This window comes from Lemur catta, chromosome 13 (genome assembly GCF_020740605.2).
Source record: "Lemur catta isolate mLemCat1 chromosome 13, mLemCat1.pri, whole genome shotgun sequence".
Lineage (NCBI taxonomy): Eukaryota > Metazoa > Chordata > Mammalia > Primates > Lemuridae > Lemur > Lemur catta.
Window position 1 is genome coordinate 74,736,455 of NC_059140.1, and position 72,089 is coordinate 74,808,543.

At 37.5% G+C, this 72,089-nt stretch overlaps 1 protein-coding gene across 3 annotated transcripts; it reads right to left on the reverse strand.

The window, feature by feature from the left end:
* Window positions 1–389: 389 nt before the first annotated feature.
* On the reverse strand, window positions 390–35,500 carry USPL1 (ubiquitin specific peptidase like 1). Of its 3 annotated transcripts, XM_045567069.1 has the most exons (9): window positions 35,382–35,500; window positions 32,257–32,422; window positions 31,605–31,733; window positions 22,610–23,222; window positions 18,399–18,512; window positions 13,699–13,828; window positions 10,241–10,366; window positions 5,993–6,150; window positions 390–2,471 (listed from the first exon to the last, which is right to left on the reverse strand). In XM_045567069.1, exons 2-9 carry the CDS (start codon window positions 32,353–32,355, stop codon window positions 571–573), a joined length of 3,270 nt encoding a protein of 1,089 aa, XP_045423025.1. In that variant the 5' UTR covers window positions 32,356–32,422; window positions 35,382–35,500; the 3' UTR covers window positions 390–570. The 3 variants fall into 3 exon arrangements, with proteins under 3 accessions (XP_045423025.1, XP_045423026.1, XP_045423028.1); XM_045567070.1 differs by lacking the exon at window positions 32,257–32,422 and having other exon boundaries at window positions 35,382–35,464; XM_045567072.1 differs by lacking the exons at window positions 31,605–31,733; window positions 32,257–32,422 and having other exon boundaries at window positions 35,382–35,448.
* Between the last annotated feature and the right edge of the window lie 36,589 nt (window positions 35,501–72,089).

The following is a 72,089-nucleotide window of genomic DNA, read 5'->3' on the forward strand; positions in this document are numbered from 1 at the left end:
TACTTTTTCCTATTAAAGATCATTTATAGATCACTTAACATTACTCAAAGTTCTAGTAATAAGGTTTCCTGCCATCCTTTGTAAGGAGAGACAAAGGATACAAGTGGTATGTGGGGAAGCTGACATTCTACAGCACTCTGTTTGTGTAAGAAACAGGCTTGGGACCTCACATAAGACCACACAACCATAAGGAAAACCATCAGGCATTCATATACTGTATATAACAATTTAAGTTTATATAAACTCTTGAACATAACCAAAATTTCAAATCTAGTAATTTAATGCACCCAACTGTACAACTGCCAGAAACGAGGTAACACTTTTCATCTTTTAAAAACATTCTGAAATCCTCATTCTCTTACAAGTACAAAATGAAACCCACAGGAGAACACATTCCTGATTATTTTAATTTATAAAACAAATTACATGCTTCATGGGCACAACCAAAGGTAAAACCTTCAGTTGCTTACATTTTGTTCATGGCTACTAACACAAAGCCAGTGTATAAACATTACCTGAAAACACAGTTTTTCTAAGAGCAATAATAAATATTAAAGAGTTAATAAGCATTCAATAATTCTCAAACAGATATTCATCAAAATGAGGTAAGTCAAACGTGTCACTTGCTAAAGAATTTAATGCTGAGGTGGAAAAAAACTCATCAAAAATATCAGTCTTCATGGGACTCTCCAAGTTTAACGTTCTAACGCAGGCATTATTTGTTAGGGAGTTTGGTTGACCTTCACATGCATTTTTCTTGGTGGGGCTGCAATAATTATGGTCCTGTCCCACATATGTGTTCTGGGAAATATCATTTAATTCACCAGGTACTGGAGCGGGTGTATGGTTATCTCCCATTTCCAAATATCTAAAGTCAGCTTCCCCATTTTCTGAGAGTTCTGCTGAAACAACAGACGTAGGAGATAATAATTCTGCTAAAATTTCTTCGTGAGTTTGACTATTGTACGGAGAAACACCAGAACCAGTGGTGCATCCAGACTTCTTATCTGCAAGGTCAATTTGATACTGTAGTTCATTTAACAAGTCTTCTAATGACTCACAGTCATTTGGAGACCCACCCTGGGGCACATGTTCTAAACTTTCACTTGGAAGTTTTTCACTTTGGGGGGAAGACATAAGAGCAGCTAATTTCCTCTTTTTTGCCTTTAGTTTTTTAAGAAGTTTTAGGCGAAGTTTATGAATCTGACCTTCAACTGAGTCTCCATGGTTTGCTGAAGAAACACCATTTTCATTTCCATGAGAACTGTGGTTGAGGTGAGCTCCGGGTGAGGCATTTTCACCCTTCCCAACTTCTGCGGCAGCGCTGGCACTCACGTGTGGCTGAGCAGTGGTGCTGCCTGACGGCGGAGCAGCCGGTGGAGGCTCACTCACTGGAGGAGGCTTACTTGCACCCCTATGAGCTTTCCTGGACACCCGGCTAGCCTTCTGCTTTATTCCTTTAGTTTTAAAGCCACCAAAATTATTGGCCCCTTTAACTGAAGGCTGCAAATCAGTTAGAGTGTTTCTATTATGAGCTGAAACACAAGGTGGCATGAAAGAAGCACCTCTGCTTAATAAGCCTTTAACCCAACTTCCCACAAATGGTTTCTTCTGATTTTCTTTCACAGACTGATTCTGTAAGGAGTTAGCTGTCACGGTTAGAGAATCTGCTGCAGTTTCTGTTTTCTTCAAATGAGATACTTGAGATATAACTTGTTCTGGTTTTATTGTCTCAGTTTTTGGTGTAAGCAATTGTTTTAAATGAGCGTCCTTCTCAATTTCTACTGAATTCACTCCCTGTGTAAGACCAGCAGTGTGAGTATTATTCACAGGTTTAGTACTTAGAGTATCTTCTACATTCAGCTGTACTGATTGAATGTTTGTATTTACAACTTGAGATGGAAAGTCTGGATCTACTAATTGGTCTTGGATAAGATTTTCTTTACATGGAGCTGATACTGAAGAAGGCATTAGTGATTCTTGTGACTGAGAAGTATTTGTTTTGACAATTCCTGTATTTTCTACCACAGGTTTACTTGCTAACAGGAAAGCTTCAGAGTTAAATTGAAAAACTGAGGCAGTATGCTGGACAGTTTCTTCAAGTGTCAAGGGTAAAATAGTACTGTCAACCAAACCTTTTGGACCTGAAAGTAAATGATCTCCACAAACTCCAGCTTCAGCCTGTGGATGAGCATGAGGAGCAACTGCCATATCTGCAGGGTGAGTTACTGGGGCTGTTTCAGCTGAGGCAGCATCACCCATAGAACACAAAGCTGGAGATTCTGGTTTCTCATTACCAAAATCATGTTGATCATTAGTCTTTTTAAGCAGGAGGCAAGCAGCTTCTTTATCTGTCACTTGAGACGTTTTTCTTTCCCAAATAACAATATGTATCTCTGAAGCAGGAACTTCAAAGTTCTCATGCCTTTCAGAACATGGGCCTTTTAAGTCATCACATTCCAGCCAACTTCCTGGGGATGGGAAAGAAAGTGAAGAGGTCAGACGTTCAAAAACCACCATCCTAGGTTAACTTTGTTCTGGCCTCTTTCACTGCATAGCACTGAATCCCCACCAAAGGAGAACACTTTAATATATGGCCTTGTCCTGTCACCATCTTTCTCTCCCAAATGTTGAAGTCCTTATTTGGATAACAAAGGTTATGGACTAGCATATATTCAGAAATGTGAAAAACTGAGGCAGTTTTCTGGATAGTTTACATTCTTTCCTATGATACCCACAGAAATCAAGACAGTATATTTAACTTTTGGGACTTAGAATACAGTATCACCTAATTGGTCCGACAATATCAGAAAAAAACAGAATAAGTTGTTCCATATATCAAGATAAATGAAGCTTGATACCTCAAGGATCAACATTTGTTTTAATTCTTGTTTTATCTCTCAGCTTCTGTTTTTGTATTTTCAAGTGGGAGTGAGGTAATGGCTGTCAAAGAAAAAATTTAGGACTAAGAGTAGTCTACTGTATCAAATACTTAAGTATTAAGACAAGAACTGTGAAGAGTCCATTATTCACGGCAGCATGGTCACTGGTAGTTATCTTTGCCCACATATGATTTCAGTGTTGTAGTAAGAACAGGAGTCATTATGTAGTGGACTAAGGTGTGAATTAAGAGTAAGAAGGTATCTCGTTTAAATCATTCCTTTTTTAAAACAAGACAGCCATTAGGATGGCTATTATCAAAAGAACCAGAAAATAACACGTTGGCGAGGACGTGGAGAAACTGGAATCCTGGTGTATCGCTGGTGGGAATATAAGATGGTGCAGCTACTGTGGAAACAGTCTGGCAGTTCCTCCAAAAGTTAAACACAGAATTCTGTATGATCCAGCAATTCCACTTGTAGGTGGTATATACCAAAAAGAACTGAAAACAGGGACTCAAACACATTTGTCCACCAATGTTAATAGCAGCATTATTCACAATAACTAAAAGAACAACCCCAATGTCCATTAACAGATGAATGGATAATATATACAATGAAGTATTATTCAGCCTTAAAAAGGAATGAAATTCTGCTACATGCTATACCATGGATGAACCTTGAAAATAAGCTAAGTGAAATATGCCAGACACAAAAGGACAAATAGTGTATGATCACTTACATGAGGTATCTAGAATAGGCAGATTCAAAAAGACAGAAAGTAGAGTAGTGGTTACTAGGGTTTGAGGGGGAGGGTGGAAAGTTACTGTTTAATGAGTAGAGTTTCTGTTGGGCTGATGAAAAAGTTCTGGAATTGGACGATGGCGGTTTTGTAAACATTGTAAATGTATTCCAGGCCAATGAATTACACACTTAAAAATGTTAAAATGGTAAATTTTATAAATATTTTACCACAATAAAAAATATAAAGAATGTCTGAGAAGTAAAGGAAGGTGGCTAGATGCTGTTAGGTGGTGTGGGGTTAAGGGAAGATATGTTTGTTTATATTTTACTTATTAGCATGTGATAATTTCGGAAAATCTAACCACAGGCCTCTATGAGTAATAGCTTTTAAAGAATCAACAATTAATTATCTGTGCTTTTATTACTGACTTTTCAAAAAAATCCATACTTCTACTATATCTCTATATGTCTGAAACAGAAATAGATTTTTGAAAAGTACGTCACAGAATTGAGGCATAGTAAATGGGTGGCTTACTCTATTTCTATGAAACCAAATGTGATAAATTAATAAATCATGATGTTAAATACCATAGTGCTCACTATAAAACATTTTCTATGCTTTCGATTAAAATAGTGAACATCCAAACCACTATTATTTTTTCTAGGGAATATGTTATTTTAGAAAACACTGTATAAGCAGTAGAGAAGTGACAATCAACATAGTATTCTTCAATGTTGTAAAATTATGTTTAGAAACAATCTTAAATAAAAAGTGCACTAAGCTTCCCTTTTCCTTATACATGCGCATCTATCCTTTTTGAAAAAGATTTCTAAAAGTACACACAAAAAAATCCTTAGTTCACATAGATGTGACATATCTACTATATTCATTTTTTAATGCCGAGAAAGACATTATCTTAATATTGTGAGGAAAAAAGAGGACTGTGCCACCGGCTTCAAAGGTTTCCTATAAGGAACTAATCTTGAGGAATAGAGAAGGTCAAAAAAGGAGAAAAGCTTTTCCTGGGCTGCTGCTTCAGGCCAATTTACTTGCTAAATAGACTGGCCAACTTTAAGGTTTCATTAGTAACTGAGAACAAGCCTCAAAGGTCTAAGATCAAACAGATTTTTAAAAAATTCCCCAAAGGGAAAAATTAAAAATGAGATTAGAATATTTATTAAAATAGCTGACATAAACAAATTAGAGCACAAGTCACATAAGTATGAATTCTCTGATAGTTAAGTTACAAAAAAGAAAACAATATATTCAGAAATCTTCTCATCCTCCCCACATATATAAAAACAAAAAAACCCCCACTAAGTATGTGGTTTATGTGTATACACCCTTTCAACTACCTCAACCTACTTTCGTTTTACACTTATTAAAACTTTGAGAATATTTTGTTTGCCTATGTGGTTTCCCTACCATGTGAGCACATTAGAATCACATTACAATCATGTGAGGGGCTTTTAAAATAATATTGATATTTGGGCCAATCCCTAAGATTTTTTTAATAAGCTAACCAAATGATTCTTATATGCTGTCAAGGTTGGAAACCATGCTGCACTTGAAATGGAACTTTTATTCCTTGGACTGCAATAGAAGTTAAAATAAGTTGGCGTATGTTATTGAGAAATACTTCCGCTCAAATTCTGAAACAAGGTAAAACTTTAAGGTCATAATTACATTTCTAATGCAAGTTTTAATTTACAAAGCACTTTTATAATACAGTTTGTGTCACGCATGCAAACCATCCCCAGGAGGAAAATACCAAATGTGTAAAGTGTCCTAACAATAGAAAATGGTTACATATGTGAGCCCCTACCGATGGCCTGATACATCTTAAGGGAATTGAGTTACCTTATCTAAGACAAAATGAACACTGTGAGGAAAACAAACCCAATATTAACCACATTAGACAAATGGAAGGCAAAAATCCCCCAAATTCACAAACTATACTTATTTAGCCTTCTATTGGGAGTTTAATTATTTAAATAAAGCCTTAACCCTTGACTGCAGCTATCAGCGAACTATGGATTTCAGATATTCTATTTCACAATGACAGAAGGGCTACATAGTCTAATGTTTAATAGTCTTAGAATAAAAGCAAAAATGCTAAGTGGGAAAAAGCAAACTGTATGTAATCTCATCCTTTCTTGCACATGTGCACATATATACCCATAATACATGATATAAGGAAAGGGAAAAGTTAGGAAGCATACTAGAACCACCAAAGTTTTCATAGGAGGGGCAAGGGGAGGAAAATTAAAGGCAAAGGCAAAAATAGAAAAAGAGCCAAGGCAAAGTTAAAACACTAGCCTTTAGTTTCCATGCCTATTATCATTGAAGAAAACCTTTAAACACTTACCATCGGCATCTAAACTCCAAGTTATAAAATGATTATTTGCTTCGTACTGAATTACAGAAGTTATTTGATAAAGACAGCCTTCAAAATGAAACGCGTAGCGCTGCAGGTCATTGTGCGGTAAGCCTTCTACGAAGTGCAACATGAATAAGGGAGATACTCTGTGGGGAGGAAGGCAAGAGAAGTCAAACACATTCAGCACCATGTGTCTGGTTATTTAAAAGATGGTCTGAAGCAAAAAAGTCACACATAACACTTTCAAGGCTAACTGCACTAATTTTTCTTGGGCAACTCCAGATGTATGCCTTAATTAGAAATGGAGAACTCGCTCTAAGAAGTATGTAACACCAAACCCTTTTCAGAATGGTAACCCTGCCAGTTGGAAGCCATCATGCAATAAGGCTCTAACACAGACCATTAAACAAAAATCGCTCTGTGAGCGGCAATGCTGCTTTGGCTTAAAGAAGATCTCACGGTAGCTACTTTATAGAATCCAAGGAAAAAAATTCAGATCTTTTGGAATTTTCTTTGGCATCAAGCGCTCAAATTAATTGCTTTTGTTAGGTAGAATAGGTACTATGTGAAATAAAGCAACAAACCTAAGATATTCAAATAAATATTAATTTGGCCTATTTCTCAATTATCTCAGGAAGTAGAGAGGTCTATCAAATTAAAATTGCTACTTAGGAAATGTTTGACTTACACTTAAGTAGAGAAAAAAATACAACGTGCTGGTCAATCTACTATAAACTTAAAGACATCCATAATGCCAAAAATACATTTAATCATTACAGCAACACGCTGAACCAGAAAATAGTCTCAAATAGCTAAATTGAACAAAGCTCAGCCGGGCATGGTGGCTCACGCCTGTAATCCTAGCACTCTGGGAGGCCGAGGCGGGAGGATCACTTGAGGTCAGGAGTTCAAGACCAGCCTGAGCAAGAGCAAGACCCCGTCTCTACTAAAAATAGAAAGAAATTATATGGACAACTAAAAATATATATACAGAAAAAATTAGCTGGGCATGATGGCGCATGTCTGTAATCCCAGCTACTAGAGAGGCTGAAGCAGTAGGATTGCTTGAGCCCAGGAGTTTGAGGTTGCTGTGAGCTAGGCTAAAGTCACAGCACTCTAGCCTGGGCAACAGAGTGAGACTCTGTCTCAAAAAATGAATAAATAAATAAATAATAAGCTCTATAATCACAAAACAGAAACCTTATTTCTCTTCCTACCACTCCCCCATCCTTTACAAATAGTTATTTAATAAATTACTGTTGGCCAAACACAGTGACTCACACCTATAATCCCAGCACTTTGGGAGGTGGAAATGGGAGGATCACTTGAGGCCAGGAGTACGAAACCAACCTGTGCAACACAGTGAGATCCCATCTCTATGGGAAAAAAAAAAAAAAAAATTAGCCAGGTATGGTGGCCGCACACCTGTAGTCTCAGCTACTTGAAAAGCTGACACAAGAGGACGGCCTGAAGTCTAGGAGTTCAAGGCTGCAGTGAGCTATGATTACATCACTGCACTCCAGCTTGAGCCACAGAGTGAGACCCTATCTATTTAAAAAAAAAAAGCCATTGTTAGAGGTTTAAATAAATAAGCTTTTCATATGCCACCCCAGGATAATACACAACCACACTCCTAAAGGAGATCGTGGCAGTAACCTTTCAAGAATTTGTGAAGTACAATTAAATCTGATTCTAAGTTCTTGGTGTTCCATGTTAGCAGGCTTTGAACATAATTCCTAAACAACTTAAAGAAACGCATCATTCACCTGAATTTTCAATGAACTCTTTTTCTAATGAGGAGACATTAAGAGATGTGGATTATCTGAGACAAGGTGTCTAGGGAACTTTATTAGTTTTTGGAATGTTGTATGATTTAATTACACATGGTATCATGATGGACCTAATTTTAACGTATCCCTAAAAACTATATTAAATTTGTTCTTAAATTCCATTAGACATCAACGAATCAAATTATAAACATTTCAAAGTAAAAAGCCACAAAGGACTTATATAAAGATCTTGTCATTTAAAATTTAAGTGAAACTTCACACACCAGTTCAATTTACTTTTGAAGAATACAGGAAATGTCCAAATTATAAATTCCACTTATAAATTGGCCCCCTGGAACTCAAAACACATCTTCCACTGAAAAACTGTTTTACCTAATGGATACGTTTCCAGATCAGAGCATGAATCTTTAATGTAAGTAAAGCAATATACTTGTATAATTAAAAAGTATATGTTGCAATACAACCAATTAACAGATCAAACAAAATAACATTTGAGTCTATCTTCAGTGCTGGGACTTGAAAAGCAGGTATAAACAGCTGGATGAAATCATATACACCAAGAAGCCACAGGCAGGTGCACAGTCCAGGACAGGATGCCGGACCCCACTCCCTGCTACCCTCCCCTGAAATCATCAAGGCCAGGGCTTGAAGAGCATCCTCAACACTCAGATCTCAAAACTGGGCAGGCGAGACAGATCACAGACTTCTGGTTCAAGATCCTCCTCTTCCTTCATGTTTTGCCCTCCTACTCAAATGTTATCAAATGAAGAGTGAAGGAGAAGAAGGTTCTAGTCCAAAAGGACAAAGAAAGAGAAAGGAGATCGGAGCAAACAAGAAGTCAATAATTACTCAGAAGACAGACAGCCAAGCGAGAAGGGGCACCTCCACAGCAGGGGGGCCGAGGTGAGGGCGCAGTGCTGCAGACTGGGCGTGCTGTGACGAGGAAGAGCTTATCCATCCCGTGGAATCCCTGGAAGACTTGATATTTATGGGCAACAGATGCTGTGGGATGTGGGGGTGAGGCCCTGGGCTAAAAACTGGGACTGACTAAAGCGTATATATAATAAAGAACACCTTCAGGCACCAGGCCCACACAGGTACCAGCACAGACTACAAGACTGGAGCATAAGGAATAAAAGGTAACAGAAGAGATGTTTCTAGAAAAAAAGGAGAGGGGTGAAAGATTTGAAAACTGCGAAGCACTTGAGCATCGAAAATTTATTAATAAGTGTTTAAAGATTTGGAAAAAACTCAGTGCATTACAAAGCAAATGAAAACACAGGGCAAATAATAATTCCAGTAAAAACAAAGAATTATAAAAGAAATGAAACATAACCATGTATGCTGCTTGGCTAGAGAGGGAATAATATATGTATATTAATAATAATGCAAACACTGAGTACTGACTTAACCAAGTATGTCATCACATTGGACAAATGGAGAAAGGCTAACAGGGATGGGGCCTGGGTGTTGGTGTAACCCTAGCCATCAACCAGCAAGAAAGGAGAACAGGCTGCATTATGGCAGAGTAAGTACTTCATTTTCAAATATCAAAGTAAATACTACCTTAATTTGAAAGTTTAAAGTAGATGTCTGGGGCTTGGGGAGGCCAGAGGACTGCCCCCTTTTTTTTTCCTTTTAAGCCTTTTAACACTGTAAGATGAACCGAGAATGTATTACTTCAATGAGAATATACTTTTAGGAAAGATTCTGAGGGGTTTCTGGCACATTCATGGGCATCAGAGGTTAATGTCACTGATTCTTTATTACATCAAATTAAACCTCAAAACACTTCAATAAAGTTAGACTGAAAGTGAAGGTTAAAGAGGAGGTGTACATGTGTGAGTGGATTAACTGGAGAGACAAGACGCAACTGACCCGTGGGTTTAAAGAGATGCGGCTTCTGGTAACACTCGAGAGAGTTATTCTAACCAACTTCTCCACTAAGGACAAACAGAAAAGCTGGCAAAATACAATGAAAACACATCTGCTCAAGGGCAGCAGAAACCTTACGTGATGATGAAGAACTAGCAGGCCGAGATCGGGGAGAGGATGGAAATTCAGACAGATGAGCCTATGGCTCATATTTGTATTATCTTAGTTCTTGAAATTTAGATTAAGAAAATTCCAGAATTTTAGTAACTTGGCAGAGGACGAAAAACTTTATCCTTAAAGGGAGAGGAAAAAAAGGCAAAAAGAAGGGAAAACACCAGGAAAGTGGAGCCAGACAAGCAGCCTAAGTCAGCACTTCTGTGGTAATTCATCGAGGACAGTCGGCTTATTGGCCAGAGTCCCTGACACAGAGAGGCAGCTGACCATTCACAAATAAATGTTAACTCAAATTTCTCAAAGGTAGGCTGTAGTCGTCATTTTCAATTCTACACATTAAAAAAATGTAAATTCACCTTCATTTTGTTCTAAAAATTATAAGGCAATCGGAACTCACTTTTCCAATACCATTTTTCTTATTTGTGATTTATCGTTGCAACTGTTACATGGACCGAAATGGGCAGCATTAAGTGGGTGCCACTCAGGGATGACATTTGTAAAGGTGACCAGACTCTTCGTAAACCTATAAAAAAAAAAAAACAACACAACAAAATAATTTGTGTTAAATGTATTCACATTAGTTTAAACCAATGTCTAAAATAAACATATTCCCCCTTTAATTGTTTATTCATACATTCCTATTTCCCCAAATCATATATTAACATAAAAATGTTCCTCCTAACTCTAGTAAAAAAGCTTTCTGCAAAGACTCCCCACATTAATTACCAATACTTTTTCAACTACGAGATGCAGCAAGAAACTGTTGAAGGCATGGTTTCTCAACAATACTGCTGACATTTTGCACCAGATAATTCTTTGTTGCAAGGCACTGTCCTGTGCGTTATAGGATGTTTAGTATCATCCCTGGCCTTTACTCACCAGATGCCAGTAACAGCCCCCAGTTGCAGCAACCAATGTCTCCAGACATTGCCAAATGTCCTGTCGGGGGCAAAATAGCCCCTAGTTAAGAACCAATGCTTTATGGTTGTCATATTTATTAAGAGCTCACCCCACCCCTTACTCAAATAATTCAATCTGGTGAGCCATTATTGATGACCAAAAATGAAATGGGGTGTTTTCAAATATATAATGAAGAACATATATCAATACAACTTAATTTCCTTGATCCTTAAAAATAATTACAAGCATCAGTTGTGAAAGCATTATGTTTTTCCAGGTTAAACAAGTTCTAAATTTGTCCTGTAGTCTGAATATTTGATAGGAATAGCCATCTAAAGAGATGATCTTTAAAGATGTACACTGAACCTCAACTGCATCCACTTTAATAGAAATATTTTTTAATCAGAAGAGCAGTTTCATATAACCAAAGAGACAAAGCTTCATTTCTAAACAATAACCATATTAACAAATCCTAAGTGAGATAACCACCGGCTGTTAAAAATGGATCAGTTCTCAGTGAAGTTAACATTGTAAAAGCAAAGCAACATAAAAGTATCAACAAATGCATTAACTATATATCTGCTAAATTCTCAAAGATAATTGTTTAGTAAAGACTCCTATATTTTAGTTTATAAAAGGGAGTTTATCTCAGCAAATTAGCATTAATGTTCCATGACATCTAACATTTTTGAGCACTCACTTTGTGCAGGGCAAGACATGGTGCTAGGCACTCATTTTCCAAATAACTCTAAGACGTAGGTGCTATTCTTAACCCCATGTGACAGATGAGGAAACCGAAATACAGAATGTACATCAGATGATAAATGACAGACTTGAGATGTGAATCCAGGGAGGCTGCCTACAAAGACCATGTTTTTAACTGCCTCTAGGATATACTTCCTAAATCAAGCAGAAGCCTGTAAATAGGCACTAGCACAAATGAATCTGCAGAACGATCTTCCTTTAGGTTAAGTGGAAATAAGTTTTAAGTTATGACATGTTAAAACATATTTAATGCAATGCCACTTCATTTTAGCTTTTCCTCTATAACTACATTCATTTTTAGAACAAAGGAAGATTATTTTAAAAAAACAAAAACAAAAAAGCAAACCAAAGTGGCTCGTGGCTTCTTTCCTTCAAGTTCTCACAGCTTTTTCTATACTCCTCTAAAATGCACTTATCACCTTGTATTCAAAGATAATGTAAAGCAGCCAAAAGATCAAATTAATTACTAAGTCACTGGCCCTCTATTATGTGTTCATTTATTATCTCTCTAACTCACTAGTCTGAATTTGGCCAGGAAAGAGACTATTTCGAGTGCCTAAATGAGTTTCTGGCACATACAACACCCTCAAGGAGAAACTGACAAACAACTAAGATGTGGATTCTAGAAAAGCTATAATCAAGCCGATTTTAACCATCAAGCTTATTTATGTTACTTAAAACCCCCAGGTAGTGATTAGAGAGTACAGCAGAGTGAGCAAAAAAGTCTTAGAGACCAGAAGAGCCTAAGTGTAACTCCTGACTTTGCCCCTCACTAGTGTGTCACCCTGGGCACCTATCTAACTCTTTCAAGCTTCAGTATTCATATTTGTCAAATGAGGATACCAAGTTCTTCCTCAGTGAGTGATGAGAAACTCAGATAATTTATATGAATCAACGACAGAAGACCTGGAAACATATTTGTTCTCATACTCACTTGCTTACACTAAATTATTTAAGTCCTAGGTTTAAGTAAAATGTTAATTCTCACCCTGTTCTAAGAGTTTTAACTGGTAAAAAAATAAAACAAATACTCTGTTGCTTACATTCCCTGGAGCATTCTCCCAGACTGAATTCTGATTGTTCCCCAAATATCTAAAAAGAACCTCATATTTAGACAACAAATAGCTAAGTAATATTTTCCTCACATTTTTATTTAATAACTTTGAGAGACTCCAAGTTTTCTAACTTACTAGTAGGTGAGTTAAAGAAAAGATGAAAAGATTTATATCTATTGTAATAATTTAAATGACCAACAGAGCCAGTTTCGTAATCTTTTTAACTGTCAGCCAACAACTTCCTCAGGTGTGGACAAAGTGAGGATATCATGTCTGATGAAAACTTCCCTTCCCTGACTCCTCTTCTAAAACCCAATTCCTCTCATTAGATGGTGGGTACAGGTTAAGTATCTCTTATCTGAAATGCTTGGGACCAGAAGTATTTCAAATTTTTTCAGGTTTTTGAATATCTGCATGTATGAGATATCCTGGAGATGGGACCCAAGTCTAAACACAAAATTCATTTATGTTTCATATACACCTTATGCACACAGCCTGAAGGTAACATGCACATCTATCATGTCCCCTCTAATCCTCACCAAGGGACATAAGAAAAGGAGAAAGGATGGCTGAGACAGCTGACATGCAGGAGGATTCTGGTGGTGGCTGGTCTTTCATGGAACTAAGGAAGGGAATACAGAACCTTACATTACCTCTGAGAACGGCTGCCAGACTCCAGGTGCCTAAAAATCAGTTTCTGTGATGCTAAAAACCTAAAACATACAAACAAAAACTCTAGTCTCTACTAGAGGAGTAAACAAAACACACACAGTTGCAGGGAATTCTGAGAGGTATTCTTACTCAGCAGCAAATCCAGAGGGGGAGGAGGGTGCCATTCTCATTGTCTCCACTTCCCGCTAAAGAAATTTGAAAGAAAACTCCTATAAGCAATCTCTCCAACCATGGGTTTTTGACCCTTCCAGTTTAAGAAAGCAAACAAACTGCAGTTTCTTGTGGTCAAATTTCTTTTAACCTTAGCGATGAAGAAACTTCAGGATGTGCAGGAAATTTTGTCAAAGGTAGAAGAAACCAGGGAGAGAGCAGTGCTACAGGTGGAAGCAAGTTTTATTCAAATTATATTACTTAGACTCATTTTCAATAGAATGAATTCATTTTAAAAAACAAAAAAACTAACCTGTTTTGATATTGGTGTCCACACTGTGAACATTCAAAGTCCCAAGAAAAAGAAAATAGGAAGAGCTTTTCAATGTGAGGTTCTATTTTTAAGAGCAGGGGAAATGCAAACACAGGGCTTTCCATATCACCTTCAAAAAGAAAAGGAAAAATTATTGTTCATAATTAGTAACTGCAAAAAGTAAATCAAAATTAGCTGTTGTCTTTTCTCACTATATTTACAGTATGAATATATGTGAAGACAGTATTACAGAGTAAGTCATTCACAGTTGGGTGGCAGGGGGTTAAAACATTTTTCTAAAAATGTCCAGCACAAAGATTTAATTATCACCTCAGTTTCTTTCATTTTTCTTGGAAGACATTTATGAAAACCTCTTAAGACAAAAAACACAAAAGACCCAAACTGGTTTCTCAGGTCTTTCTAGCTTTCCTCAGGAAGAAAAAAACCTTAGAACTATAATAGCCGTAGGGCACAGAAAATAAAAATTATGTAAATGATTTGCTATAGATACTAAAAAAAAAAAAAGTGATGAAAATACTGTAGAATAGTATCAGAATTGGACAGAATCATTAAAACACCACTTCTATTCCAATCCTCTTGTTCTACATGTGGAGAGGGCAAAACGTTAGGTAGGGATCAAATCTGCAGGTGGTGGGTATAGGCCAGGAGGGTGGTTCCTAGGGGCGGAGAAGGGGGGGACCAATCAGGGGAAAGGACTGCAGGAAAACACAGAACACCTGGCAATCATCTGGTAATATCCCACACCTGCTATAAGCCCGCCCCCAGACCAGGCCAATATAAGGAAACCACGTGAGAGTCCTCAATGTCTTTCTCCACTCTTAGAGACTGACCTGTTCCTCTCAGAGGAACATATTTTCACTTTGGGTAGCTTCTTTCTTTACTTTCACTTTGTATAGTTTCTTTCTTTTCTGTAATTAACTGTGTGGGATTGCTTTGTATTTGTGATCATTCCATCATCGGCTCAACTCGGTACTAGTACTCACTCTTGACACTGGGAACCGAGGACCAGGGAACACTGAGATAGACCTAACAATGACACACAGGGGTTAAAGGACAGGCCTTAAATCTGTGCATTCTTCACCTACCACTCTTCTAAACCTTTCAGTTAATCCTTTCCTTTAGCAATTCGACAACTTGAAGACTAGAGATCTGAATTTTGTTGCCATTAAAACAAAAACTGAATGGTCAATGCTGGCTTCCAGCTTTGAGAGCAGCAAGTAAGTTAAATAGGATTTAAATTCTTCTTACATTCATTCTCCAATTGGCTTCTCTCCTTCCAATCCTCAGACAAGCTTAGATGCTGCCTTACTGATTTGGTCCCAGATAGAGTGAGTCCTACCTCCTCCTTCCCCTGGACAGAGCTTCACTTCCATGGACCAGTTCTCCCCCTAGCCTGGAACTACAATCGCCTTCAACATGGCCAGGAACAGTCACCTTGGCAGGACCACGAGGCAGATAGTAGGTGTTACTGGCCAAGCATATTCTATTTTAATAGAATATTAAAATAATTAAGGCTATTTTAACAGTCACTTTTGTGGTATAGTCCTGCTGCTATTTTTGTACAAAAACATTAAATCAAATGTTTTTCAGAAATAGAAATACTAACCTAGAAATAAAAACACGCAACACTGTACGCATCAACAGTACGTAGTATAGCACCAGTTTGTAATTAGTCAGCCTTTAAATCCTTACTCTATTGTAACTAAATGTTAATTGAAAAAAACAGCAAACAATTTACATTTCATCATGACAACATAAAATCTTCAAGTCTAAAATACATAAGGTTCTCAATGAATCAATATCATGAAAAAGCTCAAAACACACTGTTAAATAAGTTAAATGATTACAGACCATCACAGGTAATTTTATATAAATTGGTCTTTGATTACAAATTCTATGAATACAAAGTATAAAGCATCTTACTAAATAACTTATAATACCAATCTCTAATTTCAATTTTGATAACCTGTCTAAATTATTTATGTGGTCTCTTAGCCTCTAGCATCTCAACCCCAACTTCCCACTCCAAATCTGATTTGCATATTCCCCTATAATACCTTCACTTGCCATGATGCAAACCTTTCAGTAACGCTTTGCTATCTAGCTATTCAAGTTCCCACTTTTTTTTTTAATCAGGTTGTCTTTTTTTGACTGATGTATAAGAAGAGTTCTTTATAAGGTATCCTGGATATTATTACTTTGCTCTATCTTTGCCCAAAGGTTTTAAACTTGAAAGTAATCACATCTACTGATCTTTTCCCTACTCTAAAGTGATAAAAATATTTACCTATATTTTCTGCCAATGTTTTACAACTATGCTTTTCACATTTAGGTCTTTAAACATGCTTAAGTTTCTTTCTGAACATGGTGTGAAGTAAGGATCCAACATTCCTCCTATATCAGAAACCCACTGTCCCAGCACCACTTACTGACAGTCCTCTTTCCCCTCTTATCTGCACAACCACCTCCGTGAAACCATGAAGTAACCAAGCAGAAGGCTTCCAATCTAGACAGACTCTACTTGTCTGTCCATCCTTACACCTGTACACAATACTCAAAGAGTAAATCAGTCTTCAGATTTACATAAATAAGTAGAAACCTCAAGGGAAAGAAAATACCAAACTGAAGATAATAGTTATCTTTGTGAGGAGATAAGGAAGAATTGGGGAAGAATACAAAAGGGGCTTCTGTTGTATTTGTAATGTTTTATTTCTTTATTGCAGGGAGAGAAAGCAAAGAGGATAGTTTACAATGTGTTTTTTAAAAACAATAATCAAATGATAAAGATGCTGCACTTAAAAGTTTAATCAACATTCAGGGTCAGTACAGATTCTACTTTTGTCTTTAGCACTTTAAAACAAACGTTAATATTCAGAAGGACAACACGCAGATGGTAAAATTTTAAAGTGCTTTCTGAGGCAAAGATTAGATTTCATTAGTAAGAACTTCAGCTCTAATACAGCACCTATCACTGTTGAATGGGTAGCACAAACAAAAATCCTACTGTACTCAAAGAGTTGTATGCTTGCTTAATTGTTATGATTACATAAAATAATAATTTAAAAATTCCTTCTGTTACATAGAAAACCAGGCCCAAGGAGGAGGTGGAGCAAAAGACAAAACTTTGTTCCAAATGTAATTATCAGGAGTAAGAAGGGTGTTGATTCAGACTGCAGAAGAAACCACTCTTTTATTCAAATGGGAACTGCAGCAGGGACCCTGAGCAAAATATCTTAGGTTACTCTGAGAGGGAAAAGAAACCTGCCAAATGCAACATGGAAGCCCCTCAGGCTATACTCTAGGGATCTTATGGAAAAGGCTCCTCTGAAATGAGTATTCACCCAACATATCAGTGGTTGGAGTTGAGGAAAAGGTTGACTACAAAGGAGCATGGTGAAGATTTTTAGGGTGATACATACAGCTTTCCCATACCTTGATTATGGTGGTGGTTACACAACTATATACATTTAAAGAAGGGTTTTACTGCATGTAAATTATACTTTGATAAAAAGAAAATTCATTCCAGCTGAGATACTACCTGATGACAAATTAGAACAGCTCTTTAGACCTAAAGGAGGCAATGCCAGAGATTTGGAACATGGAAAATCAGATTATAAGAACAGAGTAAATTATATACATAAGAGTCCATGAAAAACAAAGTAAATGTACATTATATACCAATAAAAAATGTGGGGGAAAAAAGTAGAAAACTAAGGGCAGAACCGTGGAACAAAGAAGTAGGTCAAAAGCCATCTGACATGTACAAAAGACACTGCTTCCAAATACGGTATCTGGGTCTGATGACATAAATGCCTTCTGTTGAAAGAAAAACTAGAAGACACTGATACTTATTACGCATAATTACTACTAGGGAGTGTCATATTCTGCTACTATAATATTAATAGAAGAGTTACAAGGATAAAAAGGAAATAAAAACAAAAAGACAACCCTCTCAAAAAAATTAATAAATAAAATCACCAGTAGCTCCTTTATGTAATACTAAAAAAATTTAGAAAGACCTGGATGGATATTCTAGCTTCCTTGCTCCACTTTGCTCCCACAGGCCAAACACCAATTCAGAGGACAAAGCAGGTCTCACCCTTGTGCCTCTTTTAAAGCCTCCTAAAAAAAAGTCATCAGTATATTTCTCTTAATATTCCACTGGCCAAAGCTGTACCACATGTTCATTCCTAAACCAATCACTAGTAGAAGTAAAATTATTACGGTTGATTTAGGTCAGATTCTCAAATCTGTCCATACATAAGAATCATGTAGGGGTTCCTAAGACTTACTGATTACCTGAGCCTCATCCCTGAGATTCTGATTTAATTGACCTGGTTGGCCCTTAGCACTGACATTTACTTTTAAATTCTCTAGGTGCTTTTTAATGCACAGCAAAGGCTAAAAATGTGGAAGTATTAGAGAAGGAACCAATGATGTGTCTCCTATGTATTCAGATTCTGAGAACTGCACCCACTCTCAAGAGGTAGAACACTAGCCTGCATATTTATATGGAATATCTCTGCCCAACAGTGATTTAACCACTGGTAGATTCCTAAGTCAAACTACCCAGATTTTCTCTCCCAAGAATATAATCATCCAAACAACATTTTTCCTTATGATGTACGTATTTCTGTATGGTAGATGAATAATACAGTTAAGTTATACCAATTACTTACCTAATTCGCATCTAAGCTGGGGCTGAAGTCTAACAAAAATTTTATCTCTGACTTCATTCAGACAGGTCTCTATCTCTGCATATATTTCTGAAGCAAGTTTTTTACAATCTCCATCTAAAAAATATATACATTATCAATTCCTCATCAGTGCACATCTTTCCATAGAAAACTGAGACATTAATAAGACCAAAAGTTTATCAGAGTCAAATAAGTTTTACAAAGAGACAAAAAGCAAAACACAGAACTTCCTTAATTATTCCTCCTCTGTGGTATCTTGTATAGTCCCTTAATATTTATTATCAGCACAAAATCATTAGTACTTTCTGCCTGGGTAAAATCTCAGTGAAAGCCTTTTTCACCCAAATAATCACAGGCCTAGTATTAATAAAATAGCTAACCTTTCAGATATTGCGCATCCTGAAACAGCTGAAGCTATCTCTTCATGTGCTATTATTACTTATGCTAGAAACAACATCATTTATTCTACTTTGTGTAACTTCTACTGAACTTAGATAGGTGATAAGAACAGATAAATTTATAAGGAAACTTAATGAAGTTATGATTCTTTCCCTTCTATGTCTTTTCTGAGGGGTGTGGGTGGTCTTCAGGGGCATCATAGTGTTTATTTCATTCCATACCTAGCTTTGTCCACACATATTTGCTTCATTAAAAACTCTGCAGACTATTACGCTGTGACTGAAACAGCCTTATTATTCATTCCCCCATTGGTAGACATTTAAGCGGTTTCTTTTTTTCACTATTATAAATACCACTGTGATAAACATCTTTGGGCAAATATCTGTCCATCTATTTGATCACTTCTTTAGAGTAGAAGTCCTCAAAATGGAATTACCATGACAAGAAACTATCCAACATTAATAAGAAAATTATTTTGAATAAAAGCCTTCATATGCATCTGACTCTAGTTACTCTTAAGCTATAAATGGATCTTTTCACTCAAATCTCTAATAAATAATTCATACAGCCTGATCACATGCTGCTTATATATTTCACTAACGAAAATACCTGTATTCTCCTGTAATATTAAATAAGCACTAACCAGAATTTGTTAACCATGCCAAAAAAGAAAATTTACAATGCAAAGGAATGCAACTCAAATATAATTAACAACCAGCTTGTAAAAACTACATCTATTCTGTAAAAAGATAAAAATACAAAATTAAAATTAATTTCAATATTGAATTGTTGTTGTTCCGCAACAACTACTATCACCTATTCAGCATTGGGGTTCCTATAATTATAGAAAACAGAAATAGAAAACTCAAAGGCAAAAATGTCTAAGAAATCAATTTTTTAAATTGCAAAAAGTTGCAAATGACTAACACATTTTAAAAAATTCAGTCTCAAAGGAACCCAAATTGAAAAAAAATATTTATCTAACAAAATCATTTTAAAAATTATCCCCCAAGGTGATTAGAATGCTGAGAAATTTTCTTCTACATAATGAAAACAGAATTATATGTTGGTAGAACCCTTCTGGAAAGCCATTCAGCAAGACCCTTAATATTCATATTTTAATATCCCTCTTAGGATATTAATCAACAATGGGTTTAAAAGATATATGGGTATTTGCCCTGGTGTTAATTCATAATAGCAAAACTTGCTCAGCAGCCTGAATGGTCAACAATGGGGGAGCAATGTACAGGATCCATATAAAAGACTGCATGACCAAAGTCACGCTTTTTAGTATATTAAAGAAAGCTTGGTATAATGTTGTGTCTGTCAAAAAAATATATGCACAAGATCAGAAAAAAAACATACCAAGATAGTTCCAAATACATTGAATAAAGGTGAGGATTCTTGCCCTAGAAGATAGCAGACTTAAAAAGCTGCCATAATTTAAATAGTGTGGCTACAGGGATAGAAAAAGTGACCAACAGAACAAAATTGAGAGTTAAGGAATAGCGGCACACACATATGGAATGTTAATGTGACAAAGGTGACATGACAGATCAATTGAGGAAAAAAAAGTAGAGCTATTTCATAGAAAGACTGGCTACGCAAATGGGAAAAAAAATGGATCCTTACCTCACACCATACATAAATATTAATTCCAGCTGAATTAAAAATTTCAAAGTCAAAGCAAAACGTTATTCATTTTTCAGTGAAAACACAGATAAATGACTTTCTGATCTTGGGAAAAGGGAAGATTTCTTTAAAAAAAAAGCCACAAACATTACTAGTTCCAAAAGGAAAGCTAAATACTTCCTTGTAAGTTAAGACGGCTTTTAAAAAGTAAAAACATAAGCCACAAATTGGGAGAAGATTCAGCAACACTTATCTGATACAAAAATAGCAAAAAGGATGTACAAAAACTCATACAAATCAGTAAGAACATGACAATCAACAGAACAGAGATAAGACACAAACAGGCATTTCATAGAAGAGGGAACACATACGATCAACATAAACACGAATAGCCAACAAATTCTCTAAAATCTGGGAAAGGCAAATCAAGATCACAGATCATTTTACCCCACTTAAATAGCAAAAATCTCAAAGTATGAAAATAATCAAGGGACAATATACAGATCCAAAAGGTGTCTCATACACTGTTAATGGGAGTATTAACTGGTACAACCACTTTAGGAAACAATTGCCATTATCTTCTAAATCTGGACTCAAAACATATGATTTGGTAATTCCATTCATATGGTACATTGAAGGGAAACGCTTCTACCATGCCCCAGGAGCCCTGCCCTAAAATGGCCACAGCAGTAGGATTCATTATGGCAAAAAATAACCCAATTGACCACTGACAGGTGGATAAATAAACAAACTTATATTATTTTACAAAATGGAAATATTATACAGCAATGAAAAGCAATGAAGTACAAGCAGCTTCAAAGATAAATCTTTACAAAAAGAAAAACAGAGGTCCCAAAAGGCATGCTGCATGACATCCTTCTTAAAAAGTTCAAAAGAAACTAAATGAGGCACTACATACAGTAGTTCCTCCTTATCTGCAGTTTTGCGTTCTGTGGTTTCAGTTACCCACAAGTCACCCACAGTCTGAAAACATTAAATGGAACATTCCTGAAATAAACAATTCATAAATTTTAAATTTCATGCCATTCTGAGTAGTTTAATGAAATCATGCACCTTCCCGCTCTGTCCCACCCTGTAAGTGAATCCTCCCTTTGTCCAGAGTATCCATGTTGCCTACACTCCCTACTCACGAGTCACTTAGCAGCTTTCTAGATTATCAGATTGATCTTGGCAGTATTGCAGTGCTGGTGTTCAAGTCATTATTTGACTTAATAATGACCCCAAAGTGCAAGAGTAGTGATGCTGGCAATTCAGATACGCCAAAGAGAAGCTGTAAAGTACTTCCTTTAAGTGAAAAAGTGTTAAGTTTTTTAGCTAGTAAGGAAAGAAAAAAAATCACATGCTGAGGTTGCTAAGGTCTACAGTAAGAACGAATCTCTTATCTGTGAAATTGTGAATAAAGAAAAAGAAATTCACGCTAGTTTTGCTGTCGCACCTCAAACTGCAAAAGTTACAGCCACATTATATGGTAAGTGCTTAGTTAATACGGAAAAGGCATTAAATTTGTGGAAGACATGAACAGAAACACATTCCAACTGATGGCAAGCAGTTGAGCCAGATTAATCTTAACTAAACTTGATTGTTAAGTATATACGTACAGGAAAAAACAGTATATATAGGGTTCAGTACTATCTGTCCCTCCTTATCCGTGGGAAATATTTTCTAAGACCTCCAGTGAATGCCTGAAACCTCAGACAGTATCGAACCCTATATATACTATGTTTTTTATCTATACATATATACCTATGATCAGGTTTAATTTACAAATTAGGCACAATTATTGTGATGAGAGATTTTGGGGGGTTGGAGAATTATGGGTGACTTTTATTTACTTCTTCATTCTGCTTTTCAGTAATTTAAACACTCTGATGGAATCTATGATGACTACTATTATCCCGATAGGCTATAAGACACAATCACAGCTTCCTTCTCCTTTAGTTTTTGAAAAGGACTGCTTTTTGGGCAGTTATGATAATATAACTGGTATTACCACAAGCTTCATGATACTGTCCTTGGGCTCCTTGCTCCCAGATCTCTACATAAAACAGAAGCTACCAATGGTATCTTCCCCACCTGCTGTGAGACAAACTACAACATTAACATCTTTAAAAATTAAAGAGAAATAAAATATTAGTACCAACCGTTAACTCCATCCAACTGATTCTCACACAAAAGCTTATTTGCTTGATTATATTTTGTGAACAGCTGCCAGAATACGGATTCCTCCTTAGAGCACAGTTCAGTCACAGTGTTCTTTAACCTTTCTGAGTGCACCAAAGCTGAGAGGATACAGTCTAACCAACAGAGAGCATAAGCATTTTTCCACTGGACACATAAAGTCTGGCGAAATGATGTACAGTTGCTCTCCAACGGCATGTCCAGTTCAGATGTGTATCCTTCATTTTGAGGGGAAATTCCCCCAGTTCCAGAGACACCAATTGTAGGAGGATCTTTTTCAGTAGCCACGTCAACAATATCAGCTTCCAAAATCTCACTCTGCTCCAAGCAATCAGCTGTCCTAATTGGATTTGATGAGCTGGCACCACATACTTCTCCATTATGTTTGCTGTTCAAAATTTGTTCACCGTCAGTAACAATATGATTTCTAGTCTTTTTGGAATTTGCTAAAAGAAGTGAGTCTTTACAGCTGGTTTCCAAGATCTTTCTTTTTCGAGGCTTACTTGGAGTGTGACACTCTTCCGAATCAGGAGAAATTAGGTTATTAAGTGATTTAGAGCCCAAAGGATAGATGCACTAAAAAGAAAAAATAAAATGATAAAAACTACAAATATTCAAATAAGCTCAAGTTTTACTTTACAGTTTCTATATCATGGAAAATATGTATAAGATTTTAGCATTAATTTGACATGGATGGGGTATATTTATCCACCTAAATCTGAACTAGAGACAAACACAACTATTTAACAAAAAAATCTGGCCCCCAAAAGAACAATTTCTCCTAGTTAATTTGAACCAAGGGTTTACCCTGAGTTACATGAGGAAAGCTAACAAGGAAAACATACATATTTTTGCTTTAATAAAAAAATCTAATGTCAAGTAAATTTAAAATTTTCAGCAATGTAAAGAAATAAAATAAAATGTTATTCTTTTGGGACAGACACACTGCATAACACTAAAAGCTTGAAAAGTATTTTCAAATTAAAAAATATCTTATATTTTAAAACTGAATATGAATCTGAGAGCACTGCTGTTATTTTTATTTACTTATTTGTTTATTTTTAAGTGACGCAGTCTTTGCTGCCCAGGCTGGTAGCAAACTCCTGAGCTCAAGTGATCCTCCTGCCTCAGCAGAGTTCCTGGGATTACAGGCATGCACCCACTGCACCGGCTGTAGTTCCACATCCTTACTGAGTTTAGAGTCAAACTGGCTGAATTTTAATGACCTTGTCAAAGCTTACTGTGTGCATTAATACAATTTCAGCCAAATACCAAAAATGTAAATGAATCACTGATCAGTGAATCTTTCCTAAATTTACAAACTACCAGAATATTTTTACAATATAAATTCAAGAAATCTATACACTAAATGCCTTCACTTAAAATGCTCCTTCTTTTACACAAGTATGGTAGACTGTTACCTTGATGGCCCCCAGTGACCTAAAGAACTACACCTCCTGGTAATTCATGCCATCTCATAGACTCAGCTTGGCCATGTGACTAGCTTTGATGGGACATTAGCACACATGATGTCCACGGAAGCCTGACAAGCATTGGCTTACTGGGCGTGTCCTCTTAGAGCCCTTCTGGAACACTTCTTCTCAATCCCAGCTCTCATGCTGTGAAGAGCCCAATGAGCATCATAGAAAGACCCTCACGGAAAAGAACTGAGACCCCTGGCTGACTGCCTGAGCAGAACTCCCAGCCAGCAGCTAGTATCAACTGCCAGGCATGTGGACATTTCAGTTGTCCCAGCCAACATCGTGTAAAGTATAAGAATTGCCTTGTCAACCTTCAGAATTATGAGAATAAATGAAGCCATTAAAATCTGTAAGCCACTAAGTTTCAAGGTGATTCATTTCACAGCAACAGATAAATGAAATGTAGTAAATCCCCTCATGTAGCTTCTTCTATACAATTGAACACTACACTCATAATACTGCACTTATGAAATTCTTTAGTTTAAACAGATAAGTTCTAGATTCTTCTGTTAACAACTAGCTGCACAGTCACCATCAATAATCTGACTGACCATCAACTTTATATCTTGAGATTATTTCCTAGATCCTACCATATGTCAGAAAACGGAGAATACTTTAAAATCAATAGCAATAACTGTGTATTCAAAGTACCACAAAAGGTACATATCCAAAACAATTGAAAGTAGGATTTCACAGAGATATCTGCACACCTATGTTTATTGCAGCATCATTCAAAGACCCAAAAATTCGAAGCAATTCAAATATCTGCAGACAGGTGAATGGATAAAGAAAACGCAGTATATAAATATAATTCAGTATTATTCAGCCTTAAAAATGAAGGAAATTCTGTCATATGCTACAACATGGATGAACCTTGAGGACATTATGGTAAGTCAAAAAAGACAAATACTGTATGATTCCATTTACATGAAGTACTTAGAGTAGTCAGATTCACAGAAACAGAATTAGAATGGGGATATGGGAGAGGAAAATGGGAAATAGTTGTTAAATGGGTACAGAGTTTCAGTTTTGCTAAGATGAAAAAATGTCCTACAGATCTGTTGTGCAACAATATGAATATACCTAATACTTCTGAACTCTCCACTTAAAAACGGTTATGATTATAAATTTTGTGTTTCTTACAATTTAAAAATTCAAAATAAGGCTGGGCACAGTGGCTCACGCCTATAATCCTAGCACTCTGGGAGGCCGAGGCAGGAGGATCGCTCGAGGTCAGGAGTTCAAGACCAGCCTGAGCAAGAGTGACTACTAAAAAATAGAAAGAAATTATCTGGCCAACTAAAAATATACATAGAAAAAATTAGCTGGGCATGGTGGCACATGCCAGTAGTCCCAGCTACTCGGAAGGCTGAGGCAGTAGGATCGCTTAAGCCCAGGAGTTTGAGGTTGCTGTGAGCTAGGCTGATGCCACGGCACTCACTCTAGCCCGGGCAACAAAGTGAGACTCTGTCTAAAAAAAAAAAAAAAAAAAAGTAAAAACAAAAAAAAAAATTATCTGGACAACTAAAAATACATATAGAAAAAATAAGCCAGGTGTGGTGCTGCACACCTGTAGTCCCAGCTACTCGGGAGGCTGAGGCATAAGGACTGCTTGAGCCCAGGAGTTTGAGGCTGCTGTGAGCTGGGCTGATGCCACAGCACTCTAGCCTGGGCAACAGAGCGAGACTGTCTCAAAAAAATAAAAATTAAATTTTTAGGAGGAAAATACTGCTGAGCAAAAAATTAAAAAAAAAAAAAATTTTTTTTGTTTGAGATCCCCAAAAAACATCTCGGACAGTCAAGATCATGGTGTATATACCCTACCTGCACCCCTACTTAATTAAACACAATAAAAAACCATAAGGGGCACTGGGGCTACAAAACTTAGTGGCCTGGATGGCTTCCACTCACACTTTCCAATGTCCTCACTGATTTTACATAATCTGTGCTCCCATCAGAGGGCTAATCTACAATATAATTTGTCCCTATCTTGATTTTTCCCTTTTATAAATTAACACTTTTAGATTTCTATCTCTTTATGCCTGATTTTAGTTTTTTTTTCAGTGACCATGTATCACTTTTACAGCTAGAATAAAACTTTTAACCTCTCTTCAAAAAAGAAAAAAAAAACATAAACACTATACACAAAGCATTAATTTTTTAGCCCGGCACAAACATCTAATGTCATTTAAAATCTAATGCTGAAAAAAAAGTAATCCTGTCTCTTTCCCTGATTTTTGGAGCAACTTAAATAAATTCCTGCTTTTATTCATGTAAAATAGAAATAAGGAAAACATAATATGTCTATCTTATATTTGGATAAGTAATTCTCTGTAAGGTATAGCCAAAGGCAAATTACAAAAATAATTTACACTCATTTTACAAATGAAGAAAACAAAAACAAAAAAGTGTTTTCACTGATGACTTAACACTAATAATATAAAAACCTCTTTATTATAAATTTCATGGTTTTTTCAAACAAAGAGTGAATAATAAAATGCTCCAAAATAAACGCTGAATAACGTACTCCTCCAAAAAAAAAGGACAATTTAAAACTTTCTACTGTTTGAAAACATTTGAGTTTCAATTTGGTACTAATTTTGAACCAGAGTCTTGAATATTGGTATATACAAATCAAGAAACATATAAATATCTGATTAAAAGGGTTTTTCCAAATGGCTGTATGCAATTTTATAGCAGAGTGGACTCCAAATTTTAGAGCTCTTTAGAAATTAATTTGATTCAAGTTTGCTTTAGCAAACTTTACTGATAAAAGGCCAGATAATAAATATTTAGATTTTGTGAGCTATACAGTCTCTGTCACAATTACTCAATTCTGCAAACACAGCCATAGACAATACATAAATGATTGAGCATGGCTATGTTCCAATGTGTTTATTTATGAACACTGAAATCTGAATTTCATACAATTTTTCTGTGTTATAAAAGAGCAGTCTTTTGATTTTTTTCTCCAACCATTTAAAAAAAGTAAAAATCATTCCTAGTTTATGCATCACACAGTAAAGAGTTTGCTGACTGCTGGTGTAAACCAATTCACTTTAAGCAGTACACTGAGCTCATACTGCTGATAAAATTTTTTTAAAAAATTAGATCAATAATAAATTACTCAGTTCTTTTAACATTTGCAAACTATATACTTAAAATTCTTGTTTATTTTTCCTTATCACTTAAAAAAAATGCTTCAAAAACTAAAAATGCATATAATATACCTAATCTTAATAGGCAAAACCTATCTCCTGAGGATGACTTCTCTATTCTTACAGTCCTTGGTTAAAGAACTCTTCTGAAATATTATACATCGTTCAAAAGAGGAAAAAAAGTAATTTTTATTTAGAATCAGTAAAATTTATTTTGTCTTTCCAATGTTCCAATTCTACAACTTTATTTGGAGCTAGTTAATTAGTAAACTGTGTATATAGTCTGTTGTTAGGGATGAGCTGTCAAAGCTCCTAAAATTAATCCCTTCCCTTGTGTAACAGAGCCTATCCCCTGCTCCAGGGATGCCCCTCTAGACACTTTCCCCTAATTTTCCCTCTCTACTGGATACAATCAGAATACAAACGTGCTGTTACTTTTTCCCAACTTAAAAACAATCCCCCAAAATCAATACTTCCCAAGTCTCCTCCCTCTAACTCCCACCAGGCTTTTATCACTATTACTTCACCCCAACTACTCTCATCAAGGTCTCCAAGGACCCCCAGAACACTCTAGTCAAGGGTGAGTTGAATCCTCACCTTCCTTAAGCTCTCAGCAGCATTTAATAGTAATGACTTCTTCCCTTCCTTCCTTGACTCCCAGGACAATGCACACTCATTCCTGGTTTTACTTGTACCTCACTGTCCACTTCTCAGACTCTACTGTGGTTCTACTTCATCTCTCCAATTTATTAATGCTGGAGTGTTCCAGGGCTCAGACAGTGGACTTCTTTATCCATACTTATGGTTCAGTTACCTACATGCTCATGATGATCAAACATCTCCAACCTCAAACTCTAATGCCAGATACATAGATCTGTTTACTCCATATACCCACAGATGTTAGAAGTCTCAAGCTTAACTGGTCCTGACCTCTTGGTCTTTCCCCCAGATCTTGTTCTTCCAAGTCTTCTTAGCTCATCAACTGGCAACTCCATTCCCCCAAGTGTTCAGGTCAAAAATCCTGGAATCATCCTTGCTTCCTCTCTCCAAACCCTTATCCCAATCTTTCAGCAAATCCTGTTGTCTTTACCTTCAAGGTTTAAATAGAATCCAACCACGCCTCATCCCCTCTGCCACTACCCTCTCCCCCTGGAATACTGCAATTGCGTTCAACTAGTCTGAAGGGAAAAAAATTGTTTTCCTTTCTGTTTGTCAACCTAAGTAAGAAACAGAAGCTCTCTAAAAGAAAATGATATTTATTCAAGAATAAAGCATTGCAAGTGGAACACGTGTACCATGGTAAACTATGTGTACATTCAGAGAGGTAAAGGAAGACAAAGGGTTTTAAAGGAAAAATGAAGAGGATTACTTAATTGTTTTGAGATAATTATCCTTGGCTACAAAGATCACTAACAATGCTGACACCAATCCAGGGTTGGACAGGCAGTTGCTGAGCAGATGTCCTAGCATAAGCACTTTTTGTGTAAGGTTGTAAAGGCCTTGTGCAAGGTTACGGTTCTTACAGAGTCTTTTGTGATAATTTTATCAGGCATTTATGCACGAGAACCCTCTCTTAGTAGCCTTCTCTGGCTCTACTAGTCAGGGTTTTCTTCCATTTTGATTATAACCACCTTCACATATTCTACCTTCACAGTACACTTCTGTGATCAGATGTGGGGGGAGGGGTTCCCACACCAAGCAATTCTCCCGTGGCCATCAACTAGGTATCCTATGATTCAATTCAATTTTGATACTATCTACCTGGAGAAACTGTCATATCCTACAGGTTAAGGACTCAGTCCTACAAGACTGTCTCCACTCCGGATGTCAATCCCAAGTCCAGACTACCTATACATCTGACCCAGCTGGTTACAAACTGGGTTTCCCACCGCTCTCTCCTCAGATACAATTAATTTGTAAGGATGGCGCACAAAACTCAAACACTTACTTGGTTTATTCTAAAGTATATTACAAAGGATACAGACAAAGAGAGTGACAGGGCAAGGTATAGGGTGTCGGTGGGCGGGGGTGCTGAGCTTTTAAGTCCTCTGGGCACAACACCCTCCCAGTAACCTCAAAGCTCAAAAAATCCAAATCTTGTTTTATATAGAGCTTTATCTCTAGCCCTGCCCCTTGCCTGGAGGCTGGCGGGTGGGGCCAAAAGTTCTAACTCTAACTCTCTAATCACTTGGTCTTTCTGGGCAGTGGCCCCATCTGAGGCTACCTAGGGCTCCACTCTAAGTCACCTCATCAGTATAAACTCGTGTTAACAAACAGGATCATTAAGAATAATAAAAGATACTCATGAGTCAGGAAATTTCAAGAGTTTTAGTTCTATGATGGAAACCAGGGACAAAGACCAAATATTTTTCCTATTATACCACAACTAGTCTCCCTGCTTCAGGTCTTGCTCATTACATTTATTTTCAACCCAGCAGCCACAGTACTCCCCTTAACACCTGTCAGGTTACGGCACTTCTCTGCCAACATCCCTACTATGGCTCCTCAGTCCACCCAGAGTAAAAAAAGCCAGAGACCTTACAATGGCCTATAAGACCCTTCTTGGTCCAGCTCCCCCATTATTTTTGACCTATCTTCTTTCTACCATTCTGCTGGTTTCACTGCAGCAGCACAAACATGACAGAGAGCCTCCATCCTCTCAGGGCTTTCCTGGAACTTGCTTCTCTCCCTGCCTAGAAGGCTCATTCCTCTCTTCATCTCTTTCAGGCCTCTGCTCAAATTTCACTTTTCTCAATAAGATGCTCCCCTCACCACTCTTATTTCAAATTGCAAACTCCATGGCCGGGCGCGGTGGCTCACGCCTGTAATCCTAGCACTCTGGGAGGCCGAGGCGGGTGGATTGCTCAAGGTCAGGAGTTCGAGACCAGCCTGAGCAAGAGCGAGACCCCGTCTCTACTAAAAATCTACATAGAAAATATTAGCCGGGCATAGTGGCGCATGCCTGTAGTCCCAGCTACTCGGGAGGCTGAGGCAGTAAGATCGCTTAAGCCAAGGAGTCTGAGGTTGCTGTGAGCTAGGCTGATGCCACAGCACTCATTCTAGCCTGGGCAACAAAGTGAGACTCTGTCTCAAAAAAAAAAAAAAACAAAAAAAAACAAATTGCAAACTCCTCCCTCCCCAGCATTCCAGTCTTCACTGCTTTATTTTTCTCCACAGCACCTTTCACTACCTGACACAAACACACAGACTTTACTTATTATCTGTCCCACTTTAGAACATAACTCCCTTAAAGGCAAGATATTTCTGTTTTATTCATTATTGTATCTAACTTTGTATCTGGAACAGTACCAACACTGTGACACTCATAAAAAAATTTGCATAAATGCATACGGAAATTTGTTTGTATTTACAGACATGCCTGGGATTATTTCTCTTCAAATTGTACCCAGCGAAAGTATCTATTTGGTGGTCACGTGGTCAAGTCATGTTAGTCTAGTATTTTCCAAACTTGGCTGATCATCAGATTCATCCACAAAGTTACAAAACTACAGAATTCTGTGCCAACTCAACTAAATCAGCATCAGGAGGTGAGACCCAGAAATTTATTAAAAGCACTCCAGGTAATTCTATGAACTGCTAGTTTAGCTGCAATAAACATATCTGAAATTAGAGGATTACATTTCAATCACAGCTCTGCCACTCTACAAAGATCTTCTTTTCCTAAACTCCATAAATCTATTTTCTTATTCATAAAATGGGAATACTTATCTTGCAAAGTTTTGAGAATTAAATGTGGATAAAATAGTCTCATCAACTGTCAAACACAAAATGTAGAGTATTACAGAATTTAACGAGCCCCTGTAGAAAAGTTATACCAGTGAGTACAAATTACTATAATTAATTTTAAATGATATTTAGAGCCTTTTAAAACTTTAAGTACATATTAGCTCAGAGCATATATAATGTATTGTTTTTGGACTAACCAATTTCCAAAATACTCTGCTGGGGACATCACTGTAAGTCCCAAAATTAAACCAAAGAGATGAGTAACTATGATATGCTAATAGCTAACCAGGACTCCACACGTTTTAAAAAATAAAAATAAAAAAAAAATCAATCTTGACATTAATTTTCACCTCTCACAAGTCTAATGGCCATAAAAATAAACATTATTATGCAACAACACAGGAAACTAGGTGGAAAAATAAAAAGCTATTTAAAATTCTAAACCAGACAGATTTAGAACCCAGATTATCTATGTATTAAAAATCTACAGTCTAAAAATTACAAAATTAATAAAAATTTAAACAATAAAGAAAAAGCAAAAGGCTAAAACCTATATAAGAGTAATACTTTACCTGCAGATCCTCACACAAAAAGATAGATTCTTGAAAACTAATTCGGTAAGTCTTTAAGGCTTTTAACTTTCCCTTCTCTCTACAAGCAGGACAATACCCATCTGACGTAACTTTAGCTGAATCATAATTCTACAAGAGAAATAAAGCAAATTAAAATATAGACATTCCTAGAATATACAAAATTATAAAAAGTTAAATGGAAAGGCAACCAGAAAAAATTACAATTTTCAGCTAGAAGAATCCTGGTAAGATATTTTAAACATAGCAAATAAAAGAAATGCATTTAAGGCTTTAAATACAGCTATTATTCCAAAAATAATGTGTTATAGTCTTAAATATATTTTAAGTGTTGAGAAGAGCATCAATTTTATTTGCAAGGAAAAAGTAACATCAACTGCCAGGGAAAATGTATGTGTCATACTTTTAAAGAATAGTAAACCACAAGGTCTATGTTTTATTTCTACTTTCACATATCAATAAAACACAGAGAGGTAAACACAGTAAAGCAATCTTTCGCCATTACTATAAGATTTCCGTGGAAGATACAGTTTTTTAGAAGTTACTTGGTAACATTAAAACCGAATTGAAGTCTCAAAAATAGGAGGGGAAAAAAAAACAACTTTGCACCGAGGCAAAAAATAAGTTCACTAACTTTTCCCAAATACCCCACCATGTGGAGTGAAGATATCCCTATATCAGTCCCTGGTCCAATCACTGGCAAACCATTTCCAATCTTCGGGGAATCCATCATTCCGAGTCATTGGCTAATTTATGTCACTTGAAACATGTCAATATCACTAAGGATTTTTCAATGAACCCTGGAAAAAAAAAAGTCAATAGACAATTAAATAAAAAATTCTATTTACTCTAAAAAAGAACTGTGCTATTTTATACGATGTATCTATATTTTGAAGGCTATGTGTCCTAGAAGAAACATTCCACAATTATGACTTTGAAGTGAAAACAATACCAATATTTTGAAATCTAGCAAATTTGTGGACAGAGTAGATATTGACAACAAAACCAGTTTAGACAGCAGACTCATTTGCAAGCAAATTAAACAAAACTTCTAGCAGAGGTAGTTACTATTTAAAGCAAACTGTATTGACCAGAGTTTGAAAACCTAAGTTTTTAGAGTCTACGCACAATGTGAAACAAATATGCCAGCATTATACTGAGAAAGGACTTAAAAAACCCCAGATCCATAGTGCCATCATTTGACAGGGACAAAAGAACCAATGAACCATATATTCCATACATTCCTATTGTTTTGAACTACCAAGAATACTTCACCAGTTGGGGAAAATGCTACTTTTTAAAAGCTGCCAACAAACTACTATTTTATATTATTTGCAAGTGATCTGTCATCAGAACAAAGATATAAACACTGTAATTGTATAAATTACACATGTGAAAAGCTTACTTTGAGTGTAGTCCCAAGAACCACATTTAGTAGAGTTAAAATTATGAAAGACTGGACTTCAGTGAAAGGAAAAAATAATTAAGAGCAGTTTAAATAAATATGGATTTACAATTTGGGGGAACCAGATACAGGAGACCTTTAGGCAAATGTGAATTATCACTAAGCTGAGATGTTGTAAAATAATTCCAGGCATAAGTCTTTCCTAAATTTAAGAATCCATGATTCCACATCAACCATGTCCTGGGAAACAGAGGCTCACAGGATTCACTTTGAAAACTAGTTATATTGTTCTGTTCCATCTGTATAAACTTCACAAACCTTTCAAGCCAAGGAATAATTTCAAAAACAAAAATGCTTTTTAAAAAAGTATCAGTGACTCTCAATTTCCTATTCTTGAAGAAATAACCAAAAGGCAGGGTTTCTCAACTACAGCACTAGACATTTGGACCAAATAATTCTTAAAAAAAGCTGTCCTATGCATTGTAGGATGTTTAGCAGCATCACTGACCTTTACTCATGTGATGTGACAGCCAAAAATGTTTTCAGACATTGCCAAATGTTCCCTGGGAGGTAAAATCACCTCACTGAGAACTACTGGTACCATCCTTTGATTTTTAGGCTCCTCACAGACAATTTATTTACTTTTGGCTTGCTCTACTTATACTCACAAAAGGGAACTATGTAGGAAAGAGTCAAACTTCTACAGCTCCAGAGTGATTAAAAGCATGGACTTTATACCTGCAGATCTGGGTCCAGAAATTTGTAAAATTGATTTTTCCTAAGAAGTAAATGTGATAATGCATGTAAAAAACTTTGCACCTCACACATAGTAAATTAAAGCTACTATTTGGTGCTAATTTTTTTACTTCACTCTGTGTAGAAAATATGCAGGGTATGCTGTATCCTCCTGCAGTATTCTTGAAAGAGAAACTGGTCGGCTTTGTATCTTGAATAAATTGTTCTTGATGAAAATTTCCATCTGCCTGAGGGAATCTAGAAAATTTTTTCAGATAGTTTCTCTGTCTCTATTGCAAAGGTAAAACATGAGGAGTCTTCAAATCTGCTATCATGATTCTACCACCAGCATTTCAACGGAAAAAGCAGGTAGATTGGTAGTTGAAATCCTGAACACACAAAACCCCCCAAACAAAAATTCATTTAAAAAAAAAAAAATACCACAGGTGGGCTTTCCAGGTCTTCTTTTAAATACAATTTACTTTGTCTTAAATACAAAATGCCGGAGTGGTTCTTACAACTTAATTTATCCTTAAGTAACTGCTGTTCCACCCTTCAAAAACCACCTGCTCCTACTTTCTGTATCTCACCTAAATTTTGGCATCTCCATCCTTCCAAACATACAAGTCTAGGAAATTTGAGTCGCTCTCTACTCTTTCATTTCCGTCTTCTTCACCAAATTCTATGGACAGTTCTTTGGAAAGGTCTCAAATCCCATTTCTTACCCACTCCACATCACCGTCAAAATAATGCTCTTATAAAACAAGTCTGAACCTGTCACTGCTCACCTTAAAAACACCTTACTCCAGCCAGATAGGCAAGTCCGTCCAAACAGCCCAATATGACCTAAAGACAGTACTATGACCTAAATAAAGCTCACGGCACTGTGAGACCAACCTAGCCTTCCAGTTTTATCTTCCTAAACACCACTTCACTTCCAGCATCTTTCTTCTAACATCCCCTTTCCATACCTCTGTAGCCACTAACGCTTCATGAGCCCTAATGTGAATTATTAGCCCATCATGGACCCATTTACAGAACAATGAATGCGTCAAGTTGGCCACCGGAATCGCAAAAAGTATGCAATTAAAGTTAATTCACAATCCTTTGTGCAAAATGGGGACACCCAGACAAATAGCTGTTCGAAGATGGGCCTTATATCCATTTAAGCTTGCCCTCCGAGACCAAGTGGGCTCAGCACGTAAACTGTAAAAGGTGAGGCCACAACTGCCTCGAAGCCGAAAAATAGGGTCTCTTTTCAGCCCAGCCCTGTCTGGTACCAAACCCAGCTGTCCTGAATCAGAGATTGATAGGACCAAGCGAGGTGGGTTTCAAAACCCAACCTTGGAAGCCAAGGAGGCGCAGGGTCCGTTAACCCTCCCCATCTCCACACGCCTTAGGAGACGAAAACAAACTCTGGTTTCTCTTCAGCGTTTACATCTCTGAGCCCACAGGGATCTGTTACTCCAATTCTGTACCTTAATCACCAACCCTTTCCACCCCAGCTTGTCCCAGCCCGGCCCATCCTTTCAGCGTGGCAACTACCCCACGGGTCACCCCAGCTCTGTCCCTTTTCCCTATATCGACAGCCAAAAGAAAGTACTCCCCTCCTCCCTTACCTGTCGCGGGGACTCCCCTTCTTCGTACCGGGTCGATCCAAACTCCTGTTCCAGCTTGAGCGCCACACCACCTAGTAGCAACGTTCAACTCACGTTACCTCCGGACTGCTCCTCCCCCACCCGCGTCTCCGCTGGGAAAGCGACTTCCGGCTTGAGTCCGCGGCAAAAGAGTCCCCCTCCCGGCTACACGCAGGGCCTGAAAGGACGTAGGCCTAGCGGGGAAGGCGAGGACGGGAGCACTTCCGGCGGCGATCTTCAGAGGCGTGGCTGTCTGTCCTGCCGCAGCCGCAGTTTCAACTGCGGGGACGAGTAGGGGCGGGGCCGGTGGCTGCAGAGCCCGCCATGTGTGAATGGCTGAGTTTGGGGAGGCGACGTTTCTGGAAGCTGCTGGAAAGCGTGCGAGTGGCGGAGGTGACGCCGGCGGCCAGGGGGTGGGGCGTGATTAAAACTAGTGCGCGGCCGGCTGCGGAGGGATTACGCTGAGGAAAGAGATCGGCGTGCATGTCGTTGCACTCTGGCCCGCGCAAGTCGTGGTCGGGAATCGACCGGCCCCGAGTGACCCTGGGTGGGAGAAGGAAGGGCTCCCGACGCCGCGAGGGTGCCATGGAGGCTCTCCGCCAGCGTGGCTTCCACGGTTGGGCCGCGCCGGGCACCCATAGTCCGCATTTCCAACCCCCTCGGTAGAGCCGATGCTGCCACAGAGTGCGCGTTCACAAAGGGTCACCACACACGGAGCTGCCCCTCCCTGTCTCCCTAAACCCCACCTTAGGGGCCAGGGGCTTTTCCACCAGGATTTTGGGGTGTTTCTCCTCCTTTCCTCCCTCCCAGATCTTCTAACGGTAAGGGGGGTAGCGAAAGCACAGGGACTTTGCTGTCCATGGTCCGCTCTGAGGAGTCAGCAGGGGATCTGTCCCTGCTTCGCTGATCCCTGCTGCCCTGCCTTGTTTTAACTTAAGAGAAAGGGGGAGTTCTCGTTTAGGTGGTAAGTTTAAGGCTCTGCTTTCGTAGGAAGGTCATGTGGTTTAAGGGACGTCGTGACCGCGAATGCTATTTCTGCGGCTGCATTCTAAATCTTGGGGCAGCATATTCCAGAAGTCCTTTTGGTCGGTTGGTTCTGCATCCTAGGATAACAATTTTTAGTTCCTAACCATTTATTCACAGAGTAACCACGATTGGCATTTTGGACTGCGGAGTTTTTTGGTGGTCTCAAACTAAATGATTATATTCTGGAGTAATGCTGATAATTTTGATGAGGTAGTATGGAGGAATCAAGTCTCGTGTAGGAAGAAATTCTTTAGTAAAATGGATTTTAGTTTTTGGTATTTATGAATTCAGATGGCCAAGAAATCCAAGGGTGTTGTTTTTTCTCCATATAAAAATAGGCTGGTCGGTTTTTGTTTACATTTTTTGTTTTACTAGATTATTAATGTACTGGTATATGTGTTTAAGATCTAGCTAGTTAGGTGTTCTTTTTTTTATGAATTGTGATGAAAATTTGAGAAAGTGTTATTTCCTCCTTTAGTGTTATTTCACTGAAATAGTGAAAACTGAGAGGGATTTTTCTTGCCTCATCATTGCTATTTCCATTTTTAGAATGGAATATGCTATTTTTAATAAACACTTCATGAATGTTAACTCATAAATTGAACAAAACAATTGATTCAGTCAAAAAATTTTTAGCTAAAATTTTAAGATTGCAGAACAACATCACCAATCTGAATTATATCAAAAAAAACCCCAAATATCGTCGTTTACAAAATTGATTTATAGTCTTTTAGTATAAATTTGATTTTTAGCCAGTAAAAAAAAGTATGTATTAGTGACAGAAACAAAATGGAGGTGGGGTTTGGGTTACAGAGAGAAAGGATAAGATTTTGGAGTTTGTTGTGTTTTGACTCCTTGTAGGTAGGAAAAGTCTGAAAAGATAAAGGGAAGAATTCTGATACAGGAGATCAGGAAAGTTTGACTAGAAAACTTCCCTCTCCTTTATATTATAGAGTAATAGTCCCAAGTTGAGAAAATTGCTGCTTATTCCTTACTAATAGATTTGGAATGCCTCTTTCTATGTACACTGGTCCCAAAGAAAGTGCAATAGTTACCTTCCAGTGAGATTAAAGCTCATTACCTCCATCCCCTTGGCAGGAGTATGGGACAGAAGTTTTATTTACCTATTTCCAATTATAAACATGATTTAATCACAGGAAGCTTTGTATTAAATCAATAACTAATGAACAGGTACAGGAGGAGTTCAATGCTGTACAATTAGGATTTTCATTTTTTTCTCATTTTCTCTGCTCATGATAGACTCAAACCTGAAATATAAAAGCTGCCTGATAGAATTTCTTGCTCTGATCTTATCAAAAAGATGAGAGTTGAAGTGACTAACCATACTTTCTAGCAGCAGCACCCATGTGAGTACAGTCTGTAATTATTATCTAAATCTAACATTCAGAAAACTCTGAAAGCAAAAACTTCTTAAGCTTGGCAACGAAATACGACCTGAACTAAGGAGAAACTATATATAGTCTTTATCCCATATGTTTTGCTGAAACTATATTAAAATGTGTGATTATGGGGTGCTGCCCTTGGCCACTGTTATGTAGGGTGTTATATAATGGTTTGTGTACCTTGTACCATTTTTAAATTCTAAGAAATTCTTATTTCTAAAACATATCCAACCCTTGAGTGTTAGTTAAGGAATTGTGAACCTATATTAATATTTTTGGCAGCACATTTACTCTAGGCATTTGTATAGTTAAAAAATTAAAATAACTTAAGACATTTTAGTTCTTCTCAGTAAATTCAGTTGTTAGGATAGAAAAAAATAGATCTATCATGCTGTATAAGTGCAATGACAGAAATATGCACAGCTTATTTTTAAGTGTAGCCATGTAGTGTTGATCCAAACAAGAAATTAATAGTCCCAGGGCTTAAGGTTGGTTTTTACTTTAGACTCTAAAATTTAGGTAGAACATAACAACTCATAATGTAGCCCAAATTACTTGACTCTGTTTTGCTTTGCCCACACAAAATGAGAAGAGTCCTAGAGGCTGGTTGTAGTGGATCAGACCTGTAGTCCCAGCACTTTGGGAGGCCGAGACAGAAGGATCTCTTGAGGTCAGGAGTTCAAGACCAGCCTAGGCAACATAGCAAGACCTCGAATCTACAAAAATTTTTTAAAAAATTAGCGAAGTACAGTGGTGTGAGCCCTATAGTCCCAGCTACTCGAGTGGCTGAAGCAGGAGGATCTCCTGAGCCCAGGAATTCAGGGCTACAGTGAACTATGATCACACCACTGCATTCCAGCTTGGGTGGCAGAGCAAGACCTTGTTTCAAAAAAAAAAAAAAAAAAAGTCCTAGAGTAGATACTGGAATTTTTGATATGTAATCCCATCTCTTTTGCTATGTGACCTTACACAAGTCACTTAATTTTCAAAGTCTTGCTTTACAGATCTCTAAAATGAGAAGTTTGAAATAGGTGGATCTTAACTAAGATTTCTTACAATTTCAACATTCTACTTGCAGATATTTACTTTTAGAACTACCGCCTGCTGTTTTAAAATTTTTCTCACTAAGGACATGGTCCCATTTCATCTAAGACTTCTATCTTGCTGATCTAAATTTGTCGTTTTGTTTGTAGATAATACATTCACATAGTTGAAAATTCAAAAGGTACAAAAGGATACACAGCAAAAAGTCTTCCTTCCATACCTGTTCCTCAGCCACCGGGTTCCCTGCCTAGGAATCAGCCTGTGCTAACAGTTTCTTGTATATTTTTCCAGAAACAGTTTTATGCTTATGCAAGCAAATAAGTACTATATATATTTTATTTTTTCCCTTTTTTAACATAAATGGTACATACTATGAATACTACTTATATACCTTATTTGTTCACTTGGAAGTTCTAGATTATTATATGAGGTGTTTCTTCATTCTTTTATGGCTGCATAATATTTCATTGTATAACATATCATTATTTGATCAGCTCTCTCCCTTTGGACATTCAGGGTTTTTTTTCAGATCTTTATTAAAAGCATTATGTAATGAATAACTTTGTTCATTCATCATTTTCCACATATGTGACTATATCTATACCTTAGCCAGTAGCACAGCTGGGTTTCATCTGTTTTGACACGTGTGTTCTCTATGCCAGTATGATATAGTGAGTGTTGTCATAGCCCTATTTGACTCTAAGAATATGAGATAAATCACATCACCTGAATGAATGTTTCTTCATTTGAGCCCTGAAATATATATATATTGTGTGCATGTATATGTATAGATGAAGCAGGTAGGTTATATGTAGGGACTTTGTCCTAAACAAATACACATATAAACCTTTAAGCATTAAAATCATACAACAGAGCAAGATTCACAGTGAGAGGGATATGAGAATTGAGACTGATTGATGTAACAACAGGTTTGTGATTTCTAGATCATGCTCATTCCAAGACATATGCTCAGTGAGTACTATTTAAACTGATATTTTTCTTTTAAGTTTTTTGCCAAGCATAATGTAGTTGAATTTGTGTATGATACAACTTCTAGGTATTCCCACTTTACCAATGAAGGAAAAAAAGTAAACAATGTACCCAAATTTACATAAAAAAGTGGCAGACCTGGGACTAAAGCCTACATCCTCTAATATCTGATCCAGGGCTTTTTCCAGTATGTCACCCACTCTCAGAATGTGTAGCTCCAGCTGTAGATCTGAGAATGTCTACTGGTTAGGGACTGCATTTACTCTGCCTAGACACTACAACCTAGAGTTCAGAAAGCAGCAGTGCATGTTTCCAATGACAAAGTAACGTTCTATAAGTACTTGTTGAAGTAATCACATAACATGCTGATTAGCAATCAAGAGGCCTCCAAATCAAAAAATTAAGCACATATAGAGAAACACTCTTTCCTAATTGGGACATAGTTGTCACTTCAAGATGAACTTATTAGTCATAAGGACTGAAAGGAATTTAGGATTATTTGGAAATGGGTAGCCTTACATGCCGTAGAGTTCATGCCATCATTTAATTTAGCCAAGACATTTAAAATGCTTATCATCAGAAAAGGAGAAGCGATGATAGAAACAATAGCAAATGAATTGAAAAAATCAAAGGTTGGGGATGTGCTGTAGTAACTGTATTGCCCTGAAGCTGGCATTGCAGCACATGACCACCCTTTAGGGTCTTACGTCCCTGCTGGCAATGCTATTCCTCTTCTCTTTACATGACTGGCTCTTCTCATCCTTGGAGTCTTAGCTTAAATGTCTTGTATTAAGCTGTTCACCCTCTCTGAGGAGCCTTCTATCGTCAACTCCAATTCTAATTCTCATTACCACCTGCTGTTTGTTTTCCTCATAGCATATATATGTTTATGTTATTTATATATATGTTTGTCTTTCTACTAGGTTGTAAGCTGTCTGAGGTCAAAGACTGCCTCTGTTTTGTTCACCATCGTATATACAGTGTCCGGTACATAGTGCAGATTTGTTGATGAGTGATGATCTTGGTGGCTCCCAATTTTCAACTTATATGGCTGACTAAACCTACTCTTAAAATGGGACGTTTTCAACAGCATATTTCCCCCATGTTATCATATTTGTTAGTTCAGATGCATACATAATTGATATGCTTATCTTCTTACTGAGAAAACTATTAACTCAATCATTTTATGTTTACTGGTGTATTATTGTAAAAGACTGTTATAAAGCAAACTTTTTTGGCACCAGGCACCAGAACTGTCCATGGAAGACAGTTTTTCCACAGACGGAGGGGAGTAGTGGTTTTGGGATGATTCAAGCGCATTACATTTATTGTGCAGTCAGACCTCTTTCCTGCTGATAATTTGTATTTGCAGCCGCTCCCCAGTGCTAGCATCACCATCTCAGCTGCACCTCAGATCGTCAGGTATTAGATTCTCATGAGGGGCACACAACCTAGATCCCTCATATGCGCAGTTTTCAGTAGGGTTTGAGCTCCTATGAAAGTAATGCTGCTGCTGATCTGACAGGAGGCAGAGCTTATGCAGTGATGAGAACGATGGGGAGTGGCTGTAAATACAGATGAAGCTTCGCACTGCTCACCTCCTGCTGTGTGGCCCAATTCCTGACAGGCCAGGGACCAGTACCAGTCTGTGGCCCCAGGAGTTGGGGATCACAGCTTTAAAGTTTGCTTTAAATTCTGTTTGCTATAACCTTTCCTTTGCTAGCTCCTAGAAGTCTTCTCTTTTGCCAAGCTGTTGCACTCACATATATATTACGAGTTCTTAAATGGGTATGAGTCAGCATTATAGTTGACTCTTGAACAACGCAGAGATTAGGGGTACCAACCCTCCATGCTCTCAAAAATCCATGTATAACTTTAGGCTCCCCAAAAAACTATAATACTAATAGTCCACTGCTGACTGGAAGGCTTTTGATGACATAAACAGTTGATTAACATGTATTTTGTATGTTACATGTATTCTATGATAAAGTAAGCTAGAGAAGGGAAAATTTTATTACAGTCATAAGGAAGACAAAATATGTTTATTGTTCATTAAGTGGGAGTGGATGAACGTAAAGGTCTTCCTTGTCGTCTTCATGTTGAATAGGCTGAGGAGGAGGAGAAGGAGGAGGAAAAGGAAGGGTTGGTCTTGCTGCCTCGGGGCTAGCACAAGCAAAAGAGCTGAAGGGGATGGAAAGGGAGGCAGGAGAGGCAGGCACACTTGGTGTAACTTTTATTTAAAAACTCCACATGTAAGTGGACCGATGCAGTTCAGACCTGTGTTGTTCAAGGGCCAACTGTATATTGGGAACTTGTTGAAGCTGTACTTGCTTGAGTCTCATTCATGGTTTCATGAGTTTGGCATGGGGCCTGGGCATCTATATTTTTTATCCCTCAGATTTTCTAGTGTTCAGCAATCACAATTTCTCACCTATTTATTAATCATGTGCTTTTTGTAGTTTATATTTGAAACCCTTCAGGTGTTTTAGTTTATACCCCAAATATACTGTAAATTCCATGAGGGCATAGAATACTTAGTTTAGAAGTTGATAAAGTAATGCTTCCCCCCCCCCAACTTTTTGTATCTGCCTATGTTTGGATACAGTTAAATCAAATAAGTGAAAATTGAAATGTAAGTTTAATTACCGAAAAAGTTGTTTGGAAAATGTGGCTGAGGTTTGCAGCAACAATGAGCTTCCCAGTATCGCACTCCAGATTAGACATATTTAAACCTCAGGTTTCTCTATCTACAAGAATAGAGCTGTCCCGCTACATTTACTGTGTGACAGAGCAGGCCAAAGCAATGTCTGTCTTTAGTCAGCCAAATCCCAAACGGAAAGGAGAGAGAAAGTGACTGAGTCTCAGAATTTCTTCTCCCAAACTTGCTATCAGATTAGTTACCTGCTCCTACCCTAGGAAGGAGTTAGTGAGAGTAGAGATTGGCCATGAATATTACACTAAGGAAGTTTCATGTGGAATATGAAAGAGCTTTCATGTGCTCAACAGTGCTCAGTCAGTATTTGTTAATTTAAAATACCTTACATCAGGAAGCTATGACTTTTAATACCTAAATTAGAAGTTATAAAGTTATAACTTCAGCCACTTAAATCAGTATATATTATCATATTAGCTGTCTTTTGCTATGTAACAAACTACCCCAAAACAGCTTACGACAACAAACAGTTGTTATTTCATGCAGTTTGTGATTGTCAGGAATCTGGGAGTGAGTTAGCTGGGTGGTTCCAAGTCAGCCTCCATGTGGTTGCGGTCATCTAGAGGCTGCTTGAGTGTCCTCACAACACGTCCTCAGCAAGCGATCTGAGAGAGAGGCAGAAACCACAATGTCTTTTACAACCTAGCCTCAGAAATGACCTACCATCACTGTGCTACATTCTATGGGTTGCTCAGACCGACCCTGATACAACGTGGGAGGTATTTACACAAAGATATAAATACCAGGAGGGTAGGATTCATTGGAGGCCATTTTGGAGGCTGGGTACTACAGTTATATAACTTATTAGTTTTATTTTATACCTTGCAGAGTAAGTAATTCAGTAGTGTCTAAAATCCCAATAAAATTGTTTAATGATAGTTTTGTGAAATGATTATATTTTTGTATGTATTATCATAAAATTTCTTAGCTGGAGAATAGGTTGAAACAGTATGTCCACAGGATGATTTTCTACTATCAGACTGACCTTCTTGTCTAGTTTTCTTTCTAAATCAGTAATTTACATAGTATGTTCAAGGACTACTCTCAGTTTGCATGTTCTTCCAGATAGCATGTGAAAGTACAAGAGATCTATAGGCAGATTTATCATAAGGTGATAATAGTTGCTATTTTGATTTTACTATGAATTAATAATTTGCTTCTGGTCTCCTGGTGGGTCTTCATGAAGTCTGATTCCCATCTTCTTGATTTATTCAAGTGAGGTTCCTTTTTTTGTTCGTTTGTTTGTTTGTTTGTTTTGCAGTGGTAATCAGAATGAGGTGGACTGGATGGCTAGTGAAGGTCATTTACCTCACTGAGATAGTCCATAGGCCCAAAGGAGCACTGAAAGCACTGTATGCATCTATGGTTTGATTAAAATTCTAATGCCAGATTTCAGAGATAGGCTTTGTTTAAAAATAAAGATAAAATTGTAATGCCAAAGCATTAAAGAAAACCAAGTAAGTGTAATGAAATGGTTAAGAATATAATTTAATTTCCTATAATATGCTAAGTAATTTTAGGTTATGTAAAATAGCAAAAAAAATTGCAATGTAAGAGAGAACTTGAAATGTTCATTGAATTAAGGCGTATACAATTCATTTGTTCTCTATTATTATAGCTTTTTAACACAGTGGAAAAGATAATAATTTGAAGATTATGGCAGAAGATGTTTTAAGATAAACTGGCAATGCCTAAATGTTCTTTGGAATTCTAACCATAAGTATTATTGGGTTAGTTTGCATTTTAAGTTGCTTGAAGAACTTACAGATGTGAATGACCAGTTATAGAAGCCCAAATATTGCTGTAATCTGTTTTCTCACCTGGATGTAAGCTGTTTACTACATGGATAGAAGGAAGTGTAGAGCATACCAGCACCAGACCCAGTGAACTCATTTGGATGTCATAATTTCCAGTCATGTAGATATATTTGACAGCAGCTGTCACCCTCAAGTGTTCGGAGGCACTATTTTGCTAATCAGTAAAGAAATTTTAGGAAATTCGTTTTACTTTCCAAATGTAATTTGTCATGATTAATCAATAAAATGATGTTTGGTTTGGGTACTGATTAGCTTTAAGATGGGATCTCCTATGAATTCTTATGGTAAATGAGAGGTGGTAGTACATATTTTCTGAATATGGCGTATGTAAACCCTGGCAGTTGTTTAGTTGAGTCTTCCGAGCTGAAAGGTGGTGATTAAATGGAAAAAAAATACTTGAAATAAATTGAGGATTTTCTGAATGAAAGGGCAGAGAAATATAGGAAAGTTAGGAAATGTTAATTTTAGACTATTGTGCCAGAAGTCATAAATATATTCACTATCCTGAAAAACTCCCCTTCTATTAATAGAGCAAAAGAGCAAGTGAAATGGAAGTGACAAAGAGTCAGTCAAATCCATTCTCTAATACAGGTCTTTTCAGGAAGTCATTATCATGTAGTAGAGACCAAAGAAACATGAAGTGGATGGACTTTGATTTGATCCTGGCTTGTAAAACACATACTGGGCAAATTTGAATATGCCCAGCTATAGAATATATTTGGGAATATATTTTTAATGTTTCTAGATGTGTTAATGGTTACTATGGTTATGTAAAATGGGCTTGTTTTAGAAGGTGTATCTGAAGTGTATTTAGAGTGGAAGAGTTATATTCAAGATACATACATAGTACATATAGGTAAAAATGATACTGTGGTAAATGTTGAATCTTGAGGTAAACATAAGGGTGATTGTCATACTGTTCTTTCAACTTTTCTATATGTTTGAATATGTAAAGTAAGAACTTGGGAGGAAAAAAAAAATCCCTCTTCCAGAACCCTGTTTCCTTACTCAGCTTTACAGGAAATGGCCTCAAGAGAGTGTATCATTGTTTATAGCTACTGTGTCTACCTTCCCCTACTGTTCTCTCTCTTGAATTCAGACCAGTCAGGCCTTCATGCCTACCTCCCCACCATGAGGAAACTGTCATTTCTATATCAGCATTAGCTCCATGTTGCCAGACCTGGTGGTCATTTCCTAGTGCTCATTTTCCTTGACCTTTCAGCAGCATTTGACACAATTGATCATTCTTTTGTACGGCCAGTTCTCCTACTTCCTGGCTTCTCTTTTTTAGTAACTTTTGCTGTTTCCTCCTCTTATTTAAACATTGGAGTGCCTCAGGGCTCAGTTCTCTTCCCAATTTGCATTTGGTCCCTAAATCATCTTGTCCTGTCCTATAGCTTTAAATACTATATGGATACTAAGACTCCAAAGTTAGTATCTCCAGCCCCAGCCTCTCCCCCAAACTTCAGACACATATATCCATCTGCCTACCTGATATTCACTTGATGCCAACTAGGCATTTCAAAATTTAGTATGTTCCAAACCAAACACTTCATTCTAGTCTCTTCTGTGCATCCCCAAACAAACAAAACACCTGCTACTCCCACATTCTTCCTCATCTCACTATAAGGAATTTCATTGTTCTAATTGCTCAGGCAGGAAACTCTGGTGTCAATTTTGATTCCTTTTTCCCCCTCATACCTTATGTTTAATCCCTCAGCAACTATGGTCACCCCTACTTTTAAAATACATCCAGAAGCTAAGCACTTTCTCCAACTCTTACCACTACTATTTTAATCCAAGCTACATTCCATCACAGATTATAGCAATTTCTCAACCTCAGCACTATTGACATTTGGGGCCAGTAATGTTGGGGGAAGGGGCTGACCTGTGCATTGTAGGATGTTTAGCAGCATCCCCAGGGGCAAGTAGCAACCTACTCCAACAGTTGTGGCAGCAGGAGTGTTCTAAGAGGGCAAAATCGAAAGCTACAGGGCTTCTTAATGCCTAGTCTCAGAAATCACATGTCATCAAGCTCATGATGGTACATGCTTATAGTCCCAGCTACTTGAGAGGCTCAGGCAAGTGGATTTCTTAAGGCCAGGAGTTCCAACCCAGTCGGGGCAACAAAGTGAGACCTCCATCTTAAAAAAAAAAAATTAAAAGTTACGTATCATTAATTCTGCTGCATTCTGCCGCACAATTATATATGCAGATTAACTCATTTAAACCTCAAAACAATGCTATAAAAAGTAGATAACTTTACTATCTCCCTTTTAAAACAAGGATACTAAAACTCAGCACTAGTAATTTGACCACAGTCCCATAACAGGTAAGCCACAGAACCAGGTACAGTTTCAGTTTCTCCTTTCCTATCAACAAGCTCTGAGATGTTAATTTATCTGAGCATATATCCTCGTCTGTAGAATGGGATTAATACAGGATGAATATCCCTTACCCAAAATTTTGGGGACCAGAAGTGTTTCGGATTTCAGATTTTGAAATATTTGCATTATACCTACCAGTTGGACATCCCTAGTCTGAAATCTAAAATGTACCAGTGAGCATTTCCGTTGAGCGTCTTGTTGGTGCTCAGAAAGTTTCAGATTTTGGAAGCACTTCAGATTTCAAATTTTCAGATTAGGGATACTGAACCTGTACCACTATATGGAATAGAGTTTAGGATTGAATGAGATGATTTGTAAAATACCTAGCAGAACACCTGATACCTAGCAATTACTCAAAAATGTTAATTTCACTACCTTCTTCTTACCCTTCTCAGGTTTCTTTACTAGATGAAGAAATGTTTTCATACATGGTATTTTCTCATTATCTTAAACAAAACTTGAATGACTGAGACTAGAATTATTATTAAAGGAGACAGTGATTAACATTCCAGTAGCAGACAAGTAATAAAGAATAGTCCATTCTGGTGGAATCAGTTATTTTAAGACTGCAATCTGAGCTGTTCTACCCTAAGGTGTTAGCTGCTGATGATCACTTAATAGGTTACTCTTCCAGAGGTTATTTACATTTTCAGAGGAAATAAAATGCCAGTGAAGGAATGGAATAGAAGAATTTTAGGTTTTGTGGCAAACCAGTGAGGAAACTATGGTTAGGAAAGGGATCCTTCAGTGGTGCTCTTTGTGGTCTATCTACCACCGTAGGCCAGCCCTGGCAAGGTGTCAGGTATCTCACCACACTGGGTATGCAATTTATAGATTAGAGTTTCTACAGGAAAACAAAGATGTCTTTTAATAAATTCAGATCATCGTTCTACATTATTTCATTTGGATATGTGACATTTAGATTAGCACAGATGCAGTTACTATACTATAAATTCAAAGTGTAGTACTGACAAAGTTTGGGCTTGTTACTGCCTGAATTATGCCACCATCGCCCCCAAATTCACATGTTGAAGCCTTAACTCCCAGTATCTCACAATGTGACAATATTTGGACATAGGACCTTAAAGAGGTGATTAAGTTAAAATGAAGTCTTTAGGTTGAGCCCTAATCAGATATGACTAGTATCCTTACAAAAAGAAATTTGGACACATGGGGAGACACCAGAAACAGACGGACAGAGGGATGACCATGTGAGGACATTTCAAGAAAGTGGCCATCTGCAAGTCAAGGAGAGAGGCCCCAAAAGAAACCAAATCAGCCAACACCTTGATCTTGGAGAAAATAAATTTCTGTTGTTGCAGCAACCCAGTATGTCGTATTTTGTTATGGCAGCCCGAGCAAACTAACATAGGGCCCATTTCCCACTCTTGCACATGGGATTTAGTATTTGTTATTTTTTCAAAACCAAAAATTTTTGTTGTATGAAAACAAATCAGGAATGGATTATAGGCCAGGCAGGGTGGCTCACACCTGTAATCCTAGCACTCTGGGAGGCTGAGGTGGGAGGATCGCTTGAGGTAAGGAGTTCAAGACCATCCTGTGCAAGAGTGAAACCCCGTCTCTACTAAAAATAGAAAAAATTAGCTGGAGCTAAAAATAGAAACAAAAAATTAGCCAGACATGGTGGCAAGCGCCTGTAGTCCCAGCTACTCGGGAGGCTGAGGCAGGAGGATCGCTTGATTTTTTTTTTTTAAGAAAAACAAAGGAATGGATTATAGAACACTTTTTTCATGAAATAATCAAATTACATGACCTGGCACTTGAAATAGACCATGTTACAAGAGTCTCCTTATCCTTTATTTTGCCACCAAAGCCATAAACCCTTTCCTTCCCTTCCTCTCTCTTCTTCACCCTACCCTATACCACCCTATCCCATTCCAGCATGCATGCATACCTATAGCTGGCTTTTTTACTGTCACTCCCAGTATTTTCAGGTATGTTCTTTTTAACAAGCTTTAGTTGTTTTTCCTAAGCAACAGGGAAATCTCCCATGTTGTTTTCTGTCTCCACTTTGTGAAAAGCAAGAGTAAGCAAGTTGAAGGAGAAGAGGCCTTAACATTTATTGAGTACCTGTTTTAGCTAGGTACTGTGTTATTCACTTTACATAAAACATCTCCTTTAGTGAAAAAACAGCAGTGGCCCAATCTAGAAAAAGAAAACAGCAACAGTGATGGCCTCATGACACCACTTTATAGCCTTGAATCTCCAATCATTGCCCTACCTCCTGTTTTCATGCTTAGCCCCACCATTATCTGTTCTACCATACCTAGCAATTAAGGAAAGTACCTTAATTATTTAAATCTCTAGGTGTAAGTCATTTTGTGTGAAGTGAAAGCAACGTATCCTCTGGGTATGTGTCTGTTAGAACAGCCTAGAAACAGCACAAGGGTGCTGGTGCTTCTGAGAGTATGTCATGGATACATAAGTGATTTGCAGGTGCATGCCGCCTTCTTAACAGAGAGTAACTGAAGGAAAATGGAAAAAGTTGCTAATTTCCGAACTATTAGACAATAATTCAGAGGAAGGGACAGCTGCTCTAAGGACGCCAGAAGCATGCCTAAGCTGGTGTAATATTTGTTTTACCTAGTAGAGAAAGGGATCAGAAATAGTTTCCCTGGGCTTGGAATGCTGAAGAAAAGGAGCCGAAGGGAAAAGGGGCTTGTTAACCCTACACACTAGGGGTCAGGCTACGGGTCAAATGTGGACTGAGGCCTATTTGTGTACCTCCTGGGCTAAGAATGATTGTTACATTTAAAGAGTTGTAGCAAAAAGAATATGTAACAGAGACCTTATATGGCCCACAAAGCCTAAAATATTTACTATGTGACCCCCTTTGCAGAAAAAGTTTGCCATTCCTTGCATATATTATAGAGGATCTGTTTGTGTTTTCAAGGTAAAGACCAGTGGCATACTGTAAACAGCTGAATATGAGCAATCTTCCCGAACATTTGTAGTGCTTCATAGAAATTTTAGACCTTACAGAATGTTAAGAGATCATTGGTTTGCTAGGGCTGCTGTAACAAAGTACCACAAACTGAGTAGCTTGAACAATAAAAATTTATCATCTCACAGTTGTGGATGTTAGAAGTCCAAAATAACATGAACATGGTTGGTTCCTTCTGAGGACTGTGAGAAAGAATGTGTTCTTTGCCTTTTCCTAACTTCTGGTGGTTTGCTGGCAGTCTTCGGTGTTCCTTGGCTAGTAGATGCATCACCTGGATCTCTGCCTTCATGTTCACCTGGTGTTCTCCCTGTGTAGGTCTGTGTCCAAATTTCCCATTTTTATAAGGACACCAGTAATTGGATTAGGTCACCCTATGACCTCATCTTAACTTTATCACTTGCCAAGACCCTATTTCCAAATAAGGTCACATTCACAGGTATTAGGGGTTAGGACTTCAACATTTTTTGGAGGGAACACAATTAACCCGTAATATCTTCCAAACTTTCATTTTACAGAGATGAACACAGAGGTCAAAAAAGTGTGAAGAAGTCATTCAGATCTTACAGCTATCTAGGAGCAGAACCAGTATTAATGTAGGTCCACTGACTGGTCTGGTATTTGTTACTTACATGCTTTCCACCGTAATACACAGTTGATTATCGTATAATGTGGTTCAAATCAAGTGTAGTATTTGTAGTAGTTACACTACGCCAGTCATCTTTTCATGTGCCTTCCATTAATCAGAGGATTAATAAATTATAGGTAGAACAGAATTCTTCATTTCCATTATAGAAATAAGCACATCATGCACTAATGTTAGGTTAAAACCATCTTTGTATATTCAGTTCAGAAAGAATTTAGCCAAGATCTGCTGTTTGCTAGAGAGTATCTGAGCACACGTGTATAGTAAAGTTGTGGAGACCGTGCTTTGGTCTGGATGTGTACATTGCCTATTTCAGCAGTATGAGTGGTGGCTCATCCAGAGGTTCTACTCACAGCTCTGCTACAGGTTCTAGACTCAAGGCTCACTAGTTTTGTCCTTGGACAAGCTATTTTCTTAAGCTTTAATTCTCATGAGTTCCCATGAGATTTTCAAAAATCCCATGTAACTCTAGTAATCTATGATTCTGTGACTACAGTGAGACCTTGCATTTGGGGACATCTGATGGTTAAGGACAATACGTATAACTTCATGCTGAGGTGTATATAGTAAACCTCAGACTAAGATTTATTTGGCCAACCTGGAGTGGTGTGTGTCAGTGTTAATTGTGGGGCCCCAGTACCTGATTATAAAAAAATGATACTCACCAAGCAATTACTTGGGACTTTGTAAATTTCTCTTTGGATAAATTCTAAGTGCATGGAAGAATATTGCCACACTGTCATGTTTCCTTCACAATTACTGACCAGATTACTTAGAGATCTAAATTAAAAAGGATACACCTCAGAGATAACCTAATGTTTCTTACCATGGTGTACCAAGGAATTGAGTTTAATTGTACCTTCCTGGAACTCCCCTTGATATTTTTTCTTTTGAATAGCCTTTTGTGGAAGCCAGCTGCCAAGATGACCCCCAGTAATTCTTGCTGCTTGCTATTCATGCCCCCTCCCAGCCTAAATAGGACTAACCTGTATAACCAGTAGAATATTGTGTAAATGTGCATAACTTCTGAGCCTACATCATAAAAGGTATTGGGGTTTCCATTTTGCTTTCTTTGTTCGTTCACTGTAGGGGAGGTCAGTTGCCATGTCACGAGGGCACTTAAGCAGCACTGTGGAGAGGTCCATGTGGTAAGAAACTAAGACCTCCCAACAACCGGCAAACTTGCCTGGCATGTGAGGGAGCCACCTTCGAAGTAGATCTTGCAGCTCTAGTCAAGTCCTTTAAGTACTGCAGCCGGGCCAGATCCACATGATTAAGTTGCTCTTGTATTCCTGACCACAGAAACTTTATGAAATAATCAATGTTTATTATTTTAAGCTTCTAAATGTTAGGGGAATATGTTATGCAGCAATAGATAATAATACAACCTTTGTTGAGTCTGCCCCGTTTTTTCAGATCATTGTTTATGTGTTTATCTCCCACTAGATTTTTATCAACTGAAGGGCAGAATTTGTGTCTTAACTCATTTTTGTAGGCCTTGCAGAAGTTATTGCAGTGCTTTTTAAATATTTCTTAAATGGAATGTGATTGACTTGGCTAGAACACCTGGGTTGCACCTATTGTTTGTTTGGAAAGGTGTAAATTATCTCTACCGTTTTATTTGGAAACAAATAGAATTTTTTAAATGGGTTTCCTTAGAAAGAATTTAGAGTGTTTGAAATATGTAAATGAACCAAAAATACAATTATTTATATGAGACTTAACATTTCAACAAGGATCTGAACAAATAGGGGGAAGGACTCAGTAGAACCAGGAAAAACTATTGAAGGAGCTGGTGGTCTTTGAAGAATTCACTAAAGAATGTCATTCTTTGCTTGTTCGCTTTTACTATTTATTTGAAAATAATTTCAAACTTACAGATAAGTTGAAAAAAAAAAAAACCTAGATTCACCTATCATGAAGATTTTGTCTCATTTGCTTTAACCACGTATGTTCATGTGTGCTCTTGCCCTTTCTCTAAACACATATGTGTGTGTAGATATATATATAAATGTATATGTCTGTATACATAATTTTTTTCTAAGTCATTTAAGGATAATCTATGTAGATTATAGCCCTGTACCCCTAAATTCTTTGGAGTATAATTCCTAAGAATTAAAGTTAACATCTCTAGTAAGTTTAACATTGATACTTTACTGTTGGAATCCAATTTTGTCAGTTCATTTAATAATGTCCTTTATGCCATTTTTCCCCTTCCTAGTACAGGATGTAGTCTAGGATCATCATTTAGCCATGTCTCTTTAGTCTCCTTTAATTGGTAACATCTCCATAGCCCTTCTTTGTCTTTTATGGCATTAATATTTTTAGTAGAATGTTCCATATTTTGGGTTTATCTGATGTTTCCTTGTGATTAGAGAGATTCAGGTTATACATTCTACAAAATATCCTTTTTCTGAAACGTGAAAGTAGTATTCCATCCAAAGGATCAATTTGAAACAAAATCAATTTAAAACAAAATTTAAGTCAAACATAAAGTTTGAAAGAATTATTAGAAGTTGAAATGGAAAACCAAAACATACTATAGCATCAACTTCCTAGAAAATGTTTAGGGTAAGATAGTTTTCAGTCTTTCAAGTTACTGTAGATGGTTAGTTCAACAACTGCATTGTAAAAAATCAAGAAATGTCTTGGCATTGTGATGAATTTCGGTGATTTTATTTAGCTTCATCAGGAACTCTGCTCCCCAGAAAGCCAATGGTATCTTTCTGTGGAAACAAAGGATTTGCTTTCAACTTCTGCTAAATTTATTCAACAAACATTATTAAATTCTTATTATCCAGACACTAGGGTGGAGCCTGGGAATACAAAGGAGAGTATGATACAGATTTAGTATGCCACACTGTATATTAAAAGATAACCAGAGAGGACAGAAGGAGCTTACGTTGGGATAGTCTGTAACTGTGCTAGGGTTGGGGGTGGGGTACCAAAATGCTCCTTTCTGCCCAATGAGGGAAATCCCTGTTGCCCCTGTAAGAGTCACATCCATCTGCAAGAAAAACTTCTCTTGCTGGTGCTTGGCATTTTTACCTATTCTAGTGCATTAAAAATAACTACGTTTGCCTTTGTTGGTGTAAAAAAAAATGACTAAGCTGTATTTCATAGTTTAGTATAGGCAGTCCCTCTTGGAGACTGGGATACATTATTTCTTTTAATGCATGAATTCTTAAATTGTTTCAGTTGTTTTGTACTATATGAAATGCCCCAAGGATTCACTTTTTAAAAAGAAAAAAAAAACACTAAATTTGGTTTATGTGTCTGTTTGTTTATGCATCATTCCCAACAATATCATGGGTAAATGCATAAATACTATTTTAAGATGGAAAATTTTTTTTAAGTGTGAAGACAAGGCGACTTTGCATCTTCTGATGCTGTGATGGTAGTTATGGCTTTGTTCCTGACTCTCCCCAGGTGGCAAGGTCTTAGACAATTCATTTCACTTGAAGACTAATGCATTCTCAGACACTCAACTTTTTGAGTCTGGCTTCTGTAGGGAAATGTCATTATACATGGGCTGCTGAAAATACTGTAACTTAAACTTGGAATTAAAATACTAATATGCTGAAGCTGGGATACTTTCTCATAAGAGTACCAATAAAGATAATTTCTGTTTTTTCCAAATACAACATAGGGAAATGAGTATAGTAGTACCATCTAGATGATCTTTAACTTAAATTGTATTACTTGGAAAGATTGATAATTTTCATGTCTTTCTCAGCCAGGCACCATGGCTCATACCTGTAATCCAGTGACTTGGGAGGTTGAGGCTGGAGAATCACTTGAGGCCAGGAGTTCGAGACCAGCCTGGGCAACATATTGAGACCCCACCGTCTCTAAAACAGTTTTTAAAATTAGCCAGACATTGTGGTGTGTGCCTGTAGTCCCACCTACGTGGGAGGCTGAGTCAAGAGAATCATTTGAGCCCAGGAGTTTGAGGCTGCAGTGAACTATGTCAGGCCACTGCACTCTAGTCTGGGCAACAGAGCAAGACCTCATTTAAAAAAAAAAAAAAAAAATTCACATCATTCTCAATATAAGAGTAAAGAAAATGTAATAGTTATCTATTCTAAATTCTGCTGTGTATTTTCTTTTCTCTTTTTTAGATTTTTTTAATTTTTTTTATTTTAAAATATTACAGGACTACAAATATTTTGGTTACATGGATAGCTTTTCTACTGCTTGAGTCAAATTTATAAGTGTACCCATCACCCAGATAGTGTACATTGTACCTGTTAGGTATGGTTTCACCCATCCTCTCTTTCCCACTCCCTCCTGCATGATTTCTGTTAAGTTTTACTTCCATCTGTGCATGTGAGTGCCAATCAGTTAGTTCCAGTTTAATAGTGAGTACATGTGGTGTTTGTTTTTCTTTTCTTGAAATGCTTCATTTACAAGGATGGTCTTCCGTTCCATCCAGATTGTTCTAAAAGGTATTAATTCGTTTTTTTATGACTGAGTAGTATTCCATGGTGTACATATACCACATTTTATTCATCCACTCATGAATCGATGGGCATTTGGGTTGATTCCACATCTTTGCGACTGTGAATTGTGCTGCAGTAAACATTCTAGTGCAATTATCTTTTTGATAAAATGACTTTTTTTTTCGTTTAGGTAAATACCCAGTAGTGGGATTGCTAGATCAAATGGTAGGTCTACTTTGAGTTCTTTGAGGAATCTCCGTACTACTTTCCACAGAGGTTGCACTAGTTTGCAGTCCCACCAACAGTGTATAAGTGTTCCTTTCTCTCCGCATCCACGCCAGCATCTATTGTTTTGGGACTTTTTGATAAAAACTATTTTCACTGGGGTTAGGTGATATCTCATTGTGGTTTTGATTTGCATCTCTCTGATGATCAGTGACGAGCATTTTTTCACGTTTATTGGCCATTAGTCTGTCTTCTTTTGAAAAGCTTCTGTTCGTGTCTTTTGCCCACTTTTTAATGGAGTTGTTTGATTTTTTTTCTTGCTGATTTGCTTGAGTTCTTTGTAGATTCTAGTTATCAGCCCTTTATCTGATGTATAGCATGCGAGTATTTTCTCCCATTCTGTAGGTTGTCTATTTGCCCTGTTGATTGTTTGCTTGGCTGTGCAGAAGCTTTTAAATTTAATCAAGTCCCATTTATTTATTTTTGTTATTGCTGTGAAGCACATGTAAAAGAATATATTCTGGAATCTTCTTCAGATTGCAAATAGGAGTCCCTCTAGCTCTAAAATTTCTTCATTGGAGAGTCCCCCTTTTTATGAAACTGAAAAGAACTGAGGAGGCTGTCTTGATGTCTAGATATTTATTAACTTAATAAAAATTATTTAAAAATCAGAAAGAAGAAAAAAGGTCATACTACTTTTAAAATTATTACTTGTTTTTTCCTTCTATGATGCACTTTTATCTTAAAAAAAAAAAACACATACTTCATAGTTGATAAGAACAGCCATGTATTCAGCTATGTACATGACTTTCTCTCTTGGGCATCTGCTGCACCATCTCAGTCCAAGCCCTCACAGCTGCATAGCCTTCTTGCTAACTTCCCTCAATGCAGTCCTCCCTGTTTTAATCCATCCTCTGTGCCAAATTTATAAAACTTTATTACTCCCTTGTCTAATAGTTTTTCACTATCTATTTTCTATGTTTTCATTGTACCTCGACTTTAAGACCTTTAGTGTCCTCTCTACCTTAAGTGTCAAATCTTTTAACCATGAAGCTTCCCATTATTATTATTATTTTTTTTTTATCTGCAGAGGAAGATCTCTTCACTGTCCCATTAACACGTGATGCTCAGCCCTGCCTCCTAGTTTTTAAATATGATATATCCCTGGTCAGGAGCTCCTTTCCCCTGCTTGTACATGATCTACCTGCCTGTCCTTCAGGACCCAGCCCAGATCTGGTGTCCTTCACTAAGCTTTTCCTAATTATGTTGGTTTTCAGAATTGAACTTTTCTGTACCTCGTAATTTATAAATTATATATTATCACTGTTTGAATATGTATGTGTAGTTATACGTGTCTTTCTGTGTTGCTACGTAATATTTTTAAGATTACATTGTCGCTTATTTTCTATTATCTAATTTATGTTAATGTTATTTTTGCAAGAATAAATATTATACTCTATTTCCTCTTTATTTTCTAGTGCTGAGCACGTGATACATCTTTAATAAATATTTGTTTCTTAAATAATAATGATGTATAGAATGGCAGACATACATGACAGCATATGATGGTAATTTTCATAGGAATTTTGTTTTGCTCATAAATATTGTTCACCAGTGACCTACTAATTTTGCATAGTTTGGAAAATAGCCTTCTATTCTCACAGTTGCTTCTTTTCATGAGATGAGTCATTACTGAGCTTTTAGAAAAAGTGTTGTACTGGGTACTTAATAGCTCCTTCAATATCAGTTTATTCCTCAGAAATATCTCTCTGTTCTTATTTTTCTAGACTCTTCTTTTTAAGATAAAAGGAGATCCATCATCCTGTTGTTGATTGATGAGCGATGTAAGAATTGATATTATAATAGCTCTATAAGAATAGGTAGTTAATTTGCTTGGCTATTCTATAGTATATGTGCATCATACCTTAGTATTTAGCATTGTAATGAACTACATTAAGGGATATAAAATGTATACTTGTACCCCAGAGAACATTCTGATACATATAAATTCAAGTTATTTAATAAATCATGAAAGATAGTGTGAATTTTGTTTAAGGACCCCATTAGTCTCATTCATACACACACGCACACGCACGAAATTCAGAAAGCTAAATTATTTCTACCAGGTGTGGGGCATGTACCTATTATTCCAGCTATTGGGAGTCTGAGGCAGGAGGATCAATTGAGGCCAAGAGGCTTCAGTGCTCTGTGATTGTGCCTGTCAATGGCCACTGCATTCCAGCCTGGGCAACATAGCAAGACCCTGTCTCTAAAAAAGAAAGGAAGCTGAGTATTTCTAATTTAAAATTCTAACTTGGATGGTAAACTTTGTAATTAATTGAACCATATCATCATATAATTTGTAGAGTAAATACAGTATTACCAGGCAAATGCTAAATTTTCATGGCCTCACTTATTCCTCATAACACTGAGATTATTATCCCTATCTTATAGGTGAAGAAACTGAGATTTAGAAAAGTTAACCTTCCCTAAAATCTGTCAGATCATCAGTGACAAAACAGTCTTAAAAACCAAACTTGTTGACTCCAAAATCAAGCCTTTTGACTTCAAAACTAATGGTTTTAATCACTGTGGCTAAATCTACCAACTGAGTATAATTAGAGGTATGTATTATACTCCGAGAATACAGAGGAAGGGCACTGTCCATCCTAGTTCAGTGGGTGAGTTAAAAAAGGAAAGGAGTACCTGGAAATGCCAGGCAGTGGGGACGGCATTAGCAAAGTCATGAGGTATGAAACAGTGTGGTGTGTGTAGTAGAAATAGAGAAATTTGATATTCACTATGTTCATTTAGTATTACTTTTATAATCATTTTCAAATATGAAACAGTGTGGTGTGTGTAGTAGAAATAGAGAAATTTGATATTCACTATGTTCATTTAGTATTACTTTTATAATCATTTTCAAATAGAAAGCAAGTTGTGGCTAGTACCCGGTAGGTAAAGGGCGTGGGCATTGGTCTAACACAAAATTCTAATAACTCTTCTATCATTAAAGCTAGGTGACCTTGTTTAAGTTCTTCAGTGTGTCTGAACATTAGTTTCCTTATCTGTAAAATGGGGAAAGCATAAGTGCTTGATGGTTGTTGTTAGGCTTACGTGATATATATATGGAAAACACCTTTCACAGTAGAACATGGACGGTAGATATTATTGTGCCTAATTATTTAGAAATAGATTCAGTTCTGGGTGGCAAAAACTCCTAAATTACAGTGGCTTAGCAAGCTGGAAATTCATTTCTTTCACCACATAAGACTAGGTCATAATTTGAGACTGATATTCCAATATGTTAGGAAACAAAACTTCTGATCTTGTTATGCCATCCTTAGCATCAAACTGATGGTTGAAGATGGTGATATTTGCATTTCAAGCATCAGCATAGGCCTGTAATCCTAGCACTCTGGGAGGCAGAGGTGGGAGGATCACTTGAGCCTAGGAGTTTGGAGCTAGGCTGACTTTGAGGTTGCTTTGAGCTAGGGCAACAGTGCGAGACTCTGTCTCAAAAATAAATAAACAAACAGAATAAATATGTGAAAACAAACAAACAAACATCAGAATAGAGAAAGATGTGAAAAAAAGGAGAAACCATGCGTGTGCTCTTTTTAGTGGTGGGTATCCTGAAGATATCACATGACATTTCCATTTACATGTCATTGGCCAGAACTTAGTGACTTAGCTACACTTAGCTAGAAGGCATGCTAAAAAATGTACTTCTTATTCTCAGCAGCCATGGCACAGCAGAAATTTTATTACTATATAAGATGGGAAATGCCTTGCTGCGTACTATAAGAGGTTATACGATTATAATTTCTTTGGTACCAATATTGATTTGGCTTATTGTTTTTTCAAAGAAATAATCCTTAATGGAGCACAAGGGGAAGCCCTAGTTTTGATAAAGTAGAAAAGTTATATTACTTATTTTTGGTCCTGTTTAAAAAAAATAATTCTATAAGGTGAAGTTTTAAAAGAAAATAAATATAACATTTAATCACAGTAGTAAGAAAAAGAGCTGTCAGTAAATTTATAGCAACAAATACTTGGGGAATAAGCATTTATTTAATGTATGAATATAAGAATGATACTGTTATTTATTGAGGAAGGTAGGGACAGTTTGGGAAAGAAAGTCAAGAGTTTTTTTCTGTACTCAATAAGTTTGAGATGCCTATTCAAAGTTCAAGTGGCTATGTCAAGTAGATCAATTATTCTAAGAGTGCCTAGGAAAAGACTGGGATATAATAGTGTTTTCAGTGTTTACATAGATGATATCGAAAGCAATGGGACTGAATGAGATTGCCCAGGAGGGAAAAAAAAATCTATGTCCAGTCCTTGGTAATGCTCTTAACATGTAGAGGTCAGATGAAGGGAAGCCCATAGGAGAGCTGGCCCAAGAGGGAGGAGGAAAATAATAGAATTGGGTATTTTAAAAGTTGAAGGCAGAGTGTTTCAAGGAGGGAATTATCAGCTATGTTTAAGATTGGGTAGGACGAGAACAGGAAATGTCTACCGGATTTGGCAACATGAACATCATTGATGACTTTCATAAAAGTAGTTTTAGTGGAGAGTCCTGAGAACTGATGCCAGATTGGAAAGGGCTAACAGTAAATGGAGCAAAAGGAAACAGACAAGTATCCTGAGAAGTTCTGCTGTCAAGAGGAGAGAAATGAGCCCAGGGTTGAAGACTGAAGTGACAGGACAGGTTTTTCCCCTTGGGCTGGGATTGAATAGAGCATATTTACATATTTGTATTCACATAGGAGTGAGCTAGCAGTCTTAAGCCTGTACATATTGGAGCTTTGTGATGTTAAAAAAGATATTTATACTTTTTAAAGGCCCTGCAGAATCAACTGTATACTTTTCTTTGTACTGGATTTAAAGTTTCATCAATGGATTGCTTTTTATTAATGAAATAGAGTTCAGTGTATTTCGTCTAGTAATGAATACATATTGCTAGAGAAAATTGTGTTACTTGTAAGCATTTTTAGAAGTTATCCAGTTGCCAAAACACTTAGTGTAATACTTCTGGTTGACCAAAATAGTAGATATTTTATTTAAATAATTGAAAAATATCTGTAAAATAGCAGTATTTAATTATATTTCAAATATATGTTTGTCTAAGAAAATGAAATTATATAAGTAAAATGAGTCATAGCTAGTCAATAAACAATTTTTTATTAAGTACTTGCTATGCTCCAGGAACTATGTTAGGTCCTGATGATACAGAGTGAAACTGTCGCTGCTCTCAAGGAATGCTTATGTTTTAGGAGGTTGGGAGAAGACAAGCACGTCCTAAGGTAATTTTTATGTCCTGAAAAGTACCACGAAGAAAATAAAATGGAACAATGTAGTGGAGAGTAACGGGATAACTAGTTTTGCTAAGTGTCAAGAAAAGCCTGAGGGGGCCTTTGAGTTCAAATTAAATAATGGGGCCTGCAGGGTGGCTCACACCTGTAATCCTCGCACTCTGAGAGGTGCACGAAGGAGGATTGAGGCTAGGAGTTCAAGACCAGCCCGTGCAAGAGCAAGACTTAGTCTCTACAAAAAATAGAAAAATTACTCATCTTGAAGCATCTTGTCTGATTAAGAAAAAAAATAGAAAAATTAGCTGGGCATGGTAGCCCATGCCTGTAGTCCCAGCTAGTTGGGGGGAGGCTAAGGCAGGAGGATGGATTGAGCCCAGGAGTTTGAGGTTCAGTGAGGTATGATTATGCCACTGCACTATAACCCGGGTGATGGTGAGAGACCTTCTCTCTCTCAAAAAAAAAAAAAAAAAATTCTTGGAAGATAAACAGATTTCCAGAAAAAAAAAAAAAAGAAACATTAGCCAAGCGTGATGGTCCATGCCTATAGTCCCTGCTAGTCAGGAGGCTGGGGCAGGAGGATTGCTTGAGCCCAGGAATTTGAAACTGTAGTCAGCTACGATAACACCACTGCACTCTAGTTGGGGGAACAGAGTGAGACTCTGTCTCCAAAAAAAACCAAAAAAGCTATTGTAGCTGAAATGTGGAATAATCTAAGAATAGAATAGAAGGAGCTATTCAAAGAGTTAGTTGCAATGAGATTATTTTGAGCCTTCATTAGGGTAAGGAAGTTGGATTTGGGTTTTTTTCTTTTCTTGCTTTCTGTTTTTCTTTCTTTCTTTTTTTTTTTTTTTCTCATAGAGACAGGGTCTCACACTGTTGTACAGGCTGGAGTTCAGTTGTGTGATCATATCTCACTGCAGCGCTGAACCTCCTGGGTTCAAGTGATCCTCTCTCCTCAGCCTCCAGAGTAGCTGGGACTAGAGGCACATGCCACCACGCCTGGCTGATTTTTAAGTTTTTTTGTCAAGACGGGGGTCTCTCTATGTTGCCCAGGCTGGTCTTGAGCTTCTGGCCTCAAACAGTCCTGCCCCCTCAGCCTCCCTAAGTGCTGGGATTATAGGTGTGAACCACTACACCCAGCCTAGGTTTTTTTATTAATAGGAATCCAATGAAGCATTTAATCAAGGAAAGGACATGATTAGTTATGCTTAGAAAGATCAATCTGAATGCTTTGTGGAATAGAGGCAGGAAGACTCATTACAGATCATCTACAGCAGTCCAAGTAAGAGATTATGATAGTTGAGACTAAACTTGTAGCACTGGAGATGGTGGAGAAGGTTAGCTTGAGCATATATTTGGGAGGTAATGGTGTAATGGTGACAGGATGTACTTACCGATGGATTGGATGTGGGGCACTGATGGATTGCATATGGCATGTAAGAGAAGGAGAATCATCAAACTTGGCAGAAGCATTATTAAATACCTGTCCTTATATTGTGCCATGTTAGATAACAAATATACAAATTGATTTAAGCAGCTCTGTTTCTTTCTCCTTGGACAGTAATTCTTCCCATTTTGGTGGGTTTTTTTTTTTTTTGTTTTTGTTTTTTTTTGAGACAGAATCTTGCTCTGTTGCCCGGGCTAGAGTGAGTGCTGTGGCGTCAGCCTAGCTCACAGCAACCTCAAACTCCTGGGCTTAAGCGATCCTACTGCCTCAGCCTCCCAGGTAGCTGGGACTACAGCCATGCGCCACCATGCCCGGCTAATTTTTTCTATATATATTTTAGTTGGCCAGATAATTTGTTTCTATTTTTTAGTAGAGACGGAGGTCTCACTCTTGCTCAGGCTGGTCTCGAACTCCTGACCTTGAGCGATCCACCCGCCTCGGCCTCCCAGAGTGCTAGGATTACAGGCATGAGCCACGGCGCCCGGCCTTGGTGGGGTTTTTTAAACCACCTAAATGATCATAAAATTAATTTCCATTCTAATTTTTTTTAATATATTTTTAACAATTTTTAAAGGTTTTGATTGCAAAATGAAAGAAACAAGGATAAGTTGTACTAATTCCAATAAAGTATGAAAGCAGTAGTTTATCTACATTCCTGTATATCTTCTTATTTAAGTGTCGAGCCCTGAGCACACTAAACCATACCACATAAAACCTCCCTTCATTCTGAGCCATGACATATCTCTTAGTGTGATGTCTTCTTTTGCCACTGATGTTGCAGTCAGTCTTAATACCCATTTGTCCACTCTCACCTCTATTTTCATTTTTTTAAAACCATCTGAGCAAGGAATCTGTCACCTCTATTTTCTGATTAAATTTTTGCCTTCTCTAGCATGATACAGTGTTTCTGTTGAAAATTCATAAAACACTCCCTTCAGCAAGTCTTGGGACACTTTTGCCCCCATCTCCGGCTGCCTTCCCAGAAAGTCTTGGGACTTATTGAAGAAAGCCATCTTTGCCAAGGAGAACCATCTATAGCAGCATAGTTAACAGAGATTAAATAAATAGCTAAACACTTGTTCACATGTGAAAATGGACTCAAAACTTCTTCCTGCAGAAAATTCTGACTTTGCCTGCAGGTGTCTCCCTCCTCGTTGAGTAAAGATGGCCTTCTATCAAAGCCAGGGTCCGGATTAGGAACCTCAGTTTCCGTTAGAGATTATCAGCCCTATCACCTGCTAGTCTAACTTCTAACACATGTGGTTCTGCTCTTAATCAGCACTGTAGAATGCTTGTATTCTCCAAAGATCAGCACACTTTCTGTAAAGGGTCAGAAGGCAAATATTTTATTTAGTCCTTCTGAACCATATGACCTTTGCCACAACTACCCAACTCTGCTGTTGTAGTGCAAAAGCAGCCATTGATAATATGAAAATGAGTGGGAATGGCTGTGTTCTAATAAAACTTTATTTACAAAAACTAGCAGCAGGCAGGATTCAGCCCATGGGCCATTGTTTGCTCTACCCTTCTCTAGGGCTTTGTTAGGCAAACTATTACAGTTTAGCTATTATCAAAAGCTGGGCTGACAAAAGTACTATATATGGAATATGATTAGAAGGATTCACTATATAATAGATACATAGTGGATCATATATCCACTCCTCTAAGTAATCTAAATTGCAAGATTCAATTCCAGGCTGGGAGTGGTGGCTCACACCTGTAATCCTGGCACTTTGGAAGACCAAGGCAGGAGGATTGCTTGAGGTCAGGCGTTCAAGACCAGCCTGAGCAACATAGAGAGACCCCGTCTCTACAAAAAATATAAAAATTAGCTGGGCGTGGTGGCATGTGCCTGTACTCCCAGCTACTTGGGAGGCTGAGGCAGGAGGATCACTTGAGCTTAGGCGTTTGAGGTTACAGTGAGCTATGATCATACCACTGCCCTCATTGTCCAGGCAACAAAACAAGACCCTGTCTCCAACAACAACAAAAAGATTTAATGCCTCCTGGATCTGATTCCCTCTTTTATTTGTTAAAAAAAAATTTTTTTTGAATTGGGCAGAGATAGACATACTACTGTAAGTCTGCATTGTCCACAGTAGAAGTGCCAAATAGGAAGAATGTCCTGTAGCTGCTGGTTTCCAAGGAAAGGGTGTCTCAATTCTGATGACCAGTGGGGATTAGCTACATGGAAAAACATGGGCAGTGGATAAATATAACCTATTCGGATAGAAAATCTCAGGAAGATCTAACTTTGCTCTCTTTCTTGCCTTGTGTGCCATTCTAGTCTCTAATTTTATTCAACTAATAGTTATTAAATGTCTATTATGTGCAAGGCGTGGTGCTAGGCATTGTCTCCTGAGACTATCCCTCTGTTAGAAAAAAATGCCTAATATAAATAATTGGTATCTATTTTTTTGCCATATGTAGCCTATTCCCTGGCATGTAGGAGATCAATAAATATTTGTGGTTGAATTAATATCTTCCATTATAAATCAATACAGTGATACCAATGCTTTTAAATTACTCTTTTGTGAATTCAATTAACATGAGTCAATAGAGGAACTGATACATAAAACAAGCCAAAGCTGATATACAACCATGAACCCGAAGTCATTCCAAATAGCCTGTGACATCTAACAGTTTTAACAAGATGACTGAAGTATCTCTTCCTTTCTTATACTGCCACATCCAACACTTTAAATTAAATAAATACAATAGACTCATTTAGGGAAAGGGAAGGGAGAGCTAATTTGGGGTTAGAATCAGGCAGGTATTTACTGGTTAATAAAGAGAACTTATATATTTTTTTAAACACCTACTAAGTTTCTGGTTTCTAATGTCCTAGATCTAGAACATTTTTTAATTGAAAAATCTGTGACATTGTAGTTATTTTTAACAGATGAAAAACTGAAACTAAGAGATTAAGTAATTTATTTGAGGGAAGCCCTGTTTTATCACTGTCTCTTTGTATCAGAAATATAAGTCCTGGTTTAGGAGATGGATAGTTTGATGTCTTATTTCTTTTGTCATAAATAAGGTTATATATTCACTTGTATTATTTTCCTTTTCCTCCCAATTAAGCACTCCACTGTTGTACCAGATGAACATGACTTTATGAATATGTCTTTTAAACTAGTGATTTTTTTATTTTACTGTAATCTGGCTTTATAAGATACCAGCAATGACCTTCTGCCCCAGTTTATTATCAGTAATCAAGCATATCTGACTGAAGGAACTAATGTTTTTTAACTGTCATGTGCCAGGCACCATATTAATTATCGTCATTAAGATTTATTGAGTAAATACTAAGTGCCAGGCACTATGCTAAAGGCTTTACGTACATTCTCTCATATTCCTCACAGTGCTTTATGAGGAAGATCCCATTATTGTCCTAAGGGTGATTTCACTGAGGAAACTAAAATTTGTGGGTAAGTTTCAATGTTTAGTAAAGTCTCGTAACAAGCTACAATATTAACTCAGTTTATCTATACTTTTCACATCTCTTTTCATCTTCCCAAAATTCTATATAGTGGGCATTATGTTAATATTGTCACTGAGATCATTATAAAAAGTAAAAATTGTACTAAACTAAGAAACGACCATATGCAGTGTTTTCCAAGCCTCTGTTAAAACCATACTCCACAGTGGGAAATGCATTTTACATTTCAACCCAGAGCACACATACTCATGCATTGACTGAAATAAAAATAGTGCCGTTTGATTTTTGTTATTATTCTAATTCTTTTTTTCTTAATGGATCGTGACTTACAGTGTGAAAAATATCGATCTAATGTGATTCTACTCAGTATGTATTCTTAGCATGACGTGACACACAGTAAGCCTGAGGGTCTTCTCATTTTTTTCCTAGCCATTCTATTAATATATTTAAAAACTGCAAACGTATTGAGTGCTTAGTGTATCTCAGAGGTAGTTCTAGTTCCCAGGATATCCGAAGATGAGTGTGATTCAGTCCTTGCCCTTGAATTCAAGTGGTTAAGACAGACAAAATTGTAATAATTTTTGGCAAGAACTGTGACATCAGTATGAACAATGTGCCATGGGAACAGAAAGGAACAAACAGTTCTCCCAGTGGGTGTCCAAGAAAGGCTGGACAAAGGAGCGATGTGTAGAATAGGTCATATAGAATGAATGAGAATTTTCCAGGTGAAGAGAGAAGGCATTCCTGGCAGAGGGAACTGCATGTGCAAAGGCAGGGCGATTTGAAAACATGGAACTTGTTCCAGCAATAATAAGAAGTTTAGCAAGATTTTGGTTCAGATAGAGAAGGTGGAGAGTAGATTAAATGACCTTTGCACCTTGTTAAGAAGATTAGACTTTATTCGTACCCAATGAGGAGCCCACAGAGGTTTTGAACCTAGGATCTGTAAGATAGGATATTTGTGCTTTCAGATGACAGTTCTGCCAGCTGTTTAAAGAATGGTATAAAGAGAGATTAGAGGCAGGAAATCCTTTGCATTACTTCAAATGGAAAATAAGGACTTGAACTAAGGCACCAGTGGTGGGTATGGAAAAGATGGTCTACATTCCAGAGTTTGGTTCCATTCAGTTTGTCAAAGATTTACTGACCTTTACTATATGTCAGGTTGCTGAATGCTGATATAAAAAAGAATAAGAACTGGTCTCTGACCTTGAGTTTTCTGTCTAGTGGGAAACAAAGACACACAAACAGATCACTTCAGTATTATAATGGTTAAGTGTTATAATAAAGGCTTGCAAAAAGTATGAAAAGAGCAAAGATGAGGGGTTCACAACCCAGACTAAGAGATTCATAAAGGCTTCCTGGGAAGGAAAAGTCCAAGCAGAATCCAGAAGATTGAATAGGACCTGGCCAGGTGAAGCAGAGGGCAAGGACATTACAGGCAGAGGGCAGAGGAAGCAGGCCTGAGCGTTGTGGAACAGCGGGGAACTGCATGGAGTTTAGTGTTGCTGAGCTCAGTGTGGGTGAGGAATGATGTGAATGAGCCCAGAGTAGGAGTGGAGAGTTCACATGAGTTCCTGTAGTGGAACTTTCAGAATCATATAGAACCTGTAAGTCATGCTAAGGAGCTTGGACTTTATGCTGTTGGTGTGGGGAGCCCACTGAAGTGTTCTAAAACATGAGAATAACATGGGCAGCTTTGTAGTTTAGGTGGGTTATTCTGCAAACGTAAAAGATACTAATGGCTAACTTTCTTTGGATGCTTATTGTTAGCCTCATTTTACAGGAAGGTTACTGACACACAGAAGGATTAAGTAACTTGCTCAAATTTACACAGTCAGTAGCAGAGCAAGGACTTAATCCCCAGCGATCTGGCTCTAACCCACAGTGATACTGCTAGCTAGATGAGAGTGACCAGACCGTAGGGGAGAGGTCATGATGAGCTACCCTGGGGTAATGCAGCAGATGGAGAGACGCTGACTGATGGGTCTGCTCAGGCTGCCATAACAAAATACCACAGACTGGGTGGCTCAAACAACAGAAATTGATTTTCTCACAGTTCTGAAGGCTGGAAGTCCAAGATCAGGGTGCTGTCAGGATCGGGTTCTGTTGAAGACTCTCTTCCTGGTTTGTATATGGCCACCTTCTTGCTGTGCCTTCACGTGGCCTTTCCTTGATGCATGAGTGTGGAGAGAGCTCTCTAGTCTCTTCTTTTTTTTTTTTTTTTGAGACAGAGTCTCACTCTGTTGCCTGGGCTAGAGTGAGTGCTGTGGCGTCAGCCTAGCTCACAGCAACCTCAAACTCCTGGGCTCAGGCGATCCTCCTGCCTCGGCCTCCCAGAGTGCTAGGATTACAGGTGTGAGCCACCACACCCGGCCTCTAGTCTCTTCTTACAGGGACACGGATCCTATTAGATCAGGGCCCCACCTTTGTGACCTCATTTAACCTTAATTACTGCCTGGGGCCACGTCTCCAAGCACAGTCACATTGGGGATTAGGGCTTGGACATACGAATTTTGGGGGACACAAATATTTGGTCCATGACACCAACAATTCCAGAAAATATTTGTGGAGATAAAATGAGCACAAGTTGGTGACGGATTTGATGTGGAGAGTAAGGGGAAAGGAGGCGTTAAGGATGACTCTCGGGTTTCTCACAAGGAGCAAGTGTGGGAGAATGGCAGTCCAGTCGGGGTTATGGAAACGCAGCAGCAAGCATGCGGAAGACCTCCAGGAGACCGCTGGCAGTGCCGCCGTGAAGGGAGGTCATGGCGGGTGGAGATGGCAGTTGAAGCCACAGGCCGGTAGATCACCTAGGGAAAATATGTGGAGTGAAAACAGGTAGTACTGCCAAGATGGGAAAAATATTTGTGAGGCAAGCAGAGAACAGCAAAAGGAGACTTAAGAGATAAGAGACTTTCATCCCTGAATCCAAAGGAAGAGAGAATTCCAAGCCATAGGGAATCATCGTTTCCCTATTCTATGGCCTCCTGTGTATCAGATTTGTATTCATAGGTGAGGAAAAGGAACAGTCATAGAACCATAGTCTTTTATTGCCCGGTAGGACCAGAGAGATGATTTTTATAATTCCTCATGCTGTGAAAAGGAAGCTGAAGCCCTGTAAAGCCTTGTGATTTTTGTCTTTCATGGTAGAAACAGGACTAGAATTTAGGTCTCCCAAGCCTTTTGACTTCAACCTAGCGCTTTTTATAACATGTCAAATAAAATCCACCATGGTGGGGTTTGAAAATTGGGTCTCAGTTGTAAAAACTTACACTAAATAAAGTGGGAAAAGAAGCGTCAGAGTTTTATTTCTATATGTATTCAAGGAGAGGAAGGTGTAGTATATAAAATGTCTAAAAGTTTGTTTAGGAGGAGAGAATAAGAGTGTTGGCCTTGAACAGTGATAAGAAAATGGACTAGTGGGAGAGAGCTCAGAGACAGGGATTCTGTCTTTACTGTATTTAGAGCAGAAGTGGCACATTGCCAGGGTCACTTATTATCTCCTGAGCTCACTTTTTAATGTGACTCTCTTTTATGTTTTTTTCTATCACTGAATAACCCCATATTGCTAATAGATACATAACAATAGTGCATTATTAGAAAACTGATTTTAAGTCAGTACTTCATAGGCCTGAAACTGACAGACTTCCTTACTTAAGGAGAGGAGTGGGTTTTCTCTTCTATAGGATTTCAAAATTGCCATCAGCCACATAGACTCTCCTAAGTGAAAATTTCTGTCAATAACAGTTTATCTTATAATTCAATTAATGAAGTATATCTTGAGTATCTGCTGTAAATGAACCACTGTGTTAAGCACTTCAGGTGGTATTAATGAATCAAATAGAGTCTGGCGGTAGGGTAGGAACAGTGTCATGTGAACCTTCAGACCCACAAATATTTTAGTAGTGTCTGTGTAGTCAAGAGGTCCAGTGTGTCCTCTTCAGTACTTACTGAAAATATGTGAGCTGGCTTTGGGTTATATTTACCACTTTCAAATTTTAGAAAACAAAAACTAACCCAAGTTTAGCCAGTACCTTGGCTTGTATGTTAATTACTTTCTTGTTTTTTACTAGCTAAACAAGCCCAATTTGACTTAACACAGCAGAAAAACGACTTTTTCCCATTTTATAATCTATAGTTTGCAAACATGTAAGCTAGCATTTAAAATAATATGTGCACACCATGCAGATATTTTTGCTCCGAGTTTATATTTTTGGTAGATTTTAATATATCAATTGAGATAGAATTTATACAGAATAGCTGATTTGCCAGTAGGCACATCTTTAGTACTAGGCCATTAATAGAATTTTTATGTGGTCTATGTATATTACAAAGAGTACATTATATAGAAAATAAATCAAGCTAGGTGTGTGCAAGCATTAAATAAAGACTAGCATCATAAAAAGAATTTTCACATATAACTATAGTAGCATAAGTTTCTGCATCAGGGACAACCCTCTGTAAAATTATGGCTTCAGAGGGTATCAGTATCTTGGCACAACCCATTAACATGTGTTATTCCAAATGCGAAATCTTACCACTGAAGGTATTGCATGAAAACTTTGGTCCATAATTCTATACTAGTCGAGGCTTCAGTAGAAAGCCTTATCATACTCATCTTTATGGGCCTGTTTCTTAGCAAGCTCATGGAAGTTAGTGGGTTCTCAATGAATATTTATTCAGTGAACATTCTGTTAAAAGTAAACATTAAGAAGAAATTTTGACTGAGGATGATGTTACCATCGTGCTACTACCATAAGAGGATTCATTTAGCAAACACTTGTTAGGCATCATCTATGTGTAGACCCTGTTGGCCCTAGGAATACAAAAATTAATAACACAAGCCTTGGAGCAGTGGCATTGGGGAAGAGTAGACAGAAGAGGCAAAAGGCTTTGTAAATAGCTGTAAGAGAAATATGGAAACAAATAACTATAAAATAGTAATGCTACACAGAAATATGAGTAAGCAAAATTTAGTTATGCTATTATAAAAATACAAAGTGCTGTGGGAGCCCAGAAGAGAAATTAATTTCGGTTGGAGCTAGGGGTGCTTGGCAAAATTTCACAGGGGAAGTGGCTTTTGAGTTGAACTTAGTGACATGGGCATCTTAAATCCACTGTGTGTGTAGGTGTATGCATTATTTTCCGCTTCCTCCTTATCCATCCTTGCCTGTCTGATAGTCTTGAACATGATTACTGATGTTACCATTCACCCCGGGTCCTTCCTTTTCGAAAATGCCAGAATCATTTGACCCCCCGCTCTCTTTCCTCCCCAAAATTCATTTGGTGGTCAGTATAGTAACATGAAGTTTTAAATAGTTAGCAGTTTTTTACCATTGATTTTAAAATATATACTATTTTGTACGTATTCCAAAACTTATCAAAAATATTTGAGTATATCAGCCTACTAATCACATATTTTAAATTTTGTTAATTTATACACACAAATGTCCTATTTTGAGACAATTCAATTTTTTTTCACATTAAAAAATACAATTCTGGTTTCTAAATGATATACAGAAAATTATAAAGAGCTTATGTAGAAATTATCCTTGTATATAATCGTGACAGTATTTTTATTTTAAATAATACTATTCTTCTAAGAATGTATTTCTTTTAATTTGTCCTTATCTCTACAGAACCCTGAAATTCTAGCACTACTGTAGAATTTCTAGACAGTAATACGTTTCTGCTGCCATTTGGAGGAGCCTGCATCACAGAGTAATGAGTTGTGACTTGCAGAGATTCCTTCTTTGAAATTCAGACCCCCAGAAGAATTCGTAGTCAAATTCCCATAATTAATGAATTGTATCTTCTGGATTTCTTTAAGTACCAAATCTGATGGAAGTTACAATTATAACTATTTTTTAGAGATTCTGATGGTATTCTTATACCACTGAAACAATAGGTAGTCTGAAAACTGAAAGTGAAACTGTCAGCCCTTGGCATCTGCAGTTAACTAACTACTAGAGTTTTGTTGATAGATATCTAGGTAACTGTGAGATTAAGCCAAGAATATGGGAGGCCTCTGCCCTTTTCTAATGAAACGGTTTAAGTTTTGCTAAAATCCAGGAAGCATAATTACGCTGTCTTGTAATCCAAAATTTTAAATGATATCTACAAATACTTACTCTTTAGAGTGGTCTTGGGAGTTAGGGAAAGCAGAAATATATAAAAATGTATTTCATTTATTTTTCCCTAATCCTTATGCCAGAGTCACTAAGAATTAACAAAGTTCATTGATAAGAGATTGATGCTTCTGATATCTTGCTATGATGACATACTAGAAAAATGTTTTAGGCTGGGCGCGGTGGCTCACGCCTGTAATCCTAGCCCTCTGGGAGGCCGAGGCGGGTGGATCGCTCGAGGTCAGGAGTTCGAGACCAGCCTGAGCGAGACCCCCGTCTCTACTAAAAATAGAAATAAATTATCTGGACAACTAAAAATATATATAGAAAAAAAAATTAGCCGGGCATGGTGGCGCATGCCTGTAGTCCCAGCTACTAGGGAGGCTGAGGCAGTAGGATCGCTTAAGCCCAGGAGTTTGAGGTTGCTGTGAGCTAGGCCGACGCCACGGCACTCACTCTAGCCTGGGCAACAAAGTGAGACTCTGTCTCCAAAAAAAAAAAAAAAAAAAAAATGTTTTAAAAAGTAAAAGGCAAATGTGAGAGTTAAAGGAAATTTCAGTTAATTAGCAAGAGTTGCATTAAAATAATCTCACCATGATTGTGAGGTATTGAATTCTAGTTTTGCCTTTGCTAGCATAATGCTAATTAGGTATTTCACTTGATTTTTGAATTTTCATAATAAACAGCCCAGCTTCAA

What these genes read in the sequence shown, in the direction of transcription:
- USPL1 (XM_045567069.1), bottom strand. Translation starts at nt 32,355, where the DNA reads ATGATGGATTCCCCGAAGATTGGAAATGGTTTGCCAGTGATTGGACCA. An exon ending in TCAGTTGGATGGAGTTAACG is followed by an intron (nt 18,513 to 22,609) that starts GTTGGTACTAAT and finishes TATATTTTTTAG; the next exon opens with ATGGAGATTGTAAAAAACTT. An exon ending in TTGGAGTTTAGATGCCGATG is followed by an intron (nt 2,472 to 5,992) that starts GTAAGTGTTTAA and finishes TCCCATCCCCAG; the next exon opens with GAAGTTGGCTGGAATGTGAT.